Consider the following 72,089-nt stretch of genomic DNA (forward strand, 5'->3'; position numbering starts at 1 on the left):
TGAAGCCTGGAGCCTGCTTTGGATTGTTTCTCCCCTTCTCTCTTTCCCTCCCCCATTTGTGTTCTGTCTGTCTGTCTCTCTCTCTCAAAAATAAACATTAAAAAAATTAAAAATAATTATGTGTAAAATAATGTTTTAGTGTTATAAAAATTAATTTTTTCTTTGTTGTATGAAAAGCTTTGAAAAACTCAAAAGGGTCTATTTATTCCATGCTGTGGATATAAAATCTATAAGCAATAGTATTAAACTATCTGTTGTATTAAAAATTTAAATGGAATTGGGTTCATAATTACACTTGTTTGAAAAATAAATCAGCATATATTTTAAGCATTGAAGATTAAACACATTACAATAACAGTATTTTAATGTAAATATAACTTTGCCAGATTTTAATCAAGTAGCAACAGTTTAGAGATATAGAATACATATACAAGTAGAACATATACTTTCTAAAACATAAGGCATACTTTACGGTATACAATCTTTTTTTTACCACAAAATATCTATACTTCTCAGATATGAAACAAAACTGATATGACTGGGAAGACACTACTGCCTGGGACCAGAGTAACACTTTTACAAGTAGTTTAACTTTAATACATGACTTTAGTAATATCCGTATACAAATAGGCCAATTAGCTGGCGTGTTTCGGCCGTGTGAATCTATAAGACACTAGCCGAATTTCGCAAAAGTGTCTGAAAGTTGACAAGTACTGCTTAGCAAGTCTCTGCACAAAAAGTGCAGTGGCAGGTCCAGGTGGGCCACAGCTGCTAGTAACGCCATAGGCACAAAAAAGCTTTACTGCCCCTTGGAAACTGGGCAGAGCAATCTTAAGCTCTGACCTCCTGTCGCTCCTCTCAAGGTTGAACACATTCCAAATACCTTCATGTGGAAGAGTCAAAAATAACAGAACAGGAGCCGGCTGCGGAGACGGCATTTCTGCCAGTAAAATTTTCCCAGTGAACACATTCATCTAGCTTCTGACATCATTCTTTGAGTGGCCGTCGTCTGTCTGATGCAAAATGTGGCAAAATGTGGCTTCACTTTATGTTTTGTTGCACAGGGAAAGAAAAGGTTTTGTTCAGAGCTTTAGAAAGGTTTGTTGAGACCACATAACCTTTTTCTTCTTAAATTCTGGAAAGTAGCTAATGTTCCTTTGGTAGTGAGGTGCTGTAGAGGAATGTGTTTCTTGCTTCTCCTTTCACAGGATTACTTCACAGATAGGCTTCAAGTGTGTGACTCAACCTCAATACATGAGGCAGGCTTCTTGGCGGACGTGTTTCCATTATCTGAGGGGCGGTAGGAAAGTGTGCTCATTTTTGTTGATAGGTTTGAGTGGGACTTGGCCTTTGGAGGGATGTATTTCAGAAGCTGGAGAAAATATTTTTTAAATTTTTTCCCCAGAAAGCCATAAAAGAGAGGATTCAGGCAATTGTTGAAATAAGCTATGCAAATAGTGATGGGCATGGCGGTGTCCACAATATCTGCAATTTTACAGTCATGTATGATGCCCAGCTGAATCAATACATCCAGAAAAGTGAATATTTGGTGGGGAACCCAGGAAAAGAAAAAGAAAAGCACAATTGCCATAATTATCTTGAAAATATCATCATTTCTTGGCTTGTTCTTTTGAATCTCATAAGCCCTCTTCAGAGTCTTCCAAATAAGAGTGTAACTTGTAAGAATGATCAGAAAAGGAAACAAGAAACCCAGTATATTCTTAGTTAAGCCCAGCCCAATGGGGAGGGTTGAATTTTGGGATTCATAATGGAAAGCACAAACCGTGATATTGGTGTTCTCAACGAAAAACACGTTTCGGTGGATTATAGTTGGCAAACTGGCCAAGCCAGCCAACAGCCAAATAATGATGCAGGTGACTTTGGCCATAAGCATTGTGCGCCGAAGGCGGGCTTTCATTGGATGAACAATAGCCAGGTAACGGTCGATGCTTAGACATGTGAGTAGAAACACACTGGCATAGAGGTTGAAACTGACACTGGCTGAAGCGATCTTGCACAGGTAATTGCCAAAGGGCCAGCGATATTCCATGGCAGTGTAGACAGCCCACAGTGGTAAGGTTAGTAAAAAGCATAAGTCAGCCAGTGCTAAATTCAAAAGAAAAACACTGGCCACAGTCTTCAGTTTCATGTAAAAGTAAATGACAATCACTACCAAGCTGTTTCCAAATATTCCCACCACAAAAATGATACTGTATAAAGTAGGGATCATGACAAATATGTAATTGTGCCTTCCGGCTTTGGGACAGTCATCTTGGATTCTTTTAATACCATCTTCAGTGGAAGAGTTGAGGATCATTTTGATCTCCTGGGTTAATTAGTCTTAGACACTATGCCAGATGCACCTGGAGAAAATAAAAATGAAAAGGTAAAAAAAAAAAAAACTTTCAGTTATAAACAAATAGTTTTATTTTTCAGTCATAAATACAGTAACTCCACTTTAGTCTTAGGAAAAAAAAATAGATCATATTTTCTGGAGAAAAACTGAACCGAGAAAGGGTAGGATTACACATTTAAATTAATTTTTAGAACATATTGCTTTTCTAGAAAGTAATAAATATCCTCCAGGTAAACAAATGGGGGTGCTATGTGAATAAACTTATCTAGGTTCTTTGCATTTTTTCTAGAAGTAAATCCTAGCTTCCACATTGATTAAAAAAGCATAGTCTGAATCTCAGAAAATGCTACTGAATTAAATTAGTTATTCAGGAAGACTTGAGTTTTTCCAGAAGCTTCTGCAAATATTTGCTTCAATATTTTACATAATCAGTAAACAAGCTATTCACTTACATGATTTAGAAAATCAACATACTCTTCCCTAGCAGAGTCCATCAGAAAACCCTTGGGAGGGAGGCTGAGGATGCTGTGGGGGTAACATCACAGGTTGAGGTACAGGCCTACTCTGAGGTAAAAACTCAGCGTATGCCATAGGCAAGTCTGTCTGGGCAGGGCACGGGTGCTGGGTAAAGATCCTCTTGCCACCCCAGGAGCAGGTCCCTAGATGAGCATGGCTGTGCATTCTTTTTGTAGGAAAGTGTCCCGGGCCACATGAGGAACAGGAATAAGACTTCCCAGGATAGCTATGCTTGGCATCCAGGAGAGCTGCATGAACACACACACCTAAGGTAGTGTCCATCTTGGTGTAAAGTGGTGCTGTGAGAGGGATGAGACTCAGGCAGCCAGGTTTTAATGTTTCGAATAATCTCATTTACTAATGTAGGCCCCAGCCAATTCCAGGGGACAGATGATACACGTCTGAGGAATACGACAGCCAATGGATGAATGAATGAGTAAATAGCATATAACTTCAAAGCTAGGAGTATAGCATAATGAGACTAGTTTCTGTGGGGCTAATAACACAGTTTACATTTTGCTCCTGAGAGGATCAAGATAGAAAATAGTCATTGTTAACCTAGGCTTCACCTTGGATTAAAAAATCGAAACCCGAACTAAGCAAAACAGACAAAAAAATCCTTGGTACTTTTAGAAATATGTGGTTTCTAAAACAGAAGATGAAAAGAGGGAATAATATAATGGAAACTAGGGCTAGGCTCTCAGGGAGATATGACCTATTTCTTTCTCACCCAGAAGGATTTCCCTACATTTTGCTGATTTTTCAGTTTATTTTATTATAGTTATTGAAATTATGCCAGTTTAGAAGTATAAATTCCTTTAGGTAAACAAATATTCTCTATTAAAAACTAAATACTTCATGAAAGGTTTATGTGCTAGCAGTCATTTACACCTTAATGTGTATTAATTTACTTATTCTTCTTCTAACATCTGGTTGATTTCAGTTGGATTTTGCCTAGGAAAAAAGTGGAAATGTCAAGGTTAAAGAATCTCAAAGATTAAAAAGTAGCCTGGGTGAACTGCATAACTGAAAACCAGGGCAGAGGTAAATATTTGTTTCAGCTTGGGCACAAGGACGCTACTAACAGATAGGAAGGGATAAACTTAATGCATTGGAATCCCTTTGGTGCCCTGAGCTTGAGTGCTTGAAAGCAGGGAGGAAATTCTCCTCTTTCTTCTTTTCTCTCTTGAGCCTAACTCTAAGACTATATATCTCAGGCTGGTTCCACTAATACTGTATCTGGAATGAGTAGAATTTTATTGACAAGGCAAGAATTGTAACCATCACTTATTAAAAAAAAAAATCTATGGGAAAAAGTTTGCATTTGAAAGGACCAAGTTTTAAACATAGTTTTGGACTCCAACTCCATCACAATCTGAGGTCAGTTTCTTCTTCAGTTCCTATTGATCCATATCGACTAATATGTAATACATAAAAGGTTGCTCTGAACATCTAGGGGAGCATCCCTGGAAATTTTAGTAAGGAATTTATTATTTAAATGAGAATATCACTGGAGAAACTCTGGACGTCACATTAAATATACTAATAATACTTTACACAAATGTTTATATAAGTAATGACCAAGACTTCCTGCCAGGAAAGGAAACAAATTCTCACATACTGGAGGGTAGAAGAAAGGGGAGAGGAATTTTAGGTTATAGGACCAGTGGGAACAAGCACAGGGAAGCATATAAATGAAAATAGTGCATCCAGTGGGCTGTCATCCATTTATCCCATATTCATTGAACATCTACTAGGTGCTGGAGTGAGGGATGCAAAGTGAAAAAGTTCACAGTCCTTCTCCTCCTTTGAGGCATTTGAGTCTAATTGTGGGGGGACAAGAGCTTTAAAGACAGAATTACCTCCAGTGTTGAATACTATACCATAACAGGGTCATGTGGAATGTTCTGTATTTATCATTGACCCAGTTTGTTGGTGGGGGACTTGGGTAGTGATCAGGGGCACTTCCCAAAGAAGATGGCATTTGGACTTTGGAGGATACATGGAAAACAAAGTGGTTAGAACTTAAAGGCAACAGCTGGCCAGCTGAGGTAGAGTAGAAATTGTCATCACTTGAACTTCTCTCTCCTTACAGATGTCTGCAGCATCAGCTATGGGAGGCTGCTCTTGTAAATTTACAGATATCGCACAACCCTCTTGGCAGTGGTGTGGGGAAAATGGAACCCTTGTGACTGGTAGGCACCTATGACTGATGCTAAGTGAGTGGGAAAGAGTAGGGTTCTTTTCCCTTTGAAGCTGAAAGGATGCTGTTTTGATGAGGAGCTGAAGGAAAGAGATGTGATCTATTAGGAACAGCAAACTTATGAGTCCCAGAAAGCAGCTACATTTCATTCTTCTCCCAGTAGAGTTTTAGGCAGGGAGGATATACTGATCAAAAACACAGGAGGATCCACCTCTCCCTATTTTTGGGTCTCACCATAGCTTTTACATAAACTCTGTGGCTTATATGAATTCCATAGCACCATTTCTTCTTGGGGAAAAGAAGATGGGATTTGGACTCAAAATACTTATAATAGACTCTTTCTTTGCCAATTACAAATATGTATGGCTCTGGGTAAATCACCCCATTTCTCTGAACATGAGCCTCAGTTTCCTTATCTGTAAGAAGTGGGAACAGTGATTTTTATTGCACATGATTGTTGTAGGAATTAAATGAGATAGTATGAAAGTATTGGGCATATCTTTCAAAAAGTAAGTGTTTAATTAGATGTGTTTTTTAAAAATCTCTATTATTTTTTGAATGCAAGTTAAACATTGACTTAGCCATGGCTTGAAAAAACATGAAAGATTTTTTTTTTAAGGTTTATCATTGGTAAGCTCCTTCTTGTGCCATTAAAAGGCTAAAAATACCAGGATGTTGTTCTTTCAAACTGTGAGTAAAAAAATCATCTTAAGCAGCTGAATACATTGGCCATGAGTCAGGTGGGAACTTTCAGTCTGCTGTAAACACAAGGTTGGCTCCTGGTGGCTGCACTATTTATCCACAGATTGCTTTCATACCAGATACCTTGTATTTCTTGACAGCTTCCCTCATTCTTAAAAACAAGCCTAAGAAAGAAGATCCCTCCCTCCCTCCCTTCCTTCCTTCCTTCCTTCCTTCCTTCCTTCCATCCATCCTTCCAAGAATATTTCGCCAAGACTTTTGATTAGAATATTAATACCTTCTTAAGCTTTTAGGCAAGCCAAAACCAATCTAATTAAATTGTTCATTACATGCTCCTTTTTTAATGAGTTTGCAATCTAAGGAAAAAAAAATACCACATAGTTTCCTATGATAATAAAGAGAGAACTAAAAGACAAAGTAATTATATTTTAGAATAATCTTCTATCAAAGTATCTCTCTCAAATATCTAAAAGAGTAGACTAGTGTTTGTAGGTCATTTGCTTGTAGTGCTGGGTAGCGCAATAAACCATCCTGTTCAAAAGTCATTGTCTTTATTGCTTTTATTTTATAATTCAGACTTTAGAAAGCAAGTGTTTCTGTTCCTGTGTGTTTTTCCCCCTCAGTAATGAATGAGGCATTCTACAGGGAGCAACTGTTAGTATCCATTTGTGAATTCACTGAATCATAGAAGTTGGCAGTAAAATTTTTATGGTTTCTACTTGTTTCTTTTTCAAATTCACTTGTTCTTATTTCTTAACCTTCTGTTCTTATTTTATGGGGTCTATTTGTACCCTTTTCTCTTTAAACATGTTGAACATCTGTATGTTAAGAGCCCCTATCAATTGCTTTACTATTTGTAGGTTGTAGTTCTTGAATGAATTCTATTTGTTTTATCTGTGGACACTCCTTCTTGGCATTTGCTTTCATCTTGGGTTTTATAATCTTTGACTACGAGTTAATCTGTAGTGGGAATTAACTTCTTTAGGAGGCCTGGCATCTGGATGGTGGTGGCCTGTGAAATTTCTGCTTGGGCATACAACACTCACTTGATCTGGAAAAGTCTTTAATGCTAGTTCTCAGCCTAGTTTCCAATGCTGTATTTTTTCTTCAGATACTGCAAATGAGGCCCCCACCCATTCTCAAATTTATGTTGGTCTGCAGAAATTATCTAGTCTTTGGTCACAATAGGCAGTGATTGTCCAGTTTCTGGCTTTAACCAAGAAAGCCAGTTTCATTTGTCTTCAGTATGCGCGTCTAATGATCTTGACTTCCATCCTGGTAGACTTGTTGAAACTTTATCTTGGCTGTGTAACTGGTATTGGTTCTTTTCTGGCCCATGTGGTCTCAATTCTTATTCAGAGCTGTGATTTTCTATTTTATGTGTTTCGAGAAAGAAGGGTAGTGTTCATTATGCTTACGTTCATTGTCTTCATCTTGACTGGAATTTGTCCTACACATTATTTGGAGATAATGGTTAAATTGCTTGGACCCCCAAATCTTTAGATTATAGTCTCGCCCCTATTCATGCCCACCCCAACCCCCATCATGCCTTTCAATGAATAATCCAAGCCCTTCTGGTGGTACTCTCCTCCATGGTGGTAATCCTGGCAGCCATGAAGAAGAGAGCATGGCAGAGAGCTTGGCACCATGGGGTAAGTGACCAGAACTGCTTTTAAATCAGATGCATGAGAAAATGGCTGGCAATCCCAACCTAACTTCTCTATGTTGTTTTATTTTTAATTATTTTTTCATGTTTACTTACTTTGAGAGAGACAGGCAGAGAGTCAGAGAGAGAGAGAGGGAGGGAGGGAGGGAGGGAGGGAGGGAGGAAGGGGCAGAATGAGAGGGAGAGAGAATCCCAAGCAAGCTCCACACTGTCAGCACAGAGCCCAATGAGGGGCTGGATCCCATGAACCTGAGCCGAAATCAAGAGTTGGACGCTTAACCGACTGAGCCACCCAGGCGCCCCTAATCTATGTTAAATACTTTTCTTGGAGCTGATTTTGCTCACCTGTGCAATTCCTAGGTGAATGTTTCTCTTAGCACACACAATATATTTGATTACAATTACTAATGCCATACTAAATAAGTACTCAAGATTCAGTGTCCTTAATGAATGGCTGCATGATATGTGTAAGTGGTAAACGGTGGTATCTGGCCCTCTTCCCAAGTCAACAGCATCCACTATGGCCTGCCCTCACAGGAAATGAAAACAGCACAAGCTGCCATCTTATTTCTACACACACCAGTTGTAACCACCTGTGGTGATGGTGGTTCAATGTCGTCATCCTCAACTAGCCCTCCCCTTTGCTTTCCAAAATATCCCCCAAGAATAGGAAGAACTTAGCTTTATGAAAGGAAATTCAGTAGTTCCTTCCAAGTTAGGGTATACATTTCAACGAAAGTAAATTGTGATCCTAAATTTTTGCTTGTTAGAAATTATTCAATACTTTAATATCTAGTAATGTAACACTAAATTACAATTAAATTTCTCTCTGCTTCAGAAGCTTCTACTTATCATAAGTTATAATTTAAGCAACCTACTTGTCATGAATATCCCAAGCCCCCAAAGAGCTCCTTTCATTCCTATGATATTTCTTCCCATTCTTTTCTATTCTAAACTCTTGGCTGTTTTTGTTGTATGCTTTTTTTTTTTTTTTCCCCAAAAAGAAAAGAGAAGCAGGCAGGCATGAGATATATGTCATTAACTCTAATCATATGCTAGAAATCTTCCTCTGACATATTGGTGTTAGTAGAAAATATTGTTATGTTCAATATAGAGGCCCATTGAAGGCTTTAGTGAGCCTCAAAAGAGCTGTGCTCTGCAGACTAGGAGAAAAATAAAATAAATATAACTTGGAAAAAAGCTTGTATATAAATAAACTCTTGTCCTCTTATACTCCCAAATTCCTCAAACTTAGGGACTTGGAGAATTTCCTCAAGGGAATTATAACCACATTTTAAAGAATCAGCATCTCCGCCATTCATCAAAGGGGAGGAAACATAATTTTTAATAATATGGCTCTTGGAGACTGTTCACAAGCTTTTCTTTTTCAACAGATGAAAAAGGCAGCTTCTATGTGGGCATCTCAGTCAACAGCTGTTTTATCTGACTTGTGAGCAAAACCCACAATTTCATATGTTAAGCCACTGCATATTTGCTTCTCTGAGACTCTAGATCAGCAGCATAAACTGCTTATCTCATTTCAGATTCCACTTTAAGGGGTATGAGGGAAGTTACTGGGAAGGAGAGGAAGCACCAATTAATTTATATTTTTAAGAAATTATGAAATTTTTATAGAATTTCTATGTGTTATGAGCTTTATGTTAGAAATTACTGGCCACATGACAATTCATTTCAGATTAAAGTTTTTAACATTTTGGAGCCCCTGGGTGGCTCAGTCAGGTACGTGTCCGACTGTAGCTCAGGTCATGATCTCGTGGTTCATGAGTTCGAGCCTTGAGTCAGGCTCTGCTGATAGCTCAGAGCCTGGAGCCTGCTTCAGATTCTGTGTCTCTCTCTCTCTGCCCCTCCCCTGCTCATGCTCTCTCTCTCTCTCTCTCTCTGTCTCTCTCTCTCTCTCAAAAATAAACATTGAAAGAGTTTTAAAAAATAAAGTTTTTAACATTATAGAAATCACATAATCATAAATTTTAAGTGAAGCTAGAAGGATCAAATATTCCCTGTATTATACATGTTTCCCTCAATTGCCCAACGTTCAAATTGGTCTTACGCAATGTATAAGGAGACTAGGGTTCTAATTTTGGTTTTCTTATTCACTAGCAAGGTGACCTTGAACCAGTCACTTAGCTTTTCTACACCTCTGCATTCTCAGGGAGCTGACACATGGCTAAAGAAATCTCCTGAAACACTGAAATTTTATAATCTTTTTTTTGGAATAGGTATTTATCTTTTGAAGATAAAGGCAATGATGGCTTGACAAGTAGAAATGACCTGATAAATCATTAAATCAGCCCAAATCTATCGATTGATATAGATGTTATTAATGCCACAATGATTTAATAACATTCTCTAGTTAGATACAAGAATTCTTTTTCTTAAAAACAAAATGAATTTTACCTTTTACTGGGGATAAATAAACTCCACATAAGAGTCCACATAAGAGTATTATATTACAGTGATATTCCCCCCCCCTTTTTTAGATTATCTACTTAAAGAAATGTTTTCCCAGCACAGCATTTGGATAGCTGGTTGTGACCCTAGGTTATCGAGGTCAAGGTTATCGAGGTCAACTATCTAGACTAGCTAGATTAGTTTCTAGACTGTGAATCTCTCAGGCATCCCCTGTGTTATTCATTGGCAATTCCACCTGAAAAGGTAGAGACAGATTGTTTCATGGCTGCAAATCAAAATTAGAAGCAGGCCCTGCAGTTAGGGAGTCAGAATTATGTTATTTTATGAAGAAGGTGGCAGAATGTGTTATTGTTAAAATAACTCCTACAAAACAAACCTACTTTCAGGTAATTTTTTTTTTTTTTTTTGGTGGGGAAAATACAACTTTTTAAAGTTTAGTAAATAGTTAATGTGATTCATTTGCCCAAATAAAAACACACAGATGAGGACAGAGAATTATAAAAGAACCCACGGTAATATATTATTTAGAATAACATTTTCAAGTATTTTATTAGTCAATATTTTGAAGTGCTAAGTGAACTTTTGTCCTAAGAAAATGAATTCTGTAAGGTAATGTTTGATTTTATCATAGAGTTACTTTTTGTTTTTTGAAACACAGTTTTATATGCTTCATTGTTTTTTTTTAAACATTAAAATGCTATAAAAACTGAGAGCAGAATAGTCTGGCAGAGAAAGCACTGGACTAGAGTCCGGTCAAAGAGCCTGCTCTGTCAGTAACTAGTGACACAATCAGACACAGGTAATTTAATCTCTTACTTTGTTATCTCTTAAATATTACAAAATACTTAGAATGGAAATACTAACACTTGTTCTCACCTCTGTTTCATAGGTTGTTAAAGGTAAACAGTGAGGTCTTAGGAAAAGATGAAAGCACTTTGAAAATATAAATTTTATAATATCATTTATGTAATGCAAGGGTACGTAAAATTTAATGAAAGAAAGCTCAGAACTTCAAAAATAAATAGAATTATTTTCATTCAAAAATTCAGCAGAAGTATTTTTCATTATTTTCGTCTAATGCATTTATTTCAAGCATTATAATGAGGCACTTGATGAATGTGGAAAGAAAGGTAAAATGGTGGATCTTGCATGGCTTCCACAGTTAATACTTGTGGCAACAAATGTTTAGGTACAAAGTGGAGCCCTAAGGTTAGATCTGACCAACACATATATTTTCCTTGGCGCCCAAAAAACTCTATAATATATCTTGTGGAATTTGAATTTTCTGTAGTTTACTAACCGCTGCCACTTTCTGTTTTCTGATTCTGTTGGTCAGTGCTGTCTAAAAGAAACTTGATGTGAACCACATACATAATTAAAAATTTCCTAGTAGCCACACTAAAAAAGTAAAATCAAACTCCTAAATAGTAGACTCCTGAAATACAGCTTGGGAATTATTCATTAGACTGTGGATTTCTTTCAAACATTCAGGACTGGTATAGTTAAAGGGTGCCCAGCAGGGTGTTATCTAGTAAAATACTCCTTGCGCTCATTCATAAATGTCTAGAATTTCTTTAACTGGGATTGGGTTGGCAATACCCACTTCCATGCCTCCAAGATCTACCTGAGGAAGGAGATACACTGACTCAGATGAAAGCCAGACTAGCAGTAGAAGGGCATGGTGATGGTAACCAAAAAATCTGAAGCCGTATGTGATTTACCTCTTCTGACCTATGGGGTCTTTTGCTTTTCTCTTAACCTGTGACTCGTTTTCTTCATCTGGAAAATTATAATAATAATAATGAAGTTAATGATTATGAAGTAAGAAAAATATCTGTCTTGTCAGGCTCACAATGTTGTTGGGAACATCATGAGGTGATACATGTGGAGATATCAAAAGATCCTGTAGATTTGAGACTTTTGTTAGTGTTCTTAACTTCATACTATGGTGTAAATGACTAACTTCCCCTATACCAGCAAATTTGGATAAGGAGAATTGGGAAATTGCACTCAGTGCTGGAAGTGGAAGAAGAGGCTAATGTACCAGAAAGAGGTAGAGCGGCTCAGAGAGGGAGGCTGATGCACTGACAAGCTACTTGGATTGGACACCTCTGCTAGCTCTAATCGTTCTCTTCAATACCTATATGATTTTTAAGTATAAATTACAATGATACTACACCACTGATTATAATGAAAAGTTTAGACCATTCTGTCTGCTGTTATATTACCACTCCATTCATTTCTATGTGGGACTACTTGCGTTTTCTAACGAAACAGCCTGTGATGAGCGGCACAAATGCTGGGCCAATAAAAGGTAACAACGCTTTGCCGATTGAAAACTACGATGAGATACTGGTGACTGCTGCTTCCTGTGAAAACTTCATTAGCAATAAATGGGTTACCAGATGTCACATGTCAGATTTGAAATTAAAATATATTCCCAGTATTTGTGTGCAGTCTGAGCGGCGGGAAAAAAACGAACTCTTTCCAAGAGAGCTGCATAAGATACTGTACCACTTTTGCCTTTGATTGTTTGTTTCTCCTCGAAATGTAAAACGAAAGCATCCCTTGGTTTGTAAAGTGGAAATATAGCATTTCTGCATAGAGGGGCTATGTACTGAAGTGGCACATTACCCGTGCAGCAACAACTCTTTAAGGACAAGGAGAGTATTTTTGAATATTCTCTGCCGCACCAAGACCACCATCTCCTCTTGTTTTGCCATAGCAATTTCTCCTTTTCTTGGCTTCCCTTTCATCAAGCCATTTCTGCTTTTATTACTGACAACAAAACTGTTTAAGTCAGCAGCTGTCAACGTTGACTCCACTCTTCCTGAACCTGCTGTAACAACAATGCTTCCCCCCTTCGTGATAGTAAAACTCTCTTCTTGTTCTTCGAGCTAGCTAAGTCACTCTGTTCTGGTCCTCAAAGTTGCAAGCCTCCAATCAGAAATCAACTGTGGTTAGGGAGGGAACCCCACAATTGGAAATAGGACAGCACAATTGCGCTTGAACCAGCAGAAATTTCAAATGCTAAGCCGGTGTGACAGAAGTATCTAACACCCTCTAGTTTTTATAAACAAGTATTTTTGGCTAAAGAGGGTCCATGTTCCTTTGCAATTTCAAAATCTCCAGTTATTCAGTTTCAGCTGAAGACCATGGCTGTTTGAAACTATTTATTGGTTTTTTCCCCTATTTATTTTTGTTCTGTCTTCTGTAAGATAGATGAAGCTTATAAATCAAATTAAGAGGGTAAAAGTGAATTATCACTCTTAAGCATCTTCTTGGAGAAATATTTACAGTACTCCTCCCTTATTTGTTGGGATACATTCCAAGACCCCCAGTAGATTCCTGAAACCACAGATAGTATCAAACCCTATATATAGTGTGTTTTTTCCTCTACAAAATTACTTATGTTTCCTCTACAAAATTACCAATTACCTATGATAAAGTTTATAAATTAGGCATAGTGAGAGATTTACAACAATAACTAAAAATAAAATAGAACAATGATAACAATATACTGTAATAAAAGTTATGTGAATGTGGTCTCTCTCTAAAATATCTTGTACTCTATTGACTTTTCTTCTAATGATGGGAGATGATCAAGTACCCATGTGGTAAGATGAAATGACGTGAATGACATAGGCATTGTGACCTAGCATCAGGCCACTCTTGACCTTCTGATGGTATGTCAGGAGGAGGATCACTTGCTTCTGAACCACGGCTGACTGCAGGTAACTGAACTGCAGAAAGCGAATCCACATGTAAAGGGGGAACTACTGTACCTAGAATTTCTTTACACACAGAAATTCCCCAAAGTACTTACAACTTTGTTTGTGGAACATTAATTACTCATCAGATGCTGGGGATGCAAGAGCTACTGCCCTTTGACCTTCGCATAAAGGAAGACAGAGCACCCATTAAGTGATTAGCTATGTCGGTGGGGAAAATGTCAGTTTCAACTTTTCAGTTACATAACTTCAGCACAAAGTGACACACAAGAGTTCAAATAAGCTTATTTAATGTACAGTTGTTTTATGCTCCTCTAGGATTTTACTGGTATCTGTTTCACAAAGAGGACTTATAAAAGTGGCTTAGTATTAACATTAGTAATATTTATGAGTTGTGATTAATTGAATGTTTATTATGTGCCAAGCATTGTGATAATTGCTTTCATATCTGCAAGAACCCTGTTATGGACTGGATTGTGTCCTTTCAAAAGCCATAGTACCCAATGCGACTGTAATAGATATAGATGTAATTATGGGTAAATGAGGTCATGAGGTTGGGGCCCTAATCCAATGTGACAGGTGTCTTCATAAGAGGAAGAACACATCAGGAATGTGCTTGTACAGAGCAGAAGCTATGTGAGGTTAATGAGAAGGTGGCTATCTGCAAGGGAGGGGGAGAGGTCTCACCAGACACCAACCCTGCCAGCACCTTGATCTTGAACTTTTAGCTTCCAGAACCATGAGAAAGTAAATTTCTGTAGTTGAAGCCACCCAATCTGTGGTATTTTATGAAGGTAAACATAACAAACTACCACAAGGCCTATGAGGATAAGCACAATTATTCCCATTCTTCAGATGAGGAAACTGAGGCTTAGAGAACAGGTCCTTTTTTATCAAAAATAGAATCTGTATTTTTGAGATTTTAAAGTTTCAAGGTTCAGTTATTTTTTTGAGGGGTAAGGTCATCATTTCATATTCTAGTTCAATGCTTCTCAATGGGGGATAATTTTTCCCTCCAGGGACATTTGGCAATGTCTGGAGACACTTTTGGTTCTTACAACAGGGGGGAGTTGGGAGAGGACAACGTTACTTGCATTTAGTAACTGCTTAGATGAGATACTGCTACTCATCTTACAAGGCACAACGCATGACCCCACAACAAAAAATTATCTGGTCTAAGATGTTAATTGTGCTGCTTGAGAAACCTTATTCTAGTTCCTACTTTTTTTTTTTTTTAATTCTTGATAATCTGTAGTTCCTGTCTTTTATGGCATAAGTTAACTGTATACTATATTGGTAGTGCTTTTTTCGTGTATTATATTCATATCATCCCAGGGAAACTACAGATCAAAAGATAAAATCCTGTTGAGTAACCTTCAGATATCCAAGACCATGTTGAGTACTTAGTAGGAGCTCTGAAACTGCGAGTTGACTAAATATTTGTTGTGTCAGATCATTCTAGAAATTACTCTCTCTAAGCATTTTCCAGAACTCTAGGATTCTGCACCAGAAAAGAGAATTTGAGCTTGGATTCGTTATAAGGTCTTTAACGGGTTTGATGGCTATTGTAGCGGCCCCAAAGTTGCTTCTAGAAATAGGAAGCCACCATGTCCGGAAGTCAAACCCTGCCCTCTGGTGGCATCACTGCCATAGACACTACTGGGAATCTGACAGGGCCAGAGTCAATCTGCAGTGTTAGGTTCTAAACTGACTGCAATATTTAAATGGAAATTTAACTTTATATTCACATGAGGGCTGTTCTCCCCCCTGCAGAATAACATATTAAGTGTAGTCTGTCATTGAGGCTCTCATTAGAATAAAACCAAGTACACTCATTTTTGTGAGAGAGGATGAACATACCATTAGTTACAAGTCATAGTGTGCAAGTTTGGCAACCCGAGAGTTTCAGTTACTTAGTTTGTCTTTCTTACTTGCCTCCTCTACCCAACTGCTTTTCTGATCCATAAAGGCACTAAGTAATTGTTTTTGTAGCCAAAGAAGAACATTTCTGGAAAAAGGATTTCTAAAGGAGTAATATTGATAGAGTCCCATGACCAGAATTTTAAGTATTGGTTCATGTGGTATTGTCTCTACAAATTCCTTATAGGCTAGTTCTAGAAGACAAGTACCATTGTGTTTGAAATACCAGCTAAATCTTAGGAAATTATATTGCCCCCTTTGCCCATGAAGAGCTCTATTCTCTCACTAGGAAAACACCACTGTACTTCTTATCACAGAGTGCAGCCTTTTCTGTATACTGATGCCAAACGGGTAACATTTTAGTGAGGCATTTGAAGTTGTGATATGCAACTCCATGGGAGACAAACAAGGTCATTTAGAAGGTCTTTTCATTGAGAACATCAGAGCTTTAAAAAGATGCAGGCAGCCTTTCCTGGATAATTGGGGTAAAGTAAATAAAAAAAAAAACAACAAAGTACAAAAATAAACAATCAGATGGAAACATTCAGAATTAAGAGTGAAATGATAGCGAATGCTAATGTCAAATCTTAATAATACATATAACCAAAAGCAATAAGTGAAAAAGCAACATAATTTAAGAAGTTGAAGAGTAGAAATCAGATGATTGCAGGATTTAGCAAGGGTAAAAAAAGACTTAGTACAAACACTAATCTAGAACTGGGGGTAGGGGATTTGGAGGCTTTTTCTTTGTCTCTCTAGAAATTGAGACCTCAGGCAAATTATTAAACCTTCATTCAACGTTGATCTGACAAATGGGAATGAGACCATAAAGCCTCTACCTTGCCCTCGGAAGAATGTTGTTAAGATGATATGTTTAACATAATTTCCTCAAAAGACAGTATATCATACCCATTCATTATGAATAGACTAGATATAGTAAAAACAAGTTTAACACATGACTGAAGTGGAAAGCTAATGGCATATATTCAACATTTAGAATTTTAAAAGGAAGCATTAACTTTAGCAGAGTCTGTTGGCTATCAAGTACCGTAGAAAATAACCCAGAAGCTTTGCAGTCACAAAGGTCAGTTAAGATCCTGGCTTCACCTCTGACTAATCATGTAAATGGTTAAAATACTTACCCTCTTTGAGCCTTAGTCTTCTCATCTTTAAAATGGGATAAAAACTTAGTATATACTGTTATTGCGAGGTTTAAATAAAACATGGCGGGGTGGGGTGGGGTGGAAGATTTCCATATAGTAAACAGTAAATGTTATCTGTTGTTATTACCATTATTTATATTCTCAATATATATTCATATGTCCCCACACTAAGTAAATTACCCCATAAAATTCTACTTTACATATGTGTAATTTGTCACATAACCTATGGTTATTACACATAGCCAAGAAGCAGATTGGAATGATGTGAGGAGCCCTGTCCATACAATACAATATGGTGATACAATCTGTTATTAATACCATAAAGCAATATAAAGGACCTAGGAAGGACCCAGTTTTTAAAAGAAGTGAAAGTGTGAACATCTGAAGGGCAGATGATTTTAACATTACTTTAAGTTGGAGGAGGAAAAAATATCACACTATAGACCTTTGGTTGGTGAATCAAACCTCAACTAATTAAATGGGAAAATTTTTCCTCAAAATGAAGATTTCAGAGAAAAAAATTTCTTTGCCAGCAACTCCCCTAGTATTCATATAAGTCTCTTCCTTGAATTATCTGACTTAACATGTGGTAATTGTTGTTCTTTAATATGATTTCACGAGATTCACTTTCTAATAATTATACAACACTATTGTTTCTGGTAATAACATTTTTGGTATTACTTTATTACTATATAAAATAATGGAAAAACAAATTAGGCTAAATATTTTGTACTCAGAATAGAGCAGGCAGATTTGTGAAGTTCATTAGAACTTTGTGAGAATAACGTAATGTGATAATAATTTTGGTTATATTGATATGAAGACATCTAATTCGAAGGAAGTGTTTAGAAATCAGTCTGTTTCAGTAGGCATAGTTGTACACAGGTCAGTGATCAGTTTAAAGCCATTGTCTAGATAAACTACACGATTTATGTTATACCAACAAATTAAAATGTTCTCTTTACATAAAAAGTCATTCTGCTGTGGTCTTTCAGCAGCTTTATCTCAATGGGGATCAGAAAGTCACAGAGATTTCTGCTATAGAAGGAAATTGATAAGTCATATTTATTCCTTTTCTTCTTCAGAAAAATACAGAAAATACAGAAAAATATATATGTATGCCCTTTGTCCCTGTAAAAATGCACAATTACTATACTCTAAATGGTGTTTTTGTTGTCAGGTTCTTCAAGCCAAGTCTATTTTCACCTATAATGTAGTTGAACTGTTATTATCTACAGTCTTGCTTTTATTGAAACAACTTAAGTCAGAGATTCATAACATTTTATTGCTGGAATAGTCTCTAGAAATTACATGCTCCAAGGTTCACATATGCAAATACTTACAGGGGCTGGGAATAACAGAGTTGAGTGAAGCAGTCATGTTGGTGAATGTAGGATCCTTCCTTTTTCTCAGAGGAGGTGGGGGTTGGGGAGCCTCACTTCTCAGGTGTAGCCACTTATGCTAATTATGATATGGGGAGATGCAAGCCGATTTTTTAAAAAGATGAAGCTGGAAATTTCAAATTTTATTTGAAATCTCCTATTTTGAAATGTTTTCAGTTAATGCAAATAATGATAATTAGTAGTAGTAGTAGTAATAATAATAATAATAATAATAATAATAATAGCAGCACTGTAGAACTAAATAGAACTCTTTTGCAGATCAAGTTGGGTCCAAGGGCTGTCAATTTATAACCTAGGATCCAGGCCAACTACTTAATTTTACAACTGAGTAAACAGACTCCAACCACCAGCAAGATTCTGCAGACCCCCATATTTCAGTGTTTTTATATTACACTAAATATGTGAAGCATACCTCTTTTAGAAATCCCCCCTTCCATTTCCACATTCAACAACAATCTGTGATGGAGGAATTAGAGACAGTGGGAAAACAGAGATGCGATGGGCTGAGGTTATTGTTCATCCTTGCTCTCTTGCAGCCAGGCTGCCCCACCTGGGTGTGCAGGAGGGTAGTCCAGCTCAGAGTATGAGAGCTGTCTCGGAATGTCTAGATGTCACTACCTGCTACGCTGTTCCAGACAGACACTTATTTTTCCCTTTTAATTGTTCCATATTGTTTAAGGTACTATTAGCCTTTTAGAGCTGTTGGTGCATTTCGCCAAAGTGATGTCTCCAGATGGGTGAATACAACATTGAATCTGTGCTATTTGGGTATTCTTGCATATTACTTCAACATTTATTCAAAAAAATATCATCTAGTACCAAAAGGATGACCAATAATGAAAGGGACTGATGTTATTTCATAGAGCCATATTGACCTAATGACCCTGGTTACATAACTAGTAATGAGGTTAAATTTTAAAATATTTTTAATAAGTGCTGAAAAATATTTATCTTCATTGTCAAGTAAAGTGTTTCTAAAGTGAACTGTGATGCTCCAAGCATGGAATTATCTACACACTGGGTGTATGTGTGGTTTTACTGTTTATTTATTTTTTGAGAGAGAGAGCATGAGCAGAGGAGGGGGAGAGAGAGAGGGAGACAGAATCCGAAGCAGGTTCCGGGCTCTGAGGTGTCAGCACAGAGCCCTAGCAGGGCTTGAACTAACGAACTGTGAGATCATGACCTGAGCTGAAGTCAGACGCTTAACCGACCGAGCCACCCAGGCGCCCCTACACATTTATGTTTTTGATACTAATATATTTTCTAAATTAATTCAATACAGGTTTAAAAATACATACAAAAAGTACATAAAAAGAATATATCTGGCATTGACTGAGGGAGTTATACAGGATTAATAATGAACATGGAGTATTTCTGGTGAATGGTAACACTTGGCTAGCAGATACATTTCTTTGGCTTCTAGCCCTAATATAACTTCCTGGACAAGCTGATTTTTCACTTTTGTTGGAAAAGTAGTTTAGTTCTCGTGAGCATGTTTTGCATTCTGTAATAAAAGGACAGCATGTGCATTTTGGGTAATTGCTTGGTTAGCTGGAAGAACACAGTTTGTGATTTTATACATAAGACCTTAGATGGGTAGAGTGAGAAGTTGGAAAAATACTAAACTGTGTTTTAATTTTATTTTGTGTGAAAAGATCAAACTTCATGCTTTTTCAAACTATATAGTTTTCAAGGTAAGACAGAAAACAAATATAGAAAATGTTGGTCTGATAATGTAAACTTCCTTATAACTCAGGAGATGTCATGCTAAGGACTGTTAGCAGTTATTTTTTTGATAAATCTCTTTGCTAGAATGAAGGAGTAGCAGTCCCTGGAAGGTAGTGGAATTTGCTCCACAGGCAGAGACAGGCAGGGAGGTAGGGGCATCAAAGTGAGGCGGGAAAGGGCCACATGGCCCATGAAGGCTCTATGCCTTCAGGAATGCTGCTGTCTTTAGCTGGTAATCACTTCTTAAAGGAAACATTCACCTAAGAATTTTAGTAAATAAGCAAGCATTCAGTATTAGGCTTCTGGGATCAAACTCAGGGCCCAGGAAAGAGTATTGTGGGTACAGTGGAAGGAACATCTTAGTATCTTGAGTCTTGATGTGTGTTTTCGTCTGAGATTACTGTAGTTTTCATTTCCAGAAATGCAATTGCTGTCTTTTTTATATCTTCCATGTCTCTACCTTTGGTGTTCAAACTTTCCTCTAGCTTCTTGAACATATGAAGTACAGTTATAATAACCACTTAATATCCTTGTGTACTAATTCTATCATCTGTATCATTACTGAGTCTGTTTCCATGGATTGATTTTTTTCTCTTTATGGATTGTACTTTCCTGCTTCTTTGCTTGCCTGGTAATTTTTGAATGGGATGCTAAACACTGTGAATTTTGCCTTGTTGGTTATTGGACGTTTTGTATCTTATTAAAATTTTCCTTCTTTGTTCTGGGAAGTAGTTAAATTACTCGCAACGAGTTTGATCCCCTCAGATCTGGCTTTTATGCTTTGTCAGGTGGGACCAGAGCAGCATCTAGTCTAGGGCCATTTTTTTTTCTTATTCTGGAGGCAAAAAACCCTTCCGAGTATACTACCCGATGCCCCATGAATTATACATATGCGCTGAAATGCAAGGGGGATACTTTGCAGATTATTGGGCTCTTCCTTTGCAAAGCTCTCTACTCTCTGGTGCTCTGCCCTGTGAACTCTAGCTCCTTACCTCTTTGGACTCCCAGTTCCATCTCCTCAACTCAGGGAGACCTGGGAGCTCCTTCTTAATTCTTCTTTGTGCCATGGCTGGAAACTACCCCCAGGTAGTGAGCTCGGACAATCATAGGTTTTATTTCATTTGTTTCTCATCCCTCAGAGATTACTGCCCTTTGTTGCCTGATGTATACTGTCTTGGAAACCATTGTTTCTCATATATTGTTTCATATATATATATATATATATACATATATATATGTGTGTATATATGTATACACACATATATATATGTATATATATACACATATATATAATATGCAATGTATATACATATATATGTATGCATATATTACATATAATATCTACACATATATTACATATAATATATGTATACATATATACACACACACACATATATACACACATACCATTGTTTCATATATATGTGTGTCTGTTAGACTCTATCATCCATCCATCTATCTATCTATCTAGTTGTAGTTTTAGGTAAGAAGATAAGTCTCTGTTACTCTATCTTGATTGGAAGCAGAAGTTTCTGGGTTTGAGTTTTGACCCTACATCTTGTATGCTATTTGATTTTGGAAGAATGCTCAACCTCTTCCTCTTCTTTGTCTATTTATGACATGACGATAATAATATAATGATTAACCAATGGAATTCTATAGGGGAGAATATGTCATAGTCTATGAGATTAGGCAAAGGAGTATCTATCCATACACTGAAAGTGAACTTAAAAAACAAAACAAAGCAAAAAAACACCTCAGTGGGATGAACTTTCTCTCTAGCACAAATCACCTGAACCTTTTTCTCTTGCCCGAACACTTGCCTTATTTTTTGCCCTCACTCCAACTTAATGACCCTGCCCTTTATCTTGCAGACCTACTGGTAAGGGGTCTAAAGGCCAAAAGGCAACATGTCTCCTCTGAGAACCCATGGGTCAAAAAACAGGTTTATCTGAAACATTTTGCCAAAACTACACCACCATATAATTATAGTACCATTAAGAGAGTCTGTGTAATTTGTGGTTAAAAAATTGATTTTTTTTCTTATTTCACATTAAAGTAATCACCAAATTCCTGTGAAGTAAAATGCATAAGTATAAATTGAGAACATCTGCCCACAATTATAAATATGTAGAACTCATTCAGCTTATGATCAGTATGTTGACATTTGAAAAGAAAGTGATTTTTTTTAAAGAAAAGATATCTTTTTCTGACATATTAAAATTCCAACTCAGTAAAGTAATGTGAGGAAATAATAAAATTGTATGGTTTTCTTTATTGCATGTTTATTTAGGCCAAACCAGTATGAGGCAGCTAGATTAATTACTTTTTTTTACCGTTAAGTACTGTACATAGTTAATTATTTCATCTAAGTCATGTCTGAGCCAAACCTGTGAATTACTGTTCATGCAGGGCAATGATGATAATTTATGTACTCCCTCCATGCTATGGCTTGTTAGTATATTATTTTTGATTTGAAACTAGATGTTAAAAGTTTGCAAGAGGCTTTTAAAGACTACTCTGTGACATAAGTTCTAAAATTATGGATTTCAAAATTAAGGTTGACAACATGCTATAATAGGAAGTTATTTAGATGATGGAATTATAATACATTCTGTCTGAAAAATATATTTTCCTGTTTTCTGCTCTGATCTGTTGACTCTTATGGTTTCAGCTTGTGCTTTTTTTTCTGCCTGATTTTATGATCTAGATATTACGTTGGGCCCTTAGTAGTTTTTCAACATGCACAAAACCTGATCTCATCCACTGTCCCAATATAGCTAATCAGATATTTAACTGTGGCTACATGTGCCCAGTGACTACCAGTGCTTAGAAAGGTGCCCATAACCACCAAGAACCGACTGAGCTAAACAGATGACATGGAATCCATTTTTAAAATGTATGATCATCTTTATGAAACTTGAGTAACAGGTTCCCAGTGATAATTGTACATAGTCAAGTGAAAGAGAACTTTAAAAAGTTTTATAAATTCAAAAATTAATTTTTAACAGATGCCATTAAAGTAAAAAAAAGATAAAGCATCAGTAAAAATAAAAAGTATAATTAAAAAAAATAAAGAGAGATGTTATAAAGTCTCCTTGCTACTCCCAGAATAGTTCTGGATGAGCCACATTAGCACCACTGGGAGTTCACCAGGAAAGCCATCTCAGGTTCCATCCACCCCTACTAAGCCAGAATTTGCATTTCAACAAGATTCTGCAGGTGATTTGTGCATTTATTCAAGTTTGAGAAACCTAGTCTAGAGGGACCTTTAAGCTTGTGCATGGGTCCAGTACTTTGCCCTTCACGTAGACTGGAGAGCACCCCAATCAGTGAGCCCATTCCAGTGGAGTGTGGCTGCCCTTGAAGAGACCTGGGAACATCAAGGTAAGTTTCAGTTGTGTGAGGGTTTCTTGGATTTTCGTGGGAACTTTAGAGGAAGAAGAGTCCCAGTGAGCAAAACTGTGTACCAAGGAAAAGCAATCTTTTTCACATGACACAAATATCTGTCAGGGCCATTCATATAAGAAATGAATTGTATGTTAATCTTTTAGAGGAAAATCAATACCAATCCAGACTTTTTGCTGGGACTTTGGTGGGAAGGTCCTTGCTTATTTTAGGAGAACCAAGGAGCACCGATGAGGATGGAAGGTGCCTCATGTTCCCTTGGAGCTATGCTTACCTTTTTATTGTTTGTGTGAAATATATGAATTTCATGAGTAATTTTACCTACTAGCTGTTTGTTTTCTCCTCAAAATGCCTGCACTTGCCTTGCAATTTCCTTTCCTTGCAGAGGCTTTCAAACTGTTCAACCACTAGAGGTCTGTATTACCTATTTAAAAAATCATACCCAACTGGCTGAACAGTTCAGTTCTCAATTTCAGTATGTGTTTCTATTTTTTAAACTTTAAAATCTTTTTAAGACATAACACCTGGGAATTAAAAAATCACAACATTTTAGGAAATGAAGGGGAAAACCTAATAGGAACCCTTCCATTTGGAAGGGTATTGAGTCTCCCCCACTATTTCTAATAGACAGCTGAGCACACCTTCATACTCTGAAACTCAGAACTCCATGGCCAGTCACAAATCAGAGGAACACCATTTATTTTCTGCAAAATAGTTTCCCTGATTTATTTGAAGATGTCCGTGTTTTGTAACTTTAAATTTTAAAGCATTTATTTTTCTCTTTCAACAAAAGTTATTCTCAGATTTAAGACACTGATTTTACATCTTTTATGAAGGTTTTGAAAATAAGATTTTCTTTTATTGGTCACCTGAGATTAGATGAAGAATTAATGTTCTTTCAGACTTACTTGATAAAGTTCTGCTGCAATCTTCTAAACTAACACATCAGCCTGGGTTTGCATGGTTCAAGCTGTAATAGAGGTGATGACTGTTAGTGGTACCTAGTGCAGATTGGGTCCCCCAGGTTTTCACTGTGTTCCATGTTTACCCAGGGATTTTCACTAGAATAGCCCATTTGGGTCTGCCCTCTGCCAGTAGCAGTACAGGCTCTGAACCTTCCAGAAATCTAAAAATGAGGCGTCCTGTTTACAAGACACCTGATTAATAACAGTAAAACCTTTCCATAGCCTCATAGAGCAGGCCTCCTGAAACAGAGCGCATTCATATATTCACATATTTAAATGGAGTGGTTGAAAATATTACAGACATAAAAGCTGTAATTTACAGTGTATTGCACCAGGGGTTTGGGATTCTGATGCTAGATTTTCATAGCTTCTAATTATGTCTACATTTGGAGTAAGTGGCTACATTTGTTGCCAGGCAAGGTGTAATGCTAAGAGGCTCCCTTCTTTTAAAAGGCATTATTGCATAATGTTCCTGGCCTGCACTGCTTCCAGAAGCATAAGCAGGTCTAGTGTGGCTTCTCTCTCAGTCTGTCACTTTATTAAAACACAACAATTTGCAAGTGTTATTTAGCAGATCAGCTGGGTTCATTTCAAAGGCTAATATTTAACAGAGAGGGAAATAACCCATCCCAATCCTTTTAAAAAGTATTTTCTGTGTATTCTTAGGCAAATTGCCTAGTGTCTTACATAGATCTCAAAGCTAGGATTCAAGGATAATTTTAGTAATGTCTTACCCTGCTTGCCAACATAATTCAAATGATCGATTCGATAGCAGAAGGAATCTAATTCACAGAGCACTCATTTGTACTACAGACCACATTATTTAAAGTAGTTAAATTTTTCTTCATTTCCTGTTGCATTTCTGTGTATGGCTGGTGGCATGTGAATTCACAATTAATTTCCTCACTGAAATGTGACAGAAAAATATCTGCTTTACCTTGTCTTCAGCATTCCTGTCAGAGCTTTGGACTCTCCTATTCAATATGATGCTAGCTTAAACAGGCACCTGGTATCACTATAAACAAATATTGACACGGTGTTCACTTATATACATATATGTAAAAAAAAGTGCTGATGGTGTAGCAGTTAATTAAAAGCAACAGCAGGAAGAACTCAGCCTCTGGAGAATTTGATGAGTTACATCTGGGAAAAAAATGGTCAGAACCAGGGTGTTGGAGTCAGTCCCAAATTCCAGTTCTGTTCCTGACATTGGTTAGCAAAGCGGGCCCCTTAGGCTCAGTGTCTGTGAAGAAATGAAGCCAATAAGACCACCTGGCCTATGGGGTTTGTTTGTTGGAGGATTAAGTAACAAAATGCGGATGAAGTGCGTGACCCAGTGCCTGATCCAGTAAGTGTCCAGTTAATGGATGTTAACTATTATTTTCTCTGCTTCTTTGGGTCCACATTTATAAAATAGCAATGTAAGACTATGGCAACAATCATAGTTATCTCTTAAGTGTTGCTGTGAGAAGTAAGATTATATACATGAAATAGTACCTGGCATGGTTGCTTCCCCAAACTGGTCTCCCAAAGTTTTCACCCATAAAACTAAATTGCAAGTTGGGAGAATTTCAAGGATGATTCATTCCTGAATTTGAGACTTTTTTTTTTTTTTTTTTTACTTTTTTGAATGAGAAGATTTGTCATTTAGATTCTTTTAAGTTTTACTTACTTTTTCTGATCTGGATGATGACTTAAATTTGTGAGCCTACCAGATTTAGAAGATAAAATACTGCATTGAAACAATAGTTAACTAGAGACAGGAATTATTTTCAGGGAAGTTAAAAAACTGAAATTAAGAATCTGTTCAACCTCAGGGAATGGAAAGCAAAAACATGATGGTGCTTAAAATACTGTTTTCAAACCTTTCATTATTCTGGCCCTAGCAATTGAGGAAACTTTGTTTTCCCCTAAATGCTGTATAGTAAGTATCTCCTTTCAGGAGAGAAATCTGTGGGAGAGGGATTTGATGGAAGCTGTGACTAACTAGCTTTTTATTAGGGACCGAATACTGATTAAATTACAGGCATTATTTTAACTCAACTTGTCTTCCCAATACTATTGGGATTTAGAATTAGAATTGCTGTATTTTGCAATGAGTGCTGAAGAGAACAAAGACCAGCTACTGACATACAACTGAAAAGGTTTTTCTCAGCAAAGGACTAGACTTGGCAGTTTGGCCTTTATGCAGCGATTTCCAAGGACACACTGGAGTTACAAAAGAGGTACATGCTTTCTGAAATCAGAGGCACTCACCTGGGCAGAAGTCCACATCAGTTCAAACTGACTTTCATGTTTTTGTGTGAGAAAAGGAAAACCTCTCATTTAAAGTTATGTATTGGATATTCTTAAAATGTTCTAGTTCCTTGCCAGGCTGATTTTATGGGATGTCATTGACACGAGGGGTACTGGGAAATAAATTCCTGTACTGTTATAAATGAATAACTATCTGTACTATTAACTAGCCTTAGGACCTGAAATTATACCAGAAGTTCTTTTTGGATCATATTTCAGTTTAGAGAGCCAGCCACACATCAGCAGTTAAGGACTGAACCCCCATATCTTTCTGTCAACTCAGCACCACCCCATTTCCAGGAACCTCCTGAAATTACCGCCACTTTGGAAATCAAATCATCATTTCCACTTCTGAGTACATACCCTAAAACTCTCCACATGTGCAGGAGAATATACAAAAACATTCACTGTAGCGTTGTTAACCAGCCATTGAGTACTGCTTTTTTAGAATAAAGGAAGTTGCATTTTTTTTTTTTTTTTCTCATTCTGGTCATGATCACTTTAATTTATTACTCTTGGGGAAGTCTCTAATGGAGACCTATGGAGCAGCTGGCCCATTTGGGAGAAGCGTGACATCAGAGATGCTTGTCTCTTCCTTGGCTTCATCTGCTAGAAATAGTAACTAAGTCCTTTGCCTATGCTGGTAGGAGAGGAGCTGTAGAAAATCAGATTAGCAGGAAAGAAACTATTAGTCTTCATTTTCTTGTTTCCAACCTGCAAATACAGATTGTTAAATACACTTGTTCCCTAATGCTCATTAGGAAATCTTGAAGAATAGCCGGACAGGAAAAAAGCATGGGGATTATGAGCAAACAATACCACTAAAATATAATGCAAAGTCAGGATCGTTGCTTCTCATTCAGACGATCTTACATGTTTAAGATTGGTTGAATTTGAAATTTTCCATTAAATAATTTCATACCCAGTTATATGTAGACTAATGTCACATTTACAATCCCAAATGTATCTTTTTATTCAGAGTTTTCTTTTTGTTGGACTTGAAGATAAAATAGCTGAAATGGGATAATCAATATATGAAATCATTTTATATCTGGTAGTATCCCTAGGACTCGTTAAGTTCACTGGTGTTAAGTTCACTGGAATATTTGTTTGCCTAAGAATGCAGAGCTTTTACTAAAAATAATCTAACGGCAATGTTGTGTAGCCCCAACTCTTTATTGCTTGAGGAGTTTTACTTTCAGAGACAATGGATTACAGGTTAGTGATAGGCAAAGCATTTTTGGAGTATACCAAAGGCCCCAAACATATCATTTGGGTGTCCAGGAGGAAGTGACATTAAATACAGGATTTTAATATTTAGAGTTTGAGTTATAGCCATAGAACCATCCACTGGGGATTGAATCATACACCTGACTTCTTGTAAGATTAAAATCTTCGATTTTGGAAACATTTTACTACATTTCAAAGTATGTTGTCTTTAAACCATTTAGGTTTAATCATTTGTTTCTTCTCTTGTAGCATCCATTCTTAATGTCTCCGGTTTTTACCTATTAGTCCTGCTAGCCTTTGATAACTTGATCTCCCTTTTGTTATCCATTCTTCTTTTGTGGTTTCTAAGAATATTGGCCTGTTTGCTGTGCCTTGAACTTGCTGGTGTCGTACTGCCAAGGCCTTTGCTTTTGCTTTATGCTTTGCTTCTGCCTAGAAGAGTCCTTCCCCAGATGTCCATAGAGTTCCTTCCTTCTTACTATAAGGAGGCTTTCTCTAAATAGCCTTTTAAAACTGCACTTTCCCCTCTCATTTCTAGCTCTAGTCTCCATTTTATGCAACATATTGCATATTTTACTTGATTGTTTTTCTGTGTACATGCACTAGAATGTAAGTTCTGTGAGGCCAGGGGTTTTTGTCTTCTGTTCACACTTTGTCCTCAGGGCTGAGAACAGGGACTGGCATGTGGGTATCCAACAAAACTACTTATTAAATGAATCACAGCAGATTATGTTGCAAACTGCAACCCTAAATAGGAATAAATTATATTTAATTAATTCTCATTCAGAAGGATTCTTATGGTCATGACATTTGATATTTTTATTTTATTTAAAATTTTTTTAATGTTTGCTTTTTTTTTTTTTTTTTTTTTTTTTAGAGAGAGAGACAGAGACAGAGCACTAGCAGGGGAGGGGCAGAGAGAGGGAGACACAGAATCCAAGGCAGGCTCCAGGCTCTGAGTTGTCAGCACAGAGCCCAACGCAGGGTTCAAACCCACAAACCGTAAGATCATGACCTGAACCGAAATAGGATGCTTAACCGACCAAGCCCCTGATATTTTTATTTTAGAGTCAGAGGAAAGAAACTTTACGATTAACCAATACCCATTCAATAATATGTAAGATCACAATAGTTGTAAACTGAAATGTCATCAGGATTTGGGCAGTTAAATAAATGTGTGAAGCACCCTATCAGGGAATGATGGGGTCTGTGATAAACAAGAGAGTTTATATACTGTCCTTCTTAAAGGCATTTGGATTTGAAAGAGAAATTTAAAACACAGTACTACCTGAAGGAAACGTATCTACCTGTGGTTTCAAAGGCCCGCTTCAGCTGTCAGTATGTGGCTGACAGGACCATGAAGACATTTTCTAAGTCACACTGTTTTTGAACTGCGTTTTAACTATATATTCAGGTTTGGGTATGTGCCTGACTCCACATCAGGACAGAAATACTCAACTGATCAAATCTAATTACATTTGCTTCCCAACTAAATTGTGTATCACCTTCCCCTCTTGTGAGAGATATGGCCCCTCTTGGGTCCTCAGCATCTGATTATTGCAAACCTAATTGATTTGCGACATTTCATTAATAAAGTTAACTAAAACTAATTATACATATTGAATAAAAGTTTCCTGTGAAATGAATTATTCTATTTAGCTTAAGGGTTCTTAATTGGCAGAATGAATTGCTGAGGAGGACTGCAGAATTGGTTTCTCTTGGGATCTTTATATCTATCTATATCTAAAAAATATATATGTATATGTATATTTATATAAACTTAACCAATATGGGTTGATGGATAGTGACACCATAGAAAATAAAAACAGAAAAAAATTGATAAAATGTGAAAATTAAAGATGTCAGACATATTCCTAAGAAGATAAAAATCATAAAATAGGTTACATAGATCTCTTCCTTTTAAGATGTTAAATTAGGTCTGTTAAACTTGTCATATATCTTAAAGAAGCTAAAATAAATCTTTTAAAAATACTTATTTATTTTTGAGAGCGCGAGAGACAGAGAGTGTGTGAGTGGGGGAGGAGCAGAGAGGGGGAGACCCAGAATCTGAAGCAGGCTCCAGGCTCTGAGCTGTCAGTACAGATCCCAATGTGGGGTTCAAACTCGGGAAGAGCGAGATCATGACTTGAACCAAAGTAGGATGCTTAACCAACTGAGCCACCCAGGCGCCCCTAAAATAAAAATTTTTAATTTATTGACATTTATTGTTTTATTCATAATTATGAATCTTCCTTCACTTATTTGGTACATATTCTATTTCTTACTCTTTAATTCAGATGGCATGTTCTATCTAACTCACCCATCTAATTAAGTCTACATTCTAGCAGAAATCCAGGGGTTGCTTACTACTACTTCAGTTATCCCAAAGCAAGCTGATGTGCTGTGGGCAGTACTTCTCACAAATAGGGCCGTTTCCAAAGCTCCTTAATTGTTCAGCTGTATACAGATAAACATGTTCTATGTAAAATGAAGACTAGCATTCTTGGTTTAGAGATGAATAAAGTACGTCTGGTCCATTAGTGTTATATGTATCACATAAGAAGCTGTTGTCATTACCGACTTGAATTTGCATTGCTTTCACATTGCCAAAACGGGTTGGACTTCTGGCTTTACATCGCTGAGACAATTGTTTTATCCTCCTGCTCTGGACACTGACCATACTAGAGGGACCAGAAGCAGTGAAATGCCTATCTTGTTCTTCCTCTTTGACTTGGGAGCATCGCTGAGGAGCCAAGGTTCAGGGTCTATGTCAAGAGACAGCCTTTACCCACTGCCTGGTTTTATCTACAGCAGCTCTGTTTGCTTTCCGTAGTGACCCATACTGTGTATAGAAGTATTTTGGCCTTGCCTGGATGAGAGGAGGAGGAAGGCTGCTCCTGATTGGATTTTGGGCTTGAAATATGACATTGTTCCTGTTGTCCCAGGGCCCCCAGCATTTGTTTGAATTCTGGAAAGGTGCCAAAGACATAGTCCCAGATAACTGGTTACATTCTACCAGGTCTGTGCTTTATTATTACATTTCTAAGATATCCCACACCTTTCTGAAATTAAAAAAAAAAATTCCTATATGTATAAATCTTGTTAAAAGCCTTTTTAAAAAAATGTTTATTTATTTTGAGAGAGAGAGAGAGAGAGAGAGAGAACGAGGGAGGGAGGAGCACAGAGGGAGGGAGAGAGAGAATCCCAAACAGGCTCCATGCTCACAGCACAGAGCCTGACATGGGGCTAAATCTCACAAACCCATGAGATCATGACCTGAGCCAAAATCAAGAGTTGGACACTGACTGAACCATCCAGGTGCCTCTAAATCTTAAAAGTCTTAAAAGGAATGACTAGTTGAAAGGGAAGGATGACAATTTTTTGGTACTAATCAAAAGTTCTCCCTGCCAGCAAAATAGCCTCTACATTTAGATGCTAATTCTCTGAGTTCTTTTAATTATTATTATCTACAAAAAAAACTTTTTTAATGTTTATTTATTTTTCAAGGAGAGAGAGACAGAACGTGAGTGGGGGAAGGGCAGAGAGAGAGGGAGACACAGAATCTGAAGCAGGCTCCAGGCTCTGGGCTGTCAGACAAAGCCCAATGTGGGGCTTGAACTCACGGGCTGTGAGATCATGACCTGAGCTGAAGTTGGATGCTTAACCGACTGAGCCACTCAGGCACCCCTGAGCTCTTTTAATTATTAAAAATAGTAACAGTAATCCAAATGTGAGTCTCCTACCTAGTCAGTTAGGTGCTAAGCATATCTAGTTCTATTTTTTTTCAAGCTTAGGAACAGTGTTTCTATACATATCTTGTAAATAATAGGTTATTTGGAGTAAACCTGTTACTCTATAAAGAAACCTTTTTTTGTTTATTTATTGAAAGAACCACCCCTCAAATGGCTACCCTTTACTTTGCCTTTTTTCATTGCTAAGACTCTAGGATTCATACTTGATAATTCCAAACTGGGTGCAAATTTCTATTATATATGCTTTTATTGAAAAATAATATTAAATGTGTAAAGGGAACATAGTGTGGATATTTAAATGCTTATCTCACAGTTAGTTATATAGCTGTTTCAAATCCTTGATGCTTCGATGACTCAAAGACAAAGTTGTTTTTAATTTTTTGCCTTGTGTAACACACAATCATTAGTCCAGGAACCAAATGTAATTGAACTACTAGGTATAAGTTTCTAGAAAGTAATTGAGACTGACATTTTAATAATGGGATCATATTAGTGGAAAAATGGTGACTAAGAACTTTAAGAATATACTATAATGGGGTGGTTACATTAATTAAAAACTGAAAACAAACTACTCTTCTCTGTGATACATATAATTTGGAAATAAAAATAGGGACTTCTAATACCTTGTACATTTCTATAAAAAGAGAAGAAAAGAAATAAGTGGTCTAATACTTATTTTTCTTGACTCTCCAATTTCTTAAAATATGTGAAGTCAGCTGTAGTTAGGTCAGTACAAATGAGACATATCTATTGCTGCAGGAAAAACAAACCTCACAGAATATACAGAATAAAAAAAATATGGGTCATTAAGATGACCCTACATCTTTTCTAGTTTTCTTTACTTGGAGTTGTCAATGATGCGGGTAAAGAACCCAACAGCTGTATATTATTAGTTCAGTATAATTACATGTACCTCTTCTCACGATTTTTAAGAAAACCAAGAACTTCTAACTTTAGAAGAGTACATAAGATACTTAATCCCATGTATCTTAATACACAAATAAATAAGAACAAGAGAAAGTTACTGCGAGAACTATATACCAGATACCCTGCAACTGAGAAAATTAGAATTTAAAAAATACTTTAAAATTTCCAAATAAGTTTAAAAGAGCATAACAATTGCTTACCAAGTAGCAGTGGAAGAGTCCACTGTGTTGTTAGTACTATCAATAGAATACTATCCAATAGAACTTTCTATGATGATAGAAATGTTGTAAATCTGTGCTGTCCACTAGAGTAACCACTGCCTGCATGTATCTACTGGAATTCTTGAAATATGCCTAGGACAACTGAGGAACTGAATTTTTAGTGTCATTGTATTATATAGTTAATTTACATTTACACTTGAGTAGCCACACATGACACAGGAATACCACACTGGATAGTGCAGGCCTACAGATTTTAAGCCACGGAATATGGTCTTTATTGATTCTTTTAAATGTCCTGGTTTTCCCCATTTGTCCTAAGTAGATTTCAACTTAAATTCTTTTGGTCCTATAAAACAAGCCCTGAAATGCTGTTTACACATTACTGGTTTAAATCAATAAGAGATCAGAGTTCTCTGGTCGTAAGTTGGTAAAAGAGACATTGCAATGTTCAGAAGGTCCTTCTGAACACACCTTTTGCATTTCAGTATAGTGCCCATGGATGGCATGGGGCCTTGGAGATTGTTTTACAGGAAACCCAAAGCAAAGTTTTGGCAGTTAGTGGCCAAATTGGTATAGCATCAGTTCTTTAGCAAACAAAAAATAACTTAGAATTAAGCATGTTTTGCTTATTCATCTGAAACTAAAAGTTTGAAAAAGTTAATTTTATGGAGGGTTTTTCCCCCCACTGTTTTGTTATTTGTAAGCAAAAAAAATCATATTTATTTTGCTATAAATGTGTGAATGTTAGAAAGCGGGGGCTTCCAAAACACAGGAGAAGGGAGGCTGTTATATAGAAATTTCTATCAGGAACTCCCCTGGATTACTGTCTTGCTTCTTCTGTTACAAGGTTGATGGCATATTATGGACAAAGAGTTTCTTCTGTTCAGTACTCTTAGGATGTAAAATAAAGCTTCCTATCTTAGTGCCTTTCTAATTAGGACATACATTTCAGTGTACTTTTCCCAGAGCTGGATTTTTACTGAAAACATGTACAGCCCAGCTTTCTAAGCTTATTTGTACCTCAAAAACAAAAACAGAACAAAACAAAACAAAACGAAAAATCCCTAAAACCTAAAGATTTCCAGTGGCAGAACTCTGTAGAATGTACCCATTTTTGTCACCAAGATTAAAGCAGTCCTCAATAGTTTCCTAACTCCACCATGGAGTGCCTTCTAGCAACTGTTTCCTCCTTGCCAATGAAACAAAGAAGAATAAAATCAACATTTGTCTACCCACCCACCACTTATCCTATCTATCTTCTGCTTTGATAAAATATAATCCCAAGATATTCAGAAGGAGATAAGCTACTCGTTTCATTCTCCCTGGAGGGACTAGGGGATGTCTTCCCTGTTAATTTAGGAAGTTGAGGGCTTGTTCCTTGAGCTGAGTTTTTGTCAGGAGAAAAAAGGCTTTTGATCTGGAAAATCCAGGAGTCTTTTTATGAAAAATATCAGGCAGGGCCATGTGACAGGAAATGGATGGACAGAGCAGTCCCTGATTACTCATGCTGCCCTCTCAGGTTCTGACTGTAATGCCCAGCGGCATGATTCATACCTACCAGAGGGCTAGGCTATGTGGGGATTAAAGGGTACCTTGTCTCCAACTCCACATTGCCCTTTTCCCTATATCTTACTGGAGTAAGGGCAACTTTCATGAAAATAAGACTGAGAGACATCTGGATTTTCTGAAGGTGAGCAGGTCAAGTTTTAAGGTTTATGTTCTTTGGACATATGGTCTTTGGGCATGGCTTTTGGAAGTGAGTGCTTCACAGAGCCCCATTGGGTGGCTGAGGAGAGAATACAATCTCCTGTTTCTCTTAAAGCCCTACATAGTGTGAAGAGTACCTTTCAGAGCAATCCATCCGTGGCCACAAGGAGATCCTTGCCGAGGGGTTGCAGATCTCTCATATGGTTTATATTAATACATGAATATCTTGGTAATATTCTAACATGGTTTACCTTTAAAATCATATAAATATATGCTCTTAGGCTGCATATAAGGAATAAGATTAAGAGTGGAATTTCATTTTTTTCTGCATCCTCTGTTTCTGTCACTAGACAATGATATATGTGACTTGTGCTGCCTCCACTATTGACACATTAGAGAAAACAACCGCCCAATACCGTGCTATAAGTGTAAGACACTTACCTGGATGTAGAACTTCTAGGATGGCTTCAGTGTCTTATTCAGATGAAAACTCGGCCATTTTAGACCAATTTACCATGTATTAAATCTGGAAAGACAAAAAGATTAATGTGATTCACTGAATATGGCCAGATTTTCATTTTTTAATTGACAGAGTAAGTATTAACACTACATCTTAAAAATGTTTTTGAAGGGAATGAAACCATCTGGTCCACATCAAGAATATATTTTTCCTTATGTAGAGTTAGGCCGTACTAAGTGGCAGTCTGTCGTGGGGTTACGTCCTCTTCCTGGTTGTAGTCGACGTCTTCCCTCATACCCTTGTAGATACTCACCGGAGAAGGAGAAAACGTGTTTTTGGGTAAAATAGTGCAATCTTATTCTAAGACACTTCTGTAGACATAGCTCCTAGTATAAGAAGTATCATAATAGATTAGATTTTTCGTTGTGAATCTACAGGTAAACTTTGATAAATGATCCTTTTTAATATAAACCTATATGAGTGTTATTTTACCATAATTTAAAAAATCTTCTTAAAAAGAGATCTTTTTTCTGTATTTCTGTTTTTATTTTTCATTGTAGTAATACATACATGTGGTTTAAATGTCAAGTTACAAAGGAGTGTAAAATCAAAGTACGTGTCTCCTAGCTGTCTGTAATGGTCTCTCTAGATCCACTTCCTAGAGATACTTACTACTAATAGTTTCACGTGTATCCTTTTAAGTCTTTTAAAAATGTATACACATGCATACAGATGTGTATATCCACGGGTTTTCATTTTACACCTCCTACTATTCTGTTGTGTGTGTTTTTTTTTTAACTTAACATGGCTAGATCTGTAATATATGCATAAATCTACCTCGTTTATTTTGATGACTACACAGTATTCATTGCACTGATTCATGATAATTTATTTAACCAGCCCCCTGTTAATGGATCTTAAGGTTTTCTTTTTTTAGTTTCTCATTTTGGCTGCTTAAAAACATGCGTCAATGATTCTATTTATATGTGTGCATTTTTTAAGTGGTATACCAGTAGAAAAGTTTCAAATGTGATTGTTAAAGCAAACTGCATACTCCAAGTTTTCGAAAGATACTTAAAAATGTCCTGTACAAAGGCCATACCAATTTTTGATACCCCAAATCTGGCTTTTATCAAATCTTAAATTTTTTTTGTCAGTCTTATAAATGAAAAGTACATATTTGTCCTGATTTGCATTTCTTTAGTTATAAATGAGGTTGAGCTTTTTCTGTTGTTGTTGTTTCCTTATTGTATGTAGTTACTCTTCTACTAGTTTGCCCATTAATGGCCTTTGCTTATTTATTTTTTTTTAAGTTTATTTATTTTGAGAGATGGGAGAGCGGGGAGGAGCAAAGAGAAAGGGAGAGAGAGAAATCCAAGCGGCTGTGTGTGCAGTCAGCGTTCCTGAGTGGAAATCAAACCTTAACTGACTGAACCACCCACACACCTGGGTTTTGCTTATTTCTTAGTTGGGCTGTTCATTGCTTCTCATGTTAAAGAGCTCACGTTCTATTCAGGAAACTGGCATTTTACATGTAATGTGTGGCAAGTAGCTTTCTCAAGTTCCTGTTTCTCTTTTGACTTTGTTTATGGGTCCTTTTTACCATATGATATTTTAATTTTCTTATGTAGCCAAATTAAGCAATATTTGTCATTATGGATTTGGGGGACACTTTTCAGTAAGAATATTATTAAAGCTGAAAAGTTATTCAGGAAGACTATAGGTGTGGTGTAGGTTACCTTTTAAACCACAGTGTATACCAACTTTACTATAATGGTGTTATATGGAAGGATTTTGGCCTTAGAGAATCTCTTTTTATCCCTATATTTCAGTGGTTTTGTTGTTATAGCAAAAGAAATTTCCCATAAGATTATTTCTCTCTTAAAAATACTACCATGATATTAATTATCTAAATTCTTGTAGGGCACTAGTGTCCCTCAGGAAAAAAAAAATTAGAGAAAGTATCAGATTTACCAATTATCATTCTCTACACAGTTAATGGCAGTTGTCTAAAGATCTGAAATCTAGAGTGGGTTAGATTGAAAGTAGTAGTAATTCCGAGACAAACTGAAAGCACATACAAAAAAAAGGAAAGAAAAAAGTCACTTTTGATCTTAGCCTTGATCTTAATAACCCTCAAAAGCTTCTAAGATTTGTTATATATTTTTCCTAGTCTTATCTGGTTCACAGTGATGCAGACATTTAAAAAAATATATCGGTTATTTTAATCACAAATCAGTGCTAATAGAACTGTTTCCATTAGAATACCAATGACCCAAGTAAGGCCTTAATGGCAACTTGACAGTAATCTAAACACCCACACGCACACACTGGACCACACTCATGATTTGTGTTTTCATATTGCTCTATAGTGATTATCTTTCCTTGCCATTAAATATTATTAAATATGTAAAAATGGCTATATAATGTCACATCATATGGCTTAACCTAACAGAAATGTAAAAGAATAGATTTGTGTTCCTCTCAAAAATGTATTCTGTTAACTCAGTAGACCAAATGCCACAACACATTCAAGAAATCATTACGTAGGAATCACATCAGATTCTTTTCCATTCCTGATAAAGTGGCAGCAATTAACTGTGTGAAGGTTAAGGGCTGGGATCCATCATGGTACAACATGTTTTACGTGAAGTGACATCATTTGAATGGAAAGATTACTAAAGCTGGGTTAATGGAACATTCTTGTTCTAGCAGCATACTACACAGATTTAGAAGCATGTAAAATACATTTAATTGGATATTGAGAAGAGTTTGGGTCAAAAAGTGAAGGGAATAATAAAAGTATAAATGTATAAAGTTTACTAGAAGAAATGCTGTGAGGTCATTCATTCATTCATTCATTCAATTTGTTTAGGAAAAAACCTGGTGCAGATTCTATGCAGCCCCAGTCACAAATATTTGGGCTCATTGAGACCAGCAGGACTGTAAAAGGTCATAAGACAGTCACTGCTGTATCATTTATCACTTATTAGCTTTAAGAACTCTGCTGCTACATGCAGGATGTCACCTGGGCACTACCGCCCCTCTAAGCCCCAGGTTCTTGGCATTATGGCAGCCTGGGTTGGTTGTGTCCTAAGCCTTAAGTTACAAATTAGACACTGTACTGTTAGGGCTGCTTAAAGTTCTCGATCTAAGCAGCTGGTGAAGTTCCATCTCCCAAGGATGTCCCTTTATCACTGAGAAAATTATAGCTGCTCAGTCCTGTTGACACACCTCTCCTCTCAAACGTGATCACAGGGAACCCAGACTCACTTCAGTCTTTTGACCAACATCAATGAGCCCCTGTCAGAACAACAGGCTTTTGGCCAAATCCAACTGACAGCTCTCAGAAAATCTACATGCACTGGGAGAAATCGTTCAGAGACTGAATCATCTGGGGAGTCACTGGCTTAACATAAGTCACCATTTGCTTGCAAACTGACTAGTAAGTAACTATATTCAACTAGTTTTGTGAACCATGCTTGTAGATAAGTGTTTATATTAAAAGCTGAAAGAGTGATATATAATTTGAGTTGGAAGGCTTAATAGTTTGTATACGTAGGGAATGACTTGTTCAAGAGAAAACATTTTTTATAGCATCAGAATACTCAAAGATAAAATGAGTAAATTATAGGTAAGTTATGAGAAAAACAGAGATATTGAATCTTAAGTTTTAAATAATGAGCTTTCATAATTTTAGTATTTATTTCCCAACTAAAGAAAGAATTTTTAGAATTCTCCATTATTTCACTTAAAGGTGAATATGACAGGCAAATGTTGCAACTAAAATAGAATAGATCTTATTTTTTCTATGAGGGAAACAGAACTTGATTTCAAATGATAATGTGAAATAAATTCTCAAATAATTAGTTGGCCTTAAAAAGCAGGCAGTGTAGTGTAGAGCAGACAGTGCGGCGTGGCAGGTAAGAGGACAGGAATCAAAATTCCTGTGTTTCAATCTTGACTCTACCAGTTACCACATTTGGGTGAGTTTCTTATCTTGTTATTACTCAGTATCCCAGCCTATAAAATGAGGATAAAGCAGTGATTATTTCATAGGGATGTTGTGAGGATTATATAAAAACAATATTAAAGGCTGAACATTGTGTCTGGCATATTATTATATGTGCTCAATAAATGTTAGCTTTATGTAAAAATGTTAATTTATTAAAAAGCCAATATAACCTCTAGGCAATTATTCCTAACAAGTCCTGGGTGCTGTATGCACACTTGGACTTCTCTAACTTCATTTTGCATTTGAATCACTTGGGGTTTTTGTTAAAAATGCAGATTTCAATGGGTCTGGGTGGAGTCAGAAAATCTGCATTTCTCACAAGTTCCCACGTGTTGCCCACAAGGCTGGTCTTTGCCTTAACACCTGAGACAATGGTGGATGGTTGCTTCTAATTTATAATACAGTGGTTCTCAGTAGGGAAAATGGGAATAAGGGAAGTGTAGACAATATGTACAGATTTAAAATCCCAAGTGATTGTAATATGCTTGCCTTGCCTTTTCCCTATTGCCTAAAGAACCACTGATTTGCTATTTCAACTTCTATTTTGTTTCTCCATTTCTTACTCTATTCTCTACTTTCCCCCTTGCCATTATTGTTTTAGACTAAAAAAACAGTATTAATAATTCCCCAGTTACTAAGAATAAAGCATCAATTTCAAGCCATTTTATTGTGTATAATAGGATACTCTACTCAAATGAGATTAGACAAATGGTTTCTCTCTAATATATCTCTTCTAAACTATAGGGATCTGAAAAATATATTTTCCATAGCTTTAGCTGAAAACAAACAGACAACAAACAGGCAAGAAAGTGATGTGTGGAGTATTCAGTAATAGAATACAAAGATGAATTGGATGTGGTTCATAGTATCAAAGGAGGTATACTCCCATAAGGAAGGGAAAGTTGTGGTAGATATTATGGAAGTGGCTGAAATCAAACAGTGTGACCCCAGCACACGTTCTACCTGCTCTGAAAGGTAGGACAGAAGGAGGCTTATTTTTAAATGGCTTTCCACCCCAGTGGCACTAAGATGTTTGGAGAGACTCATAGCCAAATATATACTCAGTTTGACCAACATCTCTCTAGGGCCAAGACCATTTTTATACTTTCATGTGTTCGTAAGGATCTAACATCACTCAGATCCATAGTATTCCCTCTGTAAGTATCTTCTACATATAATTCTTTATTTCCCAAGTTGGATAAGAGGAGCTTTGATTAATATTAATTGGTAAATAGCTAAAGACATCTTAGAGAGCAAATTAGCAATCATAAACTCTCTTTAATAGTACACAAACATGTATTTGACTCCAATATTCCTACTCTGAAGTTAACCAAAGTATTAAATCCACTGATCTAAATAAGTTTTAACATAATTTGGTGAAGAATAAAACAGCTTATATGTGTATAAAAGGAACAAGAAATCACATAAAATTTCACCCCAACTGAAGGATTATTAATCTATAATTTTAAATTTTAAGGACATTTAGACCTAGGACTTTGAATATGAAGGCTCAATGTGATTAGGAAAAACAAAGCATACCCATTTCTTCACCCATTTTCTAAACTAGTAAATGTTAGAAAAATAATTAAATGTGATACTAGCAACACAATTTAAAATACTCTTAGATCTATGAAGGAAACTCTAATGATCATTTGCAAATTCTAGACATTTATTTCCACTTAAGACATTTGAATGATGCACCTATTTAGGAACCAGACAAATAAAATCTCTTTTAAACTGAGCTATAAGAATAACGTAAAATATAGCAGTCATACAATATTTACAGCATGTAGTGAATTCTATGTTAGTAAAATATTTGAAAGATGATTTTGTTTTTAATACTCAATGGAATCTTCTTCCCTTGTGACCATATGCTATGAAGAGAAGGAATCAAAAATCAGCAAAACTTTTAATGTTAATACAACTACTAATATCAAGATTCACTTATTTCCATTTCTATCACTGTTCTAGATATAAACTTTTGTTTTCTATTTCCACTTGTCAAATATCATTAAAATTATCACTGACTAATAAAACATTTGGCAAATTTATAGCTTTTTTTTTCTTTTTTTGATGTCATTTATTTTGGATGTGTTTTAGAGCTTTAAGAGGATAATGGTGGTCATTTGCCAGTTCAGTTAAATAGTACTTTAAATCCCTAACGGACTACTTGATTTAAGATGGTTTTATGTATTAAGCTATCAAAAAGTTGAATTTTGGTAGCTAAAATTCACATAATGAATAAAATACAAAATAATAGCTAAATTTAGGCTAGAAATGGGACAAAACTTACTTTTACTTATGGGAACTATGGCATACTATTTTAATAAGTACCTACATGACAAGATACACAAACCATGTAATCCAATGACTTTAGGCAGTTTTGTAAGGGAACCCTTAGACATAATTTGAAGAAAAATAATAGCACTTTCCAGTGGTAATGAATTTAATAGGTGATTTACCCGGTTTACTAGATAACCTGGGAGAAGAGCATTCCTAACCTGGCCTTGACTGCTTTGTCATAGTTTGCTGGTCTGGCTCTATATTTGTTTATTGCCACAGTGTGTCTTCAGGACAGCTTTCTAACCCTCACAACACTTGGATTTACGTCCAACAGCTAAGTAAAATTCCTAATTTGCTAGCTTACTTGGGAGACTCTCTGGCATAGCCCAGTCATGACTGAGTAAGGCAAAGCACTAGGTAAACTAATGAGTGTGGGGCCAGAGGCTGGGAGCCTGCATCAGGCAGCCAAAACATGCAAGCATTATGGGACTGGTCTAGGTCCCTGTAACAAATTTGAAAACAAAACATAGCAAGTCCGTTATCTGTTTGAAAAGGACATGGAGATATTCACCATATGATTAAACTCTTAGTTTTAAATGCCTCTCAGCTAAGTATTTTACCTGGGCTTTTGTTAAGTAGCAGATTAAATTTTCTTTCATTTATTTTCCCTCTCGAATTGGGCAAATTATTAGTGATAGTAACAACAACAGTAATAAGCAGCAGCAACAGACCAAAAAATGCACACACACCCCCACACCCACACACTTCTTACCTCAAACTAGAACACACACACACACACACACACACACACACACACACACGGCAAGAAACCTGAACAATCCGTAAGTTTGCTTTTTTTTTTTTTTTTTTTTTTAACACAACCAGGGTTAGAGAATGACAGTAAAGATTTAAGCTCAGAACTCTTGAGATGGGGAGCATTGGCAAAGCGATGTAGTGACTGAAAGACATTTTATAAATCTCAAGGAAGGTAATTCTTTCTTTGGCATCAGTGGAACCAGTAGAAGAACACTAGGTTTCTTCTGAGTTGGATGATGGGGCAAGTGATTCAGTTTAAGATCAAAGAAGAGCCGAACCAGGAATCGAGGCTTCGGGATGGCCACAAAGAACAAGGAAGTCAGGAAAAAAAGGGGGAGACAGAGTAGATGACAGACTCGACACTCATAAATGTGAAACTTTAGCAAATGCTGAGACCTGGCAACTTAGGGTACACTCCCTGAGCTTTACACCACGTTATGGGAACTGCCAGCCATTATCAGGAGGGATGGACTTTTGGAGCCAGCGCTGGAAACCTAATGGTTTTCCAGAATAGGTAATATACCAGGAGAGTTATTTAGAGAGTTTTGAGGGTCCTAAGCATGGGCAAAAGGGTAATTATTTTAGACTACTATTTTTTAAGCAAATAAATAGGAAACAAAAGGAATCAAGGAATTTTATCACTGGAGGGAACCTTATGGTCAGGGACCTGAGGTTCAGGGTTGTGAAATAACTCTCCTGAAAGCAAGCAGCCAGTTAAGTGGGTCTCTCCATTCGCCGGCTTCCTGTGCTTCCCTGCCCCTGCACTGTCTGCCAGGAGGGTGGCAGAATCCACCACAGCCTGAGACAGATGACCTAGGTGGGGCCTTTAGAGCTAGGGAAACACTACAGGAGGCAGGGGAGCAGGCAGTTTCTTCCAGAAGACTTACAAAAGGGTTATAGCTAATGCTAAAGGAAATAAACACCCGGGGACCCAGGCCACTCAGATGGTGTCTATCAAGAGAATCATGTTGGGGATGAGGTACCTAATAGGAGAAACAAGTTGCTCAACAAAGTTATAAAACAGAACAGTGTGTGCCAGATTTCTTGCATCCTTCACTGTTACTTTCTCTTCTCTGAATGACACTAGACATAAATATAGCCAACTCCCAAATTTGATCCCAGGGGAAAATGAGCACCCAAACTTTTACTGAGAAGAGGAGGCTCGGAGGGCTCCAGTAGTGGGATTCTGATACACCGCCAGAAAACAAAGATTAGGTAAAGAAGCCCTAGATGGATACAATAACGGGGTTTCTACTGGGTGCCCAAAGACGATGGGGCAGGAGACACTTTGGGAAAGACTCGCTGAGGTCTTGGGGAGAAGTAGCAGGCTGGCGCTGTAGAGAGACTGGGCTGCACAGTTAAGAGAATTGGAGAATGGGGTGCTAGATAGGTGGTGTGGAGGGAAGGGGCCAACCAGAAGCTTCTCTTAAAATCGCGCCTCAGTTACAAATGTGGACTGACCAGGGCTATGGAGATTGGGGTGTCGAGACACCCCAGCTTCTCCCCCTCACCAATCTGATGAATCAGAGGGCACCTGGGGACACCTGAAGGTGGGACAGTTTGTCCCTGGTGGGGGCGGCGCACAGTACCAAGGACACACAGGGTTTGAGGGGAGGGGTGAGGGGAAGAAGAGCCATGCTGGGCGTTTCCTGGGAAGCAGAGGGGGAGGGTGGGACACTCTTAACTTCACCTTCGGAGTAGTGTAACTTTTAAATGGACGCCCCGCGGAGTTCTACCGGCTTCTTACTCAGGACACGGTTAAAGGACAAGAGTTAGCTAAAAGCCTCGGGAAGAAAGTTTATTTGGTTGGATCCCATTTCTGCAGATTTCTGGCTTGTACTCGAAAGAGTCTGGTCAAATCAAAATGACCTTTTGGGGGCACGCAGCGAGCAATCTCAAATTGTTCCCTGCAACCCAGGCGCCCCTCACCTGATTTGGGGAAAGGCAGCCAGTTCCCGGTGGGCGCCGACCGGAACTGAGCTCTCTCTCTCCTTCGTCCCCGGGAGCCCACCAGCACAGCACCCGCGGTGAGGACACCTTGACAGGAAACTGACCAGCCCCGCCCCGCGGCCCCCGAATCTGCCTGGGCAGTCCTGGTCGACTTACCCGCGCCCGGGGCCCTGAGCTCACGTCGGACAGCGAGTTGGCAGCGCTAGTGCGGGGCTTCCGCCCGCGTCTTCCGCGTCCCGGCGGTGCGCCCTCACTCCCGGGGTTCGCTCGGGCTGCTCCCCATCAGTCGCCGTCCCAGCCCGAAACAGATGCTCGCCGTGCCTGCCACCACTGCCTGGGGCCCTGGGCTGACGAGCGCGCTGGAATCGTCCGCGACGCGGCAGCTCTGAATTTATAGCGAGGGGCGTTGCTGCTCGGTAGGTTCCAGGGATGAGGCACTGTTTTGCATTCTCTCCTCCTCCGCCCCGCCCCTGGAGACCCTCTTGGCCCAACCCCCTCCCTCTCCAGATGCTGACGGAAGCGGGAGGATGCCACAGTCATCCCCAGTGTCACCTACCAGATTCCTGCGCACGAGGCTCGGAGCCCTGCGTTGGGGAGGGTCGCTAAATGGAAGAGAACTGGGGGTACAGGAGAAACAGTTCATGCCCGAGATAAATGTTTCCCTACTGTCTCTCTCTCTCTTTTTAACTTGGAAAACTTTTTAAGGACGAATTCGGGGACTTCTTTTTCCTGTGACTAACTCAAACTTTGACAATAGGGTTGTGGATCATAAATGCCATAGATTAATTTCAGGTTTACAGAGTGAAAGAGTGGACATTTATATCCTCCCATTGGGCATGCTATCAGAGTTGCATGTTTAAAACTGTAAAAATAGAAAAACTTGAAGAACAAAATATGACCAAATATTTAAGGAAGAATTAGTATAATTTCTTCACAAGCTATTCCAAAAAACAAAAGAGGATCATTTCCCAACTCATGCTATGAGGCCAGTATTGCCCTGATCCTAAAACCAGATAAGACATTAGGAAAAAAAGAAAACTCAAACAAATTATTTTTTATGAATGTAGATTCAAATCCTCAATAAAATCAACAAATCAAATCTAGTAACATATAAAAATACCCATGATCAGGTGAGATTTATCCCAGGACTGCAAGATGAGTTTACTGAAAATCAATTGAGGGACTGCATCATATCAATAGAATAAAGGACAAAAACCACGGGATCATCTTAATCAGAAGAAGCATTTGACAAAACTCATCACCCTTTCATGATAAAAATACTCAACAAACTAGGACTGGAAAGGAACTTTCTCAGTCTGTAAAGTCCACCTGTGAAAAACTAACATGATACTTAGTGGTGAAAACTGAATGTTTTTGTATCTAAGATCAAGAATAAGACAAGGATGTTGGTTCTCCTCACTTCTATTCACCATTGTTCTAGCCAGGGCAATTGGGCAAGAAAAATAAATAAAAGCCATCTATGTGAGAGTGGAAGTAAAAGTATTTTTATGTGCAAATGACATGATCTTATATTTAGAAAATCCTAAGGAATCAGTGAAAAAAAAACCTAGTAGAGCTAATAAGTTCAGCAAGGCTTTCAGATATAAGATCAATATACAAAATCAGTTGTGTTTCTGTGCACCAACAATGAACAATCCAAAAGTGAAATTAAGAAAAATTGCATTTATCACAGATCAGAAAAAATAAAATACTTAGGAATAATTTAAGAAAAAAGGTAGAAAACTTATATTCTAAAGACCGTAAGACATTGAAAAAAATTAAATTAGACCTAAACAAATGGAATGACATTCTATGTTCATGAATTGGAAGATTTCATATTGTTAAAATGGTAATACTCTCTAAATAATATACAGATTAAACAGAATTTGTATAAAAATCCCAACAATCTGTTTTTGAAGAAATTAACAAGATGATCCTAAAATTCGCCTGGAAGTGCAAGGGACCCAGAATCACCAAAACAATCCTGAAGAAGAAGAGCAAATTTGGAGGACTCATTTTCCTGGTTTCCAAATTTACTATGAAGCTGTAATAATGAAAACAGTGTTTTACTGTCATAAAGATTGATATACAGATCAATAGAATAAGAATTGAGTCCAGAAATTCTAGCATATTAATGGTCAATTTTTGACAAAGGTACCAAGACAATTCAATGGGGAATGAATAGTCTTTTCAACAGTGTGACGACCAGTGCCAGTCTGTGAGTGAAATTTGGAAATGCTCCTGTAATTATCGTGTGAGATTCAGGACTGCTTTATATCTTTATATCTAAATTTAGTGCTATAAATAATTAACCATAGTCCGATCTGTACTAAATTCCAGCTTAGTTTTAGAAATGATGATATTTTTGAGGACCAGAAGTCTCTTAGAGAGTCAGCTGTTTTGGGTGCAACCTCTTCAAAGGGTGGGCTTTGCTCTTAGGAATATTATATTATCAGAAACAAGCAGATGAGAAGGAAAAGTTCCCAAGAAATTAATGGCATCGTTATTACTGTGATCAATCAGCTGAGTAATGGTATGGTTTAAGCTTTGGCTTTTCTGGATATAATAACACATTAATACTATTCAAAAAGATGGACATTAGAGTTGACTAGAGACAAGGATTTGAAGCCCAGCTGCAAATATATATATGCATGCATATGCATAGAAAAAATGAATGTACTTTCAGTAAAATGCATGCAGTGGTTGTTCTGAAGTTAGTACTTATGGAAAATTTTAGATTATATTTGCTTTTTATGCTTGTGTTTATTACCCAAATTTTTTATAACAAATATACCAGTATATCAGGGTAGACTAGAAGGCAGGGAGCTTAGCATAGGAACTATTTGGAGAGCAAGGAATGTCTATGTGGACACGTTTTGCTCCCACTAAACTTGAAGGTCTGATGGCTGCAACCACATGAGTATGCCTATACCTGAACTTTAGGGTATTCCTGTAGAATATGCAATTGGTTCAATCACTTATGACAATTCAGTACTTAGCATTTATATAAGGAGGAAGTGTTATAAACCTATGTAAATATTCACAATATTCAGGTTTGTTTCCAAATAGAGGTCCATCCTTGTGACTGTAGAGTAGTCTATTCTAAGAGAATAGAGCCAGGCTTTTGACATGGATACCATGGCAGACATTAACCTAGTCTGCTATTGCATGTGCTTCAGCTTATTGTCTCAGAGAGAATATTGGGTAAGACTGATGACATTATATACTCTTATCCTATGTGTACTTTCAAATGAATTCATAGTATATATCTGCTGGTGATTGTAAATTGGAACTCACACATATGGCCACTTACATTACTCAAAATGGAAAAAAAGAACATTTTCTGTATTTCTCTTGTTCTAAAATTTAATATATCATTAAGCCTCATCAACTTTAAACTTACCGAAGGAAGTTCATTCCAATTTCTCTGTCTCCACTTTTTAAAATTTTTACCTCTATGCCTAGATTCTCTCAGATGCCTTTCACATCTCTTCAGGTTTTTTATTTCCATCATTTTGCCCATGATGATCCATGTCTAGACTACCTTCCGATCTTTGCCACTTGAAAACTTGCCTATCCTCAAAGACTCAGATCACATGCCAGTTTTTAATTTTCCCACTCACATCTGCCAGAAGTTACCACTCTCTCCTTTGAACTTTGTGTGACTGTTTCTGAAAATATAAAGTAGCATGAATTTATGGAAAGAGATGTTCACTAGATGTTTAGAGACCTGGAGTCCATTTTCTATTCTCTCAAGAGGTATCAGTGAAGGTTGGCCAAGCCAATGGATATCTAGATCTTTCCTTAGATTTAGTTTTTCCGATATCCAGTTTACAAGTTATGTGAACTTGGGCAACATATTTAACCTTTTTATGCTTCAGTTTAATTATTAGTAAAATGTGAGTACCAATAGACCTAATTCATTGTGAATGAGGATCAAATGAATTAATACATGTAAAGCAAATAGAACAATGCCCGTTCTATATTAGTGCTTAAAAAAATGTTAGCTTTAAAAGAGAATAGCCCCAATAATTCTAAACAGGTGTGTTGTCCAATTATCCAAATATAGTCCCTACTCTAAGAAATATTTTTGATAAGATAGGGATCTTACTCAATGTACTTTATCACAATTGATACCCCTGCTTTTTAAATAGTTTTATAGGAATATAGAGAAAGAGAAGACTATGACAACAAAAGAACATTGTTGAGTATTTTTTTTTTCATTGTTGAATATTCTTGATTGGGGCATGTAGATAGCCTCATTAAGTATAACTAAGTTTTACAATGCTATGTATTAGAGTGAGGATCTATGTCTCAGGAAGTTTATTTAAATTGTCCATATGGTGTTTTCACTCTTATGTGGATCCTGAGAAACTTAACAGAAACCCAAGGGGGAGGGGAAGGAAAAAAAAAAGAGGTTAGAGTGGGAGAGAGCCAAAGCATAAGAGACTCTTAAAAACTGAGAACAAACTGGGGGTTGATGGGGGGTGGGAGGGAAGGGAGGGTGGGTGATGGGTATTGAAGAGGGCATCTTTTGGGGTGAGCACTGGGTGTTGTATGGAAACCAATTTGACAATAAATTTCATATATTGAAAAAAAATTGTCCATATGGTATACTGTAAGGAACTAACATGTAGAGTGAGTAAACAACTGTTTTACCCCTCTTATTTTCTATGTTTTACTTAAGTAACTTCTTAAAAAAACAAATTAGAAATATCACATCTCATTAACTAGACAACTTTTCTACTATTTCTCATCACCTTCATTTATAAAGAGAGAATGGACATTTGCAAGGTTCTGTAACTCACTAGAATATAAGGGTATTCCAGTAATTGTTATTCAGTAAGTTGGCGAGTGTGATATAATCTGTAGAGGCTTGGAACAGTCTAAAAGAGTAAAATATTTTATTCTAAGTTATATTTGGCTTTATGAGTAAGACATTTAGCAATTATTTAAATATTCACAAGGAATGAGGGAACAACTCATAGGAATAAAACTATTCTTAACTTTAGAGATAAACTCAGGTGTAGTAAATGAAGATGGATCAATTTAGTACTGAATTAATTTCACTTTCTAAAAAAAAAAAAGACAAGGTTAGTAAACTCACCAATAAAAGTGTTGATAGATGATAGGAAAGAATGAAAAAATACTACACAAAGTTCCCAACAAGAGACTTGTAATATGTGTTTTAAATCTATGAACATCATTATTAATAATCATTGAATAAATACATGCTCGGAATAAATGAACTGACACACATAAGAATTATATCAATTTATTAAATATTTAATTGAAAAGAAGGAAGTTTTATATAATTGCTAAAAAGATGGAGGTGCTGAGAAATGAGGTGTCTGGGAAGAACAAGGTAAGTGTTTAGGGTGGCAAACAGGCTATATTTTGACCCATATAAAGAATTCAACAGACTTTCAGATTAAAAACTATAGAAAAATGAATGACATTTGTAGAATTGTGTTTGAATTTAACTGGTTGAGGAAAGATAAGGAGATTAGGCTATCTCAACTTTATTTAAATTCTCATTGTCTTCAGAATAGTATAATCTAAATATTTCCCACCATATTTCTTATTTTGGTTCCATTTTGGTGGTTGGCCCCTTATTTACTGTCAGGTTGTTCACTCACACAATCCTGCTGGCTGTCCTTTACTCACCACAGAGGTCATGATATCAGGCTGCCCACTTGGCTGCTGCTTCTTTGGCATCCAGCCACCGTGACAACACCCATGTTGGCCCAGGATATGCTCCCACCCTGCTGATTGAGCTGCAGGATTCCTGGTCCAAGCAGAAGGCTCCTCCCTGACCAGTGAAGGGCATGTCTTTGACAAGGGAGATGCTTATAGCTGATCTGAGCTCCACTGGGTTAGAGACAATTCCTAAAGTATGAAGCTTCCTCTGGCCCATTTAGAATTTTTAACTTGACCATGCAGTCCAAAAATACTTCCCTATACATAAGCCAGTTATCCTTAAAAGAGTAAAACTTGATGCACTCACCTGCCACCCCTGTGTTGCTAACAGCTGTCATTTGTCAGGATTTCATCTATACTAGGTTACATGCTGGAGGCATTCACAAAGACAGCCTATATAAAAAGTCCACATTTGGAGGGCTTGAAAACCACTTGTTAGCAAAGTTTGAGCAATTGTTTGTTGGGAGATGGAGTAAGAGTACTGAAGTAATACCATCAGCACTCATATGTACCACTTGGAGTCCAGTGGTGGAAATGTGGTTGGTGGAAGGTATCTTCTGGCTAGCAGATTTTTTGTTTTTTTTTTTATTTTTTATTTTTTAAATTAAGTCCTTTCTTTTCTAGTATATCAGCCAAAAGTTCATTTTATATTCATCCTTGTAGGATTATTTTAAGACACTTTTTCAATGGCTATTGTATAATTTTAAAGGGACAAATTCAGGTTCCTTTGGCTGACTCTGCTTGTACTCACACTTTCTGTCTGGTTAATATTCCACAATCTTTCTACATGAACTCATGCTGCTAGTTGTTCATTAAATTGTTCTTGCCTAAGTACTTCTTGATCAATTCTATTATTATTTGTTCTTATTCTTTCCTAGTATTGATGTTAACTGCTCAGTAATTTCCTGGATCTCCCCTTTGGCACATCTTAAAGATTAGAATAGTTATTATTATAATTATTTTCTTGAATCTTTCTGCAGCCCATCCATCATTTTCTTATTTTCTGCATTGTTTATGACTTGAAGATATACAGGATGTAAATATATTATTCATGTAAAACAAATATCTTACTGTGAGGATAATATTCTCAAATATTTCTTATCAAAGAGATGTATACTTTATTAAAATATACTTTGAACATACTAGAATAAGAAATAAAGTTAGCAGATAAAAATTAAGGATTAACAGCTAAAATATACTATTATAGGCAAATTATTTGGCTTTTCCTGAGTGAACAAAATGTAAAAGTAAAATTCTTGAAATTAATTACTTAAAAATGTAAATAAAGTACTATTTTATTCATATCAATTATCCTTGAGCAACATATGTTGTCTCTTTAAATATTTTCTTACTATTTGATTTTTTTTTCATATACAGCCTATTATAGTATAGACATAAACCAGTTTGGGGTCTTTAGTCACAGAAGAGACATAATTAATTAATCAGAGTACCTATGATAACTGCTGCATTAGGCATGAGGACATCAGTAAGACACAGCTATTGAATGTAAAGTGTTCATAGTGCAGGGAGGTACAGTTAGCAGGGATGTATAACACTATGTTTAAATATTAAAGATATGTTCAGAGAATGCAAAGAAGTCTAGGATTAACTCTGATAGCCACAAGCTAGAGAAAGTTACCATGCCAATGGAGATGTTTGAGCTATGCTTTGGTGAGGGCGTTCTAGACAGAGGTCACTACATGTGCAGATGACACTATGACCGTTGGGTCTCTTCCATTATGGGTAGAAGGGAAATGGTTCTTTTTTCTAAATCTTGATCTCTTCTTCTGGGTCAGAATCTCCCAGCAAGCGAAGATTGTGGTGACTTTATTTACTCCTGTCCCCATAGTCTGGCATAGCAGTTGGCACATAGCACTTGCTTAGTAAATGTTTGTTGAAGGGATGAATGGATGAGGTGAGGGTAAGATTTTGAAAAGCCAGGTTCAAGTATTTGGACTTACCCTATGGGTAATGAGAGTCATGGGGGTCATTGGGGAGTGAGTCCTATGATCTCATTGGTTATGTCAGAAGGTAAAAAGTAATTCTAGTGGAAATAGAAAGGATACATCCAAATGGGACCAGATTGTGGGCCCATTGAGTTAGAAATTCCAGGAGATGAATTAAAACTATTAGAAGAAAAACGAAGAGGACTTAAACTAACGTGGTAGCTCTATGGATGGGGGAAAAAGCTTCTGAAATGCAGTGGAAATAATTCATTGACTGACTAGTTGGATATGAAGGGTGAGAAAGAGACAGAAAGGAAACAATGAAATTTCTGGGTTGGAAGGTTGGGTGGATGGCATTGCTATTAACTGAGATCAGGAATACCAAAAGGGAACATATTTTAGAGAAGGGATGAATTTAATTTTGGATGTGTGCAGCTTGTTTTCTTGAAGGGCATCCAAATAAAGCAGAATCTGGGCTGAGATATGTAGTTTGGGGACTCACGAGTGTGGAAATGATGCTTGAGGTTATGGGAGAAAATGAGGTATACAGAAGAGAGTGAAGACAAAAGGGAGGATAAAAATGAAGATGAAATCCAGGAACACACATCTAAATGATAGACAGAGGGGGGAAGAGTCGGCAGACAAGAGAGCTAACATTGATTTGAACACAAACTGTGAGACAGATGCTGTCTTAGTTACTTTGCATATGTTGTCTAGTTTAATCTTCACAACAACTCTGGGAGAGCTTATCAGAAGAGTAGGAGCTTTTCCAGGAAAGGCATCCAGAAACCTTGGTTGGAGTAAATTTTAAGTAGGTATTGGCAAACTTTTTCTCCAAAGGACCAGATAGTAAATATTTTAAGCTTATCAGACAAACTCTGAGGTGCCTGGGAAGCCATAGATAAGCAAGTAGGTATGACTGTGTTCCAATAAAACTTTATTTATGGACACTGACATTCAAATTTCTTATAATTTTCATATGTCAAAATGTTATTCTTCTTTTGATTTCTTAGAACCATTTTAAAATGTGAAAACTATTCTAGGCTCATGGGTCCTATAAAAACAAGGAGCAGGCTGCGGTTTAAAGAAAAAGTGCTGTTAAGTGTGGGATGCAAACATGTGAGCCCAAGAAATATCACTGAATTTTGCAAATAGGAGGTAGTTGATGACCCAGAAAAACTGGTTTTGGTAGAAGGAAGGGGCAAAACACCATTGTAACAGGTTGGGGAATAACCAGGAGGTTGACAGAATAAGTATAAACTTTCTTAACAAGTTTGTCATGAAAGGAAAAGACAGTGTTAAGGTGATACCTTAAGGGAAAGGTGATGACTAAGGGAGTATTTTTGTGTTATTTTTTCATCTTAGGATTTGGTTTCTAGGGTAAGTCATTTAAAAGAAAAATATGATTTTTGTAAAAATACGAAAAAAGTTGGGACTACATCAAAATAAAAAGCTTCTGCACAGCAAAGGAAACGGTCAACAAAACTAAAAGGCAGCCTACTGAATGGGAAATGATATTTGCAAAGGCTTAGTATCCAAAATATGTAAAAGATAAAACTCAACACCCCAAAACAAATAATCCCATTAAAAATGGGCAGAAGACATGAACAGACATTTCTCCAAAGAAGACATACAGGTGGACAACAGACACATGAAAAGAGACTCAACATCTCTGATCATCAGGGAAATGCAAATCAAAACTACAATGAAATATCACCTCACGTCTGTCAGAATATATAAAATAAAAAAAAAAAAAAACACAAAAAACAAGTGTTGGTGAGGATGTAGAAAAAAAGGAACCCTCTTGTAGTTGGTGGGAATGCAAACTGGTGCAGCCACTGTGGAAAACAACTTGGAGATTCTTCAAAAAGTTAAAAATAGAACTACCCTATGATTCAGGAATCACACTACTGGCTATTTACCCACAAAATATAAAAACACTAAATCAAAGGGATACATGCTCCCATATGTTTATTGCAGCATTATTTACAGATTATGAAAGCAGCCCAAGTGTCCATTGATAGATGAATGGATAAAGAAGATGTGGTGTATATATACAATAGCATATTATTCAGCCATAAAAAAGAATGAAATCTTGCCATTTACAACAACATGGATAGAGTTAGAGAGTATAATGCTAAGCAACATAAGTCAGTCAGAGAAAGACAAATGCTATCTGGTCGTACTCACATGTAGAGTTTAACAAACAAAACAAATGAACAAAGGGGAAAAAAAGAGGACAAACCAAGAAACAAATTATTTTTTAAGTTTTATTTATTTTGAGAGAGAGAGAGTGCACCCATGGGCACAAGGTCCTCAAGTGGGTGAGGGGCAGAGAGAGAAGGAGAGACAGAATCCCAAGTGACTCGGCTTAATCTCATGAATCCGTGAGCTTGATCTGTGAGATCATGACCTGAGCAGAAATCAAGAGTTGGTTGCTTAACTGACTGAGCCACCAGGTGCCCCAGAAGGATTATTAACTATAGAGAACAAACTGGTGGTTACTTGAGTGAAATAGGTGGTGGTGATTAAGGAGTGCACTTACCATGATGAGCACTGAGTAATATATAGAATTATTGAATGATTATATTGTACACCTGAAACTAATATTACACTGTATGTTAACTATGCTGGAATTAAAATTAAAAGTGAAAAAAAAAGTTAAAGAAAATTGACAGAAAAGGTTAATACTCAAGCCCTCTAAATTATTACTTCAGTATTTCTTATTACCTATAATATATGACATCTCCAACATGCTTGCATATGAAAGGAAAATAATGTCAAGGTGAATTAGAACTTTTCTAAATTTCAAGGAATAGAAATCAAATATGTCATATTAAGCCTAGATTATTCTTTGAATAAATTATTTCACAGCTCTTATTAAGACTAAGTTACATTTAATTTCAGAAGTCCTTTTCCTCCTGCCCTAGAGTTGCTTTCTCTCCGCTTCTCTGTCCCTGAGGACATCACCTTCTCATCAGTAAGCTTGACCCTCACTGTGATAAATCCCAGTCCAAAGTCACCCAAAACCAACTTTTATATATATTTGGCACATTGGTATTATTTTAATTATTATTTATGATGTTTTTACACTATAATTCTTCCCTTCTGAGATTAAACCATGCAGTTATATTTTCTATGCTGTATCTCCTTCCAAAAACAGCTGTTTTGCACACGTGTTCTGGGACAGTCTTCATCGATAAAGATATACCTATGATGTCTTTCCCAAAGAGGTTTCAGAAACAAAATGTTTTGGATTTTTCCTTCTAATTTATTACATCTGGGGAGTGCTCTAATTAAAGATTAGGAACCAAAGGAAATTATTTCAAAGCATAAAATTTCCTGGAAAGGAATTATCTAATTAAGAAGAAATCTCTTTATTGTAAAACTCAAAATATTCAAGTAAAAGAAACTCAGGTAATAATTTAAAAAACAATTTTGTTGTGAAATGTTACACACGTATAGAAGAATACATAAAATAAACATACACTGTAGTGAATAAATATAAAGCAAACATCCATGTAAGGACCATCAGTTATGATACTGAACTTTGTTCTCCCAAAATTCGTATGTTGACCCCCTTACCCCAGTGTGACGGTATTTGGAGATAGAGCCAACAAGTAGGTAATAAAAGTGAGGTCATAAGGGTGGGGCCTTAATCCAATATGACTGGTGTCCTTACAAGAAGGAGGAAAGGCACAAGAGAGCTCTGTCCCCCTCCATGAGTACACAGAGGAAAGGCCATGTGAGGACACAGTGAGAAGGCAGACCTATAAAAGCCAGGAAGAGGGAGGCCTTAATCAATTCTGACAGCACCTTAATCTTGGACTTTCAGCCTCCAGAATTATGAGAAAATAAATGTCTGTTATTTAAGCCACCAAGTCTGTGGTATTTTGTTAAGGCATCCCTAGCTAACCAATACACCAAGCAAGCAAAAACAGTACATTGCCAGAATGTCAGAAGCCCTCAGTGTGTCTCCTTTTTATCAGATTCCCTTTAGAGGTCACCAGCATGCTGATCTTTATGGTAATTGTTACCTTGTGTTACTTTATACTTTTTCCACATATGAATGTATCTTTAAACAATTTAGATTTTAAACTTCATATAGATAGAACCATATGTATTTGCCTACATCTTTCTACTTTTGCTCGCATAAAGTTGGTATGAATTTTCCATGTTGCTACGTATAATGGTAGTCTGTTCATTTTCATTATTATAGAGTATTTCAATGTGTGAATGTACCTACCACATGAATTCTTCTGTGGCTAGCTATTTTGATTGGCATTTTGGCTAATATGAATATTATTTGAATGAACATCTTGTATATGGCTCCACTTACATACACATTTCTCAAGGGTGCATACCTAGAATGGAATAAGCTGGCTCACAGGGTCTGTTGAAGTAATTTTCAAGTACAAATTATTTTAGAAATGTGACTTCATACTTACGTTCTTCACACCAGAAGGTGGTAAAAGCATTGATTTTAGTTTGGCCATTTTGTGATAGGTTTGTATAACCACTCTCTTAGGGAATAAATTTGAATGCTTTTTCTCTTCATGCTGTTGTCACTTTATGTGAACTCCATAAAGGACCCTGTTAATGTCTCCAATTGCTGTTTTAAATCTAAGGTCACTTAGCTATCCTAATGTGAAGATTAATCTCCATTTGCAACCCTAAACCACTCAAATCCATTTTGTGTCCTTCTCTATCCTGTTCTATGCCTGGGGAGATTCACTACTACTGGAGACATCATCTCGGTCTTCTGACTGGCTGATGGGCTTTTGGTTAAAATTGGTCAATGATAGATTGGGTTTGGCTCCTGGTTCCGGCACGTTGTTGGATTAGGTTAAGAGGGGGCATAGGCAGGAAATCTGAGGGGTGAGAGGTTGGGATATTTCTTCTCAGCTCCCTCCCTGTTTTGGTATTGAGTCTCTGGCATTAGTGCCACTCCTTCATGTGTCTAGTTCATTATGGGAGACTCCTTTTTTATGTCTCCAGTTTTCACTTGGTTCCAGGACCACCATTTCCTTTTCATCTCTTTAGTCCTAGAGGTGGTAATGGTTTCCTACTATTGATTGTCTCTAAGTACCTTATTTGTTCCTTACTCCTACCCACACTTCTGTAAGGAATTTGAAAGTCTTCATTGATCCTTCTAGGGAAAATTCTGTTTCTTACTGGGACCCTGCCTGGTAACGTGTATTTTAAATTTCTATTAAATAGAAATTGTGTTTCTTTAAACACAATGCCTATTCAAATTTTCTGAATAGTTGTCACATTTTATTTTAGGTTTAAGTAGAAAGTGTTGCTAAAAATGAAAAACCATCCAAATATAAAGAGATATCAGAGACTGACTAGTGTATAATTAAACATTAGGTGACGTGCATGAAAGTGAATCAAAATATGAAATATATGATTTAATCTAGAATCATAAATCAGAGCCCATATGCCTTGTCTGAAAGTTGGTGACTAATCAAATTATTCATGGTTTTCTAAATCTCTAATACTCAGGTTTTATCATTTGCCCCACTTTTATAATTGTGTTTAAGAGACTTTTTTTGAGACCAACTAAATTATTCCCCTGCATTTTATCTAATGTCCTTTTGTTCTGGTCTCCGAAGAGAGTAGCAAAGCTGAAACTGTGGAAAGAACCACAATTTTCAACATTTCACTGGTCATAGATTCAACCTCAGTTTTCCAGCATTTAAGCTTGGAAGAGGGAAATATGCACAGCCTTTCCAGAATTCCTGCTCTGTTGACCTTAGAAGAGCATATAATCCTAGTTTAGCTTTCATAGGCATTGGGGTTGATAGCTCTGAGCTTGGTAGGAATTCTTAAGTCTACATTGAGGAAACACATGCTTGCTAATCTGTTTTTGTTTTGGATATTTTGATTTTATCAAATTTTAGCCAAATGGTTAAAAGAATTAATTTTAAAAAAACAGTTATAGTTTAATTTGAACATAATATAAAACACTCTCTTTTCCTATCACTATTATGTTACATCAAATGTATAAGCATACAAACATGAAATATTTAAGCACAAACACTCAAAGGCTGTAGACCTTTATAGGAAGCAAAACCAAAAATAAGGGTGAGTCTATTCATTTGACTCCAGAGGTACTGTTTTACTCTTGGGTAGGTATAAGTGGTGAAGATTTTATTTGTTGAAATAATTTAGTTGACTGCCTTTGAATACATAAACCTGAGTAAAACTGAAACAATAGAAGAAACCTTGGTCTTGGCATGTTATTGCCAAGGAAAAGGATGGTATAATATTGCCCTTGATATTCCTGTTGCTCAGAACAGTGCCTGGCACGTGTTAGATGCTTCATAAAGACCATATGTTGTTGAGAAAGCCAAATGTCATCAGTTCATTGAAGAGATCCATTCTGATTCTTTATACCTGCTAAATATTTATTAATATACAAGCCTCATTTGCTGTTCTAACAGTTCTGTTGCTTATAGCTTTAGTGTTTTGCATGCAGTTTGAAACAGATTGTAAAGAAGAACTCCTATGGAATATGTTGTGATTGAGGCTAATTCCCAAACACCAAGATGTTGTTTGTATTGTTTAATAGCCTTTGAAATCAGTGTGAGACTAATGTACAGTTAATAATTTTACAACTGTCCTTTCCTAACACAAAACACAAGGCTTTTAAATAAAGAGAACAAGTTTAAATATAATTTGCATTAACACATGATAGTAAGATTTGTACCTAGGGAAAAGATAAAAAATGAAATGGGTTTTAATGCATACTGCAGTATGAATAGATGCTCAGTGTTGCTTTGACATTGCAGTATCTTTACAGTTTTCAAAATTAATTGTTTTTCCTTTTCTATTAACTTTTAATTGCTTAAAATTCTAAATAAGTGAAATTTCTGAGCATTTAGAATGCATCTATTGTTTTCTATGTGTGTGGAGTGTGTGTGTGGGTATGTGTATGTAAATATATATATATATATGTATGCATCTATCTATATCTGTATCTCTCCCTATATATATAATTTTTAATGCTACGTAATTACTGACTCTGGTTTCTGATCCTTGACTATATTTTAATTGAATGTGTTCAGTACGTTGAAAAATACATGATGAAACCAATTAACATCATAGAAAAAAATCAGTACTAAGGTAAGATGCCAAAGCGAAAGTAGAGCATAATTAACATTGGCAATGGAAGGAGCAGGTTTAGCAGTACCCAATCATCATTTCCAGGTGAACTGATTAAAGTTCTTGGGATGATTTTGATCTGTATGACATGAGAGTATGCATAGGAAAACATTTAGTACAGTATCTGAAAAATAGGAAGAGCTCAATGCATTGTTAGCAACATCCCTCTCCCTTCTTTTAGGGGGACAATATTCCATCAATGTGATATGTTGTAGTTAACCCATACATTCTTTAAAAGTTCCCTGTTGAATACATTTGTATAGATTTCTTTCTTTACTTGCCACGAACTTAGTAAAGCACATGGAAAGTGTCCTATTAAAATATACTAATTTATCACAATTCTTAGAGCTGTAGGGAGCTGAAAGAATTTAGAGGACCCTCTCATTATATAGGTGAGAAAATTGAAGCCGAGAGCAGTGAATGACTCATCCAGATTCACTTGTTACTGATAAAACCAGGACCAGGAGTCAAATCTTCTAAAGAATTATAATTGATCAGAAAATACTCTATTTTTATCATAAAGGTTTTAATTCCCAACCTGACCCCCATATGCATTATTAGAGTGTAAATATCTTCACACATGCAAAAAGAAGCACTAAATGAAATGAGTAAATCCTGGATATTTTAAAGGAAACAGCATGATTTGACCAGGAAATAAGAATTTACACTATATCCATGCATTTCACAGGTTGATAATTTCAACTTCTTTTATAAGGAAGCAGAATATAGAAGAAGGAATGCAGATCGGAAGAAAACTGGAGTTCTTGTCCTGGATTTATCACATCTCAGCTGTTAGACTTTGGAAAGGTTACTTAACTTTTCTGAGTCTCAGCAACTTCAGTTTGAAATTGGATATATTTACTTCTTGGTTTGGTGAGAAGATTATGTGATAGCATTTTGTAAACTGCCAAGCATCACATAATGTTATTATGACATGGCAGACCACAGTAGTTGAGAGTGACCTTTGAGCTACACCATCTGTGTTGTAGTAGTGTTTTGCCATTTTTTGTCAAGTAACTTCCTTAGGCCCCGGTTTCCTCATCTATAAAATGGACGTAATAATAGTACGTTCAGATTTTATGAAGAATAAATTGGTTAATTAACATGAAACTAACATAGTGCCATGATATTTTCTATTTGTAATACAATTTTATATATTAGCTTTATGTGTGAAGAGCTAAAACAACTTGAAACAACTGAAATGTCTATCCACAAGCAGGTACGTAAATAAACAATTTGTGGTATATCAAGACAGTAGAATACTGGTTTGCAAAAAAGGAAAAGAAGCTATTGTTGATGATTTTATTGGTGGTTGATCATGATTGAGAAGGATAATTATCAATACTGATATTAAGATAAATCTTCATTTCCAGTTTATTGAGAAATAATTGACATATTACTGTATAAGCTCGAGTTGTACAGTATGAGGTTTGACTTACAAATATTGTGAAATGATAACCACAATAGATTTAATCAACTTCTGTCATCTCATATAGATACAATAAAAACAAAAAATAAATTCTCCTTTTGATGAGAACTCTTTGGATCTACTCTTTTAACAATTTTCCTATACACCATGTAGTGTGTTAACTATCGTCATCATGTACTTCATCTAATAACTGGAAGTTTGTATCTTTTGACCACCTTCCTCCAATTCTCCTTCCCTCCACCCAGTGTCACTGTGTTTTCAACATACTGATAATGACCTCAAAATGTTTTTATATTTTAAAATCAGTTTTAACTGACTAATTAATAATATGATATCATGAGGGTAGTTATTAATAAATAAAAATATTAAATATTCTAAAATGGCTTACCTATTAAAATATATGAAATATTGGCAAAAATTAAGCAAAAGAGGAATTTCCTTCAATAAATTCATGTAGAGTGCTTTGAGGATGCACATGGCTATTTAAAAATCAGGCTAATAACTATCCTTGTGTATCATTCTTCTCATTTCTTGGCTTAAGTGACTGTTATAAACTTTTTGGTCTTAAGGTAATTCCTCATTTTATTCTTAGCTCTTCACTATGTCCCAGAATTATAGAGGAGAAAAAGTTGACAGATTTTGGCCTAAGTCCAGTGTTCAGAGAGAGCAATTAAACATGTGAAGATTAGTAAAGCAGTTTGTACTTTGCATCTGAAAAAGAAGGAAATCAGAATCAATAAGCAACAGGTAAATAGGATTGTAAATAGAGCAGTGAGATTTTTGATTGCTGGATAAATCTGCCTCCATAGTTTACCACTATAACCTATTTAGTTTAACTTTTTTCATACAAAGATACATATTTTTAAAATGTTTATTTATTTTGAGTGAGAGTGTGTGTGTGTGTGTGTGTGTGTGTGAGCACAAGCAGAGGAGAGGAGAGAAAGAGAGAGAGCGAGAGAGAGAGAATGAACCCCAAACAGACTCCATGCTCAATGCAGAGCCTGATGCAGGACTTGATCTCAGGACCCTGAGGTCATGACCTGAGCCAAAATCCAGAGTAGGATGCTCAAGTGACTGAGCCACCCAGCTGCCCCACAAAAGATATTCTGAATAGGGAGAAAGACATTCAGTTTGCAGAAGAGAAGTGTCAGGAACTCAGACTGAAAAGTCTTTGAATTGATAGAAGTATAGATTCTTTAATTTGGGGGAAATCATATACTTGCTTGAGATCTTTTTAGTGAACAATCATGAAAATATTATCCTCAATGCAATTTTAGGAAATTTTAATTCTTAATTGACTCATTATAGTTCATTGATTTTGAAAGAACACATTGTTGGGCAAAGAAGGGGCAGTTTTCTGTGAGCACACACTAGGCCTCAGAGAGGGGCACTTATTTGAGGAAACTCACAGCGATAGGACACGTGCAGGCGTGTTGCTCCTGGCAGCCCGAGGAAGCACACAGGGATCTAGCAGTATCGTATGCTATTGCCAGACTCTAAGAGAAGGAACCTTGGGCTGAGGACTTTTTGTTTTTTAATGTTTTTATTTATTTTTGAAACAGAGAGAGACAGAACATGAGCAGGGGAGGGGCAGAGAGAGAGGGAGACACAGAATCGGAAGCAGGCTCCAGGCTCTGAGCTGTCAGCACGGAGCCCGATGCGGGGCTCGAACTCACAGACTGTGAGATCATGACCTGAGCTGAAGTTGGACGCTCAACCGACTGAGCCACCCAGGCGCCCCTGGGCTGAGGACTTTTAAACTGAGTGATTAGAAAACTGGCCCTCACAATGCCATAAGTAGGAGCTGAATAAACATCCCTCAAAGACTGTGAAAGGACTTCACATTCTCTTTTCAGTTGTGCATGGGATAGTCCTATCGTATTAGCTGGAATTATGGCTTTGCTATTATCTTTATTTGGAAGTTAAATATGGTTTAAAGGTGTGTATGAGTGCCATAATGACAAGGGATAGACTGCGGTGTCTTTGTGAATTGTCAGCTTGGCCAGGCTCAGCTTTATTTCTTAGAATTCCCTTCACCACGTTTCCAGTAGGGATGAGCCACAGGAGACTTTGCAAGGTTTGGAGGATGGAAGAGCAGCGCGCTTATTGCTTTTATGCTCAGGAGGTCAGTGCAGGTGCCATTATGGCTCACTCCTGTTGTCAGTGGCTGGTATGGGGCAGCGACCTGTCCTACAGCCACTTCACCTTCCTCTGTATCCTCTTTCAGCTTCCTCAACTCCTGGGCAACATACATGTTGAGTTCCATGATGAAGAGCTCTAGCTTTTTTTGTAAGACATTATCAAAGTCAGGGGTAGTCAGAGCCTGATTGGGTTGCAGTCCTCTTGGGTTCCAGTTTGAGCTTGTGGATTACAGTTTCTCCTCTCTCTCCCTCATTTTACATCCATCTTCTTAATAGCTTGCCCTGTAGACTTCAACCACCAATATCAGAGGTGAAGACCAACTCCTACAATTGCATAAAATCACATTCTGTCATAAATCATATATATCTCATAGTGTTTCTGCTTCTTGTATTAAACTCTGGTTGATACAGAATTTAGTACCAAGAGTGGAATATGTTTTGGAAGAATTATGCTCCCTGTAGAGGGGCAGAGAAATGATTTGATGTCAGAGAGAGTGAGATGTGCTCCAAATAATTTATCTAGAATGTTCAGGAGATAAAGAGATTAGTTTGGGCAGGCACCAGAAAATACTCCTTGGGAAGGACAGTATTTAAGCTGTCCCTGAACTGTTTGTACTTAGACATATAACGTTAGAGGAGTATAACATTTTAATAGAGGGGAATAGCATTAGTAAAGTGACAGAATACTTCCTGTTTTTTCTTCTTATATTTTCTACTGTATATCTAGTCACTCAGACCAGTGGGAATTGTTTTTGATTTCTCTTCTCCATTGAAGTAACAAGATAGTCAAACTCAGAGGGGGAGGGGACCATAAAATTACAGCTCAAAGGGCTGAGTACAGGAAGATCAATTACTGGAGCCATCAGTATCATGAGTGTACCATTCTATATATCTAATCAAGTCATTAAACCCAATTGATTATATCTTCTCCAACTCTCTTGAACCTATTTCCTTATTTTTGGTTCCCTGTCACTACTTTAGTTTTAACTCATTCTCATCTTTTAACTGGGATATTGCAATAGCTCCTGTACTGGGTTTAATAATGTCCCTCCCAAATTCATGTTCACCCAGAGACTCAGAATGTAACCTTATGCGGAAAGAAGATCTTGCAGATGTAATCAAGTTAACTCATACTGGATTAGGGTGGGCCCTGATCCAATGACTGATGTTCTTATAAGGAGAGGGAAATGTGGACACAGACACAGATAGGAGAGAATGTCAATTAAAGGTAGAGACACAGGAAAACTGTCATGTGGAGATGAGATAGCATTTGGAGTTATGCATTTGTAAGCCAAGGAATATCCGGGATTGCTGGCAACAGACTAGAAGCTAGGAAGAAACAAGGAAAGATCCACTTCTAGAGGCTTCAGAGAGAGAATGCAGCTCTGACACCTTGATTTTAAACTTCTATTCTTCAGAAAAGTGAGAAAATACGTTTCTGTTCTTTTAAGTTACTTGGTTTGTCTTAGTTTGCTATGGCAGCCCTAGCAAATTAATACAGCTATGAAACTACTCTTCTTCCCTCCAGTTTTACCCTTGGTGTGTCTGAGAATCCGTCCTCTACATTACCTAAAATGGAACTTCCCAAAATAGAAATCTTTTCATGGGATTCCTCTACTTCAGCATTTTGTTGGAGATTTCAGAAAAACTATCATATCCTTAGCATGGCATGGAGAGACCTTCATAATTAAGTCTTCTACAAACCTCTCCAGTTGTGACTCTTTCCACACCTATGCAAACATCCTAAGGCCTACCCATTCCTAAAGATACTAGCAATTCATCACATACTCTCAACTCCTGGTCAGTTTTAAGATCAGCTCAAGAATCCCTTGTGGATTTTCTTGGATCATTTAAGATTGGCCGAGATCTTTATACCATTTTAATGGAACATTTTATATTGTACTTTAATTTTTCAATTACTTCTTTGTCTCACACACCAGAAACTAGGCTTTTTGGCATCTGATATTCTTGAATATAGTATGAGTTCAATAAGCAGTTTTTGTTTGAAGACACATAAATAGATGGATGGGATTACATGGGAAATGGAGCACAGCTTGGTTTGGCTGAGGAATCAGAGTCTTCCTTGGGAACTCTCCAGATTGTCTCTTTATTTTCTTCTGTGAGATAAAATTAGTACATAAGTCTACCCAATATTCTGCCCTTAAGGGACTTCAGCTTAGTCCTGTTTCTTGCAAAAATGCTAAAATTTTTAAAACATTGGAACAAATGTTTTTTTTTTTTCCTCACAGATATGCAGTGATTTCTTCATAATGCTTAGGAATTAGCCAAGTGGAGTGGTCATTCTCCTCAGGCTCGAATCCCCAATAGGATTTTACTTATTTACTGATGTCTTCCCAGCACACAGAACCACACCTGGCATATAGGGGACACTCAATAAGTATTTGTGCAATGATAACTTTGCTCATTATGCTGTTTTGACTTTATTAATGAGATTGAATTGTTAAATTTTTTTAAAGAGAAGTTTGATTTTTTGGTTCTATTTTAGGGTTCTTATAGTCTACTTTTTCATGTTTAATAACTTTTGGGGGGCTTGTAAGTCTAATTGAGGACAGCTTTTATTAAATAGAGACACACAGCAGCATGCCATTTTGTAGACTGGTGTTTGAAGTAGACTTACTCCCTTTCTGTTGATATTTTCAATCATAGCAGATATATTATGTTACTTTAGAAAGTGGAGTCTGATTTTCAACCTTTTTTTTCTTTTGTTTTTCATGTATGGGTGTATGTCTATGTGTATACATACCTTTCTGTGTGTGTGTGTGTGTGTGTGTGTGTGTGTGTGTGTGTTAGGGAGGAACAGACTAGTTACAGGAGAACATCAAAATGTGGCAATAGTTATTTCATAGTTAACACACATTTTTGCTAAGTCATCCTGTCACCTTGCCTTTGCTATATTTAAATTCATGAACAATCATATACACCTGGTCAGCACTTAAAATTCAATGAATACACAATTATAAAAGTTCTTCACAGAAACAAGTATGAATCATTGAGAATCTCTCTCATTTTTAAATTATTTAATTCATTCATTTTTTATATGTTCTACTTTAAACTAATTCATATAATTTTACTCACCCATGTGCTATGTATTTATAAATTGGTAAGTTGTATTTTCTTAGAATTAGGATGTCACTGTAAACAAGTTATCAGTAAAACTAAGCACCCACAGTGCTAGTAATTTATTCATAAAATGCTTAAGGTCTTTAGGTTTATGTGTAAAGTCTCAGAGACTTGAAAGATGGACAGCTCCCTAGGATGTAGATCATTTCTTACCCTGCAGTAATAAACTCTGCCTTGGAGAAACAAAATAAGTTGTGAAAATTCAGGAAATAAAGTCACTTATCAAAAATTTCTCCTTTATTGCTTTCTTAGGATTCTCTCCTCCAATATCATCACTACAGTCATATAGATCATATGTCACTTCTTATAGGCAGAGTGACTAGAGATATCCCAAGATTATAATTTGCTTTATCCATCATTCATCCATCCATCAATCTATCTGTCCATTCCTCCCTCCCTCCATCTATCCATTTTGCTTGCTTATTAGTTAACTGCAAATATTTATTAGTCACAAGCTATATGCCAAGCACTGTACTAGGGACTTTTTATCTCATTTAATCTTTATAAAAACTTAATACCCATCCATTTTACAGATGAGGAAACTGAGGCTCAGAATGGTCAAGTAATTTGTCTGAGGTCCTAGTCTATGAGCACTTGAGCTGGGATTAAATTCAGGTATGTCTGACACCAGACACTACACATAAAAAAAGGAGATCAGCAGTAGTTTGACTGGATCAACTTGTCTCAAATGTTTTTGAGTTGGAGGTTCAGCACTGGATTATGAATTATGTCTTTGTATTATTTATATTATGCCTTTGTATTAATTAGAAAAAGCTACTTCTTCCTCTAAGCCAGAGCATACAGGTCAGAGAGCAGAGCAGGCCCACTCAATTCTTGCTTGCCCCTACTTACTTCCTTGCTAGGTGCTCTTTTGCATGGAGCAGCCTGTGCAAACATTTGTGGTGGCCCTGAAGAGAGGCATGTACCATGGAGGGTTGACAGGGTTGCATACAGGGAGACACAGCAGAAGACTTGCCTTGCAACTGACTCCCACTTAGTCCTTGCACTCTGACCTCCAACTCTCTGCTTCTTTTACAGATGGAGATAGAAAGTATAATATTATAAATGTATAGTTAAAAATTAGATAATTTTGGGTGTGCCTGGGTGACTTAGTTGGTTGAGTGTCTGACTGCAGCTCAGATCATGATCTCACAGTTAGTGGGTTCAAGCCCTGCATCAGGCTCTGTGCTGACAGCTCAGAGCCTGGAGCCTGCTTCAGATTCTGTATCTCCCTCTTCCTCTGCCCCTCCCCTGCTCACACACTGTCTCTCTCAAAAATAAATAAACATATAAAAAATACTTTACAGATTAGCTAATTTTCCCCATGTGGCAAGCCAGGGACCTGCATTGTTCAGAATCCATGATTGGGCTTGCAGTCAGGCTGAAAACCATCTTATCTATATCTTCAGCATGAATTCTGCTCTGCATGGCATTTTCAAGTACACAGTATTTTACACCAAATAGTTAAGAAAATCATAATAAATAATAAATGGGAAAGTCATCTAAAAATTAAAATATAATTAAACATAGCAGATGAAAAATAACATGTGAGATAAATGTATCATGTTGTATTCCAAGTTAAATATTGGAATAAAACAGCAAAAATAAAGTTGATTTTTTGCCGCATGGGTTCTATGGAGAGATAATGTTCAAGGGAGTTGAGAATATTGTTAAGCGATTGTTGTGGAACTGAAATATTGAGGCTCATTTTTTAAAATGTTTATTTATTTTGAGAGAGAGAGAGAGAGAGAGAGAGATCGCAAGCAGGGGAGGGGCAGAGAGAAAGGGAGATACAGAATCCCAAGCAGGCTTTGCACTGTTAGTGAACTGACTGAGCCACCCAGTCAATCCTATTGAGGCTCAGATTAAAAGGAAAATGATGAAGTAAGGAGGGATTGGTAGCTTGGAATGAAGTGGAAGGGCCGTGGGACTGGAGGGTTCAGAAAGTTACAGGAACAGGAATAACTGCAGCAGGTGGGTCGTAGGAATGAAGATTGTATTGCCAAAGCAGGATGCTTTAATTTAATCTTTGGAAGTGCCTATTTAGAGTCCATGGAGGCTGTGAGTGAACTGAATATGCACGTCCCTAGCAATGAGAAGACCAAGGAAAGAGGTCAAGGTGCTGGGTGGTTCATGGGATGTTAATATGCCCTAGGGCAACAACAGATATTGAGGTAGAGAAATACACCAAAATAGGTGCTTATGTCTTCCAACAGTGATGGTGACGTGGCAGATATTGCCAGAGCGGGAAAGCCTTGAAGAGGCAGACATTTGCTGCACACATTAGAAAGAGGTATAGAGGTCTGGAGGTGGCCCTGGGAAGTGAGATGACACTGTCTCTCATTGTGAAACCCCAGGGAATGTGGTGTGTGATGAGAAAAGCCAGTTTCAATATGGGGAGGTGGGAGATGAAATGTTCAGTCAAGAAATGGAGGACAGAGGACAGTCTGTTTATGATTCCACAGATATTCCAGAGGGTATAGCAGAAAGATCTGAAGGGAATAATCTGTGGGTGTGGGAGCCCAGAGCAGACAGGGGATTAGTGAAGGAAAGATGTGAGACAAGAAGGTTTTCACGGCTCCTAAGTTTCTCACCAAGTGTTCCCAGCTGTCTCTGGTGTCTGATAGGAAGAGAGAAGGATCAGTCCTCTCCAGAGGGGTCAGCTGCTCCTGAGGTGAATCACTTGTTCTGGGAACTCTTAGTACAGATGATCAAACTGGTCCCAGGACTTTTGCTGCTCTTATATCCAGTAATTAAAGTGTTTTGAGTTTTGCACTAAAAATTTGCATTTCTTACTTGGAGATGTCATGGGAGATAAAGCAAAGTGCACACAAGACAATGTAGCTAATTCCAAGCCCCTTGACTTGTAAGACTGAATTTCAACCATGTGTAGTATTTCTAAAGAAGAGTTAACTTCTCAGGTCAATCTTAGACTAGAGATAAATCCCATGAATGGAAAATGACACATGGGCATTCAGAGGGCAGTAACTCCCTTATGTGGGCACTTCTGTCCATGGGACAGAAGAACATGTGCAAGTGAGAGATGGTGTGAGAGATGGTTAGAGTGTAGAGCTGGTTGAAATTTAGAGGAAGAGTGAGTCAGTAGTTCTACCAGTGAGAGGAAGAAGTGCAAGTAGATAAGTGAAAATGCCTTGGAGTATCTTCCTGAGTTGTCTGAATTGAGGATGACTTGGGGAGGGGCTCGGCAGCCAGTCCCGTTGATCAGATGTAGACTGAATGGGAATAAAAGCTGTTCTGAAACACAATATCTGACTCACAAATAGTTTTGTATCTCTGAGACCATAAGAGATAAAGAGATATGGGCATTCCGTCATGAATTCAGTAGGTGAGTCCTAGTTCTCCAGGTAGAGTAAGGGGGCAAGGGCACTGCATCAGAAGGGAGTGTATATAGTACCACTCAGGAGTGGAATATCATGAAATGCCTGGGAACACTGGGACAATACAGAAGTCACACTGGGAATATAAATCAAATAAGATAGTGGACAGCCAGATTGTGAGACTAGCCTAGGGATCTGAACTTCATGCCTATGCTTTATAAAGAAGACATCAGGTGATATAACAGTGTAGTTGCTTGTATATGAATGGAGTTGGCAGGACTCTGAGTCTCTGGAAACAGAAGGAGGTCACAGAACACTTTCTCAATATTCGTAAGCAATGAGTTAGTCACTGGTATGTCCAAAAGACCCAAATTGCTTCTCATACAAATTGCCTATTCTGATGAAATCCCTGCCCATCCCTGCAGTCTCAAACCAGTTTTGCTATCAAGAGAAAGAGCAGTGTTGTTGTGGATACTTGAGAATCTGTCAAGGTTTAATCTGGGTAGTTTAGCAATCCAACAGGGAGGGATAAATAAAACATTGCTATCTTAGGGCAAGGAAGAGATTATGGATCATATAAAACTTTTACAAAGCAGATTTGAAGGGGCATCTGGGTGGCTCAGTTGGTTGAGTGGCTGACTTTTGGTTTCTGCTCAGGTCATGATCCCAGGGTCATGGGATCGAGCCCGCATCGGACTCCACACTGCCTGCTTAAGATGCTGTCTCCCTCTTCCCACTCATGTGCTTGCTCTCTCTCTCTCTCTCTCTCAAAAAGCATATTTGGAAAGAAAGATTATATCAGAAAATAATTTTAACTCTTTACTAGGCAAAGCATAGAGATAATTTTTAAAGACTGGAAATGAGAATACTTTCGGAAGTTAGGAATGTGAACATTTCTCCTTGAAAATTTGAAGACCTGATACATTCAAATATTCTCCTTAACACTGACTACAAAGTTTTAAAATAGATGGACTCTGTCTTAATGATTTCTATAGCAACCAAGAGCAGTGGCCATTAATCAATATTTATTAGTTGAACCTAGTTGAATTAGAAAAAAGCACAGTGACAAATTCAGTTAGATAAAACAGACTGCAGGGGCGCCTGGGTGGCTCAGTCGGTTAAGTGTCCAACTTTGGCTCAGGTCATAATCTCACGGTTTGTGGGTTCGAGCCCCACATCGGGTTCTGTGCTGACAGCTCAGAGCCTGGACCATGCTTCGGAATCTGTGTCTCTCTCTCTCTCCGTTTCTCCCCCATTCGCATTCTCTCTCTCTCTCTCTCTCTCTCTCTCTCTCTCTCTCTCTGTGTGTGTGTGTGTGTGTCCCTGTCTCTCTCTCTCTCTCTCTCTCTCTCAAAAATAAATAGCTTAAAAAATTAAAAAAAAAAAACAGACTGCATATTGTTGTGCCTAGAATTATGCAGATATCAAAACATGTGAGATACATTCTGAAGGAAATCCATTATTCAGTTCCTATGCTAAAGTTGTATTTCTCTGTTCTTATGTGTTAGTGACGTTACTACATACTCTCAGCATTTGCCAAAAGAGTTCAGGCTCAAATGCTTTTGGCAGCTTTGATACTGACTGGAAGGTTTTCAAATTATTCATGGTAAAAGGTTGGGTGGCGAATGGGCAGGGGGAGATGCAGTCAAGCAGAGAGAAGGAAAGGCAGGACCCAGCTAAAGTAATAAATTCAGCATTACTTACAAATTTCCAATTTCGAATAGTAGAAATAAGGATGGCCCAGACCTATAAAAACCAACTGGGATTTTACCTTCCTCAAACTTTTCAAGTTGACCTCTTGGGAGGTAAAAGAATATTCAAACAACAAATGTTAAGGAAAGAACAATCTGATCCCCGAATACATTTGCATAGTTTGAGATAAGAATTTGCTTAAAAGAATTATCTAACGACCTGTCTGTATGTTTGTTGATTTTTGGATGTCAGGTATACAGTGTGGAGTTAACCACAGCCCTCAATTCATGTCATAGTATCTACATTGGTCTGTGCAAGTCCTTTCTTTTATTTTGCTTATTTATTCTGTTTTATGCCATTCCCCACTGAAGCACTGTTTCTAATGTGTTTGATATGCTTCCTTTTATTTATGTGTGGTCTTGAAAATATGCATTGTTGGTGGTGTGCATGTGTACTTAATTTATATAAATAGTATCTTACATTGGGCTTTCTGGAAGCAGAGCCTGAGACAGGAATTCTTATTCAAGTGATTTACTGAGGGGACAATCTTGGAAGAAGGGGAGCAAGGGAAGTGGGATGGGTCAGGGGAAAAAGCTAACCAAGGATGTAGTCTCATAGACTAGCTTCAGTCTGATTCCACAAGGAAGCTCTGGAGCCCAAATTACAGTACTGAGGTGATCTACTTTGAAGCAAGGGGGGGTGACCTCTTGTGGGCACTGCCAGTCAGTCACTGTCTGAGGTCCTCTCATTCCTGGCTATGTGAGGGAAGTACTGATTTCCAGAACCCGGAGGCTCCCAGAAGGGGGCATCTGTGAGCCATTAGCAGCCAACACGCAACCACTAGGAGAGGGGTGTATTGGCCGGAAAGAGAGTCTAGGCTAGGCATTAGTAGTGTTCATTACAGACTTACCCTTGCACAACACAGTAACACTTGCTTTTCACCTTAATTTTACTCTATCCAAGCACAGCTTCTCCAAGATTCTTGTTTGGTTACAATTTCTGAAAACTGACAAGAGGAACATTATCAGGTCATCAGCCCTGTTTGCTGTAGTGGGTCCCAGGCTATAACTGATCCTCCTCATTTTCCCCTCCATCACTTATTCTAGCTCCCTTCCACTTTGGTTAGCACTTCTACTGGGCCAGCTTTAAGCTTAGCTTTCCTGACTGGAAATCAAGACCTTCAGTCCTACATTGTCAAAAGCTGCAGGGACAGGAAACACAAATTACTCAAGTGGGTCACTGGGACTGATGGTGGCCAGTGCCACTCCTACTTCTACCACTTGGTTTCTAGAGCCATGTATTTTACCAATGGAGGACCCAGCACCATGTAATGGCTTTGGTTTGGTGTATATCCTCATAGGATGTCATAACCAAGCTGGTACCTTATTTATGCCTTTAAGAAGCCATCTCCTTACTTGGTCATTCTGACACCTTCTGAATTGTGTGCTATGTGATAGAATCATTATATCACACACTTATTTACTCATCACAGCACTTTCTTTGCTTTAAAGTAGATTTCCTGGTTTAAGACATTGTTATGTGGGATTCCATGAGGGTAGAGCAGACACTTTATGATGCCTTATATAGTGGTGCTGGCTGAGGCACTGCAGGCAGAAAAGTCAGCCATACCTAAACTACATGTACTCTTGGAGATCAGGAAACCAAGGTGCAAGGGGCTCAATGTA

At 37.2% G+C, this 72,089-nt stretch overlaps 1 protein-coding gene across 3 annotated transcripts; it reads right to left on the reverse strand.

Annotated features, from left to right (window-relative positions):
* Positions 1-368: 368 nt before the first annotated feature.
* Positions 369-44,300, reverse strand: AGTR1 (angiotensin II receptor type 1). Of its 3 annotated transcripts, XM_060638903.3 has the most exons (4): positions 44,004-44,289; positions 34,765-34,849; positions 24,135-24,196; positions 369-2,363 (listed from the first exon to the last, which is right to left on the reverse strand). In XM_060638903.3, the coding sequence occupies exon 4, from the start codon at positions 2,315-2,317 to the stop codon at positions 1,229-1,231; it is 1,089 nt and encodes a 362-aa protein (XP_060494886.1). In that variant the 5' UTR covers positions 2,318-2,363; positions 24,135-24,196; positions 34,765-34,849; positions 44,004-44,289; the 3' UTR covers positions 369-1,228. The 3 variants fall into 3 exon arrangements, 2 of the variants coding, with proteins under 2 accessions (XP_060494886.1, XP_060494884.1); XM_060638901.3 differs by lacking the exon at positions 24,135-24,196 and having other exon boundaries at positions 44,004-44,288; XR_009612101.3 differs by lacking the exons at positions 369-2,363; positions 24,135-24,196 and adding an exon at positions 17,801-18,148 and having other exon boundaries at positions 44,004-44,300.
* Between the last annotated feature and the right edge of the window lie 27,789 nt (positions 44,301-72,089).

This window comes from Panthera onca, chromosome C2 (assembly GCF_046562875.1).
Source record: "Panthera onca isolate mPanOnc1 chromosome C2, mPanOnc1 haplotype 2, whole genome shotgun sequence".
In the NCBI taxonomy this organism is placed as follows: Eukaryota; Metazoa; Chordata; class Mammalia; order Carnivora; family Felidae; genus Panthera; species Panthera onca.

Coding starts and splice junctions, on each gene's coding strand:
- AGTR1 (XM_060638903.3), bottom strand. CDS start 2,317: ATGATCCTCAACTCTTCCACTGAAGATGGTATTAAAAGAATCCAAGAT.